Source organism: Sorex araneus, chromosome 2, assembly GCF_027595985.1.
Source record: "Sorex araneus isolate mSorAra2 chromosome 2, mSorAra2.pri, whole genome shotgun sequence".
In the NCBI taxonomy this organism is placed as follows: domain Eukaryota; kingdom Metazoa; phylum Chordata; class Mammalia; order Eulipotyphla; family Soricidae; genus Sorex; species Sorex araneus.
The window spans coordinates 315,381,841-315,453,929 of NC_073303.1; the positions used below are offsets into that span (position 1 = coordinate 315,381,841).

A 72,089-nucleotide genomic window follows, 5' to 3' on the forward strand; every position below is an offset into this window, starting at 1 on the left:
AGTGAAGACAGCCAGGCGTGAGGAAAAGAGACTCTATATACATCATATATATATGTATATATATTTGGAATTATCCTTAATTTTTATTTGTAATCATAAATCACTAGACAGTTTTCATTGCTATCTCCAGTATACAAGATCAGTCTCATTGCACTATTCCTACTCTCGTCCTAAGATACATTATTCTACTTGGATCATTATAATATCTCCAACTCAGTTCCATTTATTCATTCTTAGTATCTATTTAGAAAACTTTCAAAGTAATCATATTAAAACAGAATTCATATAATTTCACTCCTGTATTCCAAACTCTCAGCAGCAACCCATATCAGTTAGGAAAAATGTTTAATAACTTCAAAGGCCTACCAGGACTTCTATGCTTTGTAATTTAGATCTCCCCTTCTGAATGGGGAGATGGGACCTTTTTGCTCTTTCTTTTCCTTTAATATTCTTTATCTAAATATCTATGTGAAATTTTACACTTTGCTTTTTCACTGTTAATTTGCAGCTTAAACATTGCCTTTCTATCTGCTTCCTTTCCTATCCAACATAAAACAGTAACACTTTTCTTCTGAATTGTATTTTCCCCTATTTGAACAAAAGTCTTACACAGCATTTCTCACCATCTAAGTTGCTGTATTTTTATGGGTGTGTAAACACACAAAAAAGGGGCACACCAGGCACAGGGCAGCGGCTCTCTATCTCTCTCCTGCCGCCCGAGTTCGGTAGTCTCCAGCCACTTCCCCCACCCCAGCAAGGTTGATGGCGATGATGAGGCAGGTGAAGGAAGGAACGGGGGACAGACTGGTTGGTTTCAGTTGCAGTTTATTCCATTCCCATCTCCATTCTCCTCTGATTCTCCTCCTGCTTCTTCCTCCCCCATGCTACTTCATTCTCCTTCTCGATCTGGATCTGGATCTCTATCTGGCTTCTCCAGATCTGGCCCTGGAACCAGCCTCAAGCCCACTCTTACAGCCTAGTTAAATCCCCCAACATGAGGGGGTTGGGGCTTACACAAAAGTGTGGTAGTTTCCAGCCACTTCCCCCACCCCAGGGAGGTTGATGGCAATGATGAGTCACGCAAAGGAAGGAACGGGGGCTTCTTCCTCCCCCATGCTACTTCATTCTCCTTCTAGATACCCCAATAGGGGTAAAGTTCTTTTCCTCAGGAGATTTCAGCAAGACCATCCACCCAAGGGCGGAGTCCCATGGGTGTGTTTCTCCCCTCCTTGTCCAACTAACATATAAGTGTTCATAATATTAATCATTTTGTATGGACACAGCAAGAGACTCATTAAGCTTATAAGAATTGCTCTCCTGGGGTCATCTCAATCTCAGACTACAATGCTCAGGCCAGGTTAGTCTTTCCTATCCCTAGCGGGGTCCTAGTTTCGTCATTGCTTTTGGATCATGACAGCATTTGTCCATGACCAAGCTCTTATAGTTAAGCATTAGGCACTTTGGCCAGGCCCAATTCGATACCAAGGTAGCACATAACTCACCACTTGCCCTGGGTCTGTCCTGTCCCTCATCGGGACCCTGCTTTTGGGGGTGCTAGGAAGTAAGGGCAGCTGAGGCTTAAGTCGAGAAAGCAGATGCCCGGGAGTGAATAATATTTGAAGCCAATTAAACCCCATGTTACCAAAGCATATTAACAACTGTCTTACTTTGTCCATACAAAAAGGACATTGCTTTAAAGTAAACTATTCAAAAGAGACAAGGAGAGGAAAAAGGCAATATTAACTCACAATACAAGTTCAGTGTCCTAGAAAAATCTGACCTTACAAATTAACAGAGTCTGATTAGGGGAAAAGCTGATTAACTGGTTCGGGAAGAGAGTATAGAGAAGTGGTTACAGATAGACAAAGGAATGGGAGTGACTCGGGAGCACTTTGATGGGTGTGACCCAATAAATGTAAGCTCCTTATGGCAAGAGAAAAAGGACATACCAATGTTGTCTTAAAATGTTTAGAGATTATTACCAGATAAACCTAAACTCTCTATGGTAAGGGAGAAAGAACAAACCAATGATATCCTACATTGTATTTAAAGAATTATTCCATATCAAGATTCAAATTCTCCTTTAATTTCTATTCACCATTATAGTCCCAATGCTTAGGATACAGGCTGAATCAGAAAATGAACTCAATTGTTGAATTAATGAGTAGATAAACATCTTCCATTGTTATATTTATTACTTCAAAGTAGTTTTTATATAAATCAATAGCACACGTATGTGGTATCACTCTTGACTTTTTACTTGCCAGTTACGTTGATTATTCATCCTCAAATATCTTCCTTTCCCATGGTCTCACAAACACGTCAAGAATGGTCCCTGTGTAGAAAGCTAGGGAGGGACAGTCTAGGTACTCCCATTAAAATAAAAACAAAAAAACATTAATTTTTTGGCCCACACATATTCACTCATCCAGTTCTACTACATCTCCTACATCTCTATACACTGGTAGTTAGTGTTTAAATTGAAGCATTATTTCCAATTTAAAGTATTATAAAAAATACAAGGTTTTATTCTTGTCAACACTGATTTTTTTCTTCATATGCCTGTCAACATGATTGCATCAAATTTACTTCTTGAGGCCATTTGTATAACAAAATACATTTTCTATTGAGGACACTTTGTATTAGCATTATGATGCATAATACAAATGCATCATCTGAGTTAACAAGCAAGAGTGCTTTCAACAACTTTCAAGATAATAAAAAAAACCCTTAGTCCTTTATTTCTTTATATATTGTTCCTTATAATTGACTTCAGTTGCTTCTTTCTAACTCCCTCTGCTCCCGCGATCTCATATATAACATTACAAATGAGTTCTATTAATTTGTTTTATAAATTTGTGAAATTTTGGAACTTGGTCTAATATACTTCTACCTCCAAATATCTTCATTCTTTATTGAACTTTACCCAGAATAGAGCCCTCCTTTCCTGATGTATCTTCAAAATTCTTCATAATTTCACTGAAGAGTTATGTTAGAATAGCAATGGTCATACTATGAGTTAGAAAATAAACATTTCTATTGTGATATAATAGCACTCTTTTTGTTGTAGCACTCTTGTCCTGTTGTTCATCAATTTGCTTAAGTGGGCACCAGTAAATGTCTCCATTGTGAGACTTGTTGCTACTGTTTTTGGCATATCAAATACACCACAGATAGCTTGCCAGGATTTGCTGTGCAGGCGGGATACTCTCAGTAGCTTGCCAGCTCTTTGAGGGGGACAGAGGAATCAAAACCAGATTAATCTCGTGCAAGGCAAATGCGCTCCCCGCTCTGCTATTGGTCCAGCCCTTCTGGAGCTGCTTCATGCTGACAGAGCGGTGCAGAACTTCCCTGCACAAGGGGTGAAATCTCATGCTGCCTTAGTTTCAGTGGGCCCCAGGCAATTAATTGGTTGGGTTCCTGAAGTTATTGGAAAGAAAAGATCAGATCAATTAGACTGAGTGACATCACTTTGAAATGATTAAACCCTGGAGAAGCTACAAGATGAAGTAGCTACTTACTGGATCAGAAAGGACCTTCTCCAGGATTTACTCATCATATTTTCATTAAATCATTCTTATGTTTAGCACACTATTTACTATTTCTTTAGCATGTCTCTTTTATAATGAGATAATCCTAATTTTGATATTTTGAAGTTCCTTAGTATTCATCATTAATTTTTTAAAATTATTTGTCTTATCTCAATTCTTTTTTCTTGAAATCTTAAAAACTGGCACATGGCTGACAAACTTGATGGTCCCTGAAGCCCCATGAAGAGTGATCCTTGAGCAGAGTCAGAAGAAATCCCTGAGCACAGCCAGGTGGGCCACCCTAAGCAAAAATAATTAAATAAATAAATATATAAATTATTAAATGCAGCTATTGGTACTAGCTTAATTAGCTTAACTAGCTTAATGGAATAACCTTAATTCTGTTTCAATTTCAATTTCAAGTTAAGATGAATCAGTCTTAGTTCTCACCGGGCTGAGATAGTGCAAGCACAGGCAAGGAACCTACTTCATTTTTTAGCATCATCTCTGAGGGCCACTGAACACATACTGACTGTGATGAGCTTTGGCACTGCTCCACCAGAACCGTGCCCTCAGGCTCTGACCTGCTGACCTGATTGGCCAAGTGGAACTGGGAGTGACCAATAGGACTCTGGAGCATCATTTGGGAATATCCTCCTAAAAAATCAGCCAATATCTGGAGAAGAGTATAATAGGTTAAATCCCTGGTATGGAATATGGCCTTCTGAGGAAGTCTACATGTGATACCTAAGTGCAGAGCCAGGAGTAAGCTGTCAGCACTGCCAGGTCTTGTCCCTGAGCCAAAAAGTAAATAAATAAAAATCACCCATGAACTTCATGGGAGGGCTGCAGCTAATAGGTTTCCTCTAATCTTGTGAAACTTTCGACACAGTTGTCTAGCTTCTCAAGCACCAAACTGCCTCATTCATAGATTAATGCTTCTCATAATAGTACCTTACATGATATATTTTAGATTTAATATATAATACCAAACTATATGTCTCGAAGTATCCAATTTATTGTAAATATTCAACATAACTCTTGACTCTACAGTGCTTGCAAGTAATGTGTTTCTGTATATATTTTTTATTTTTTGCATTCCTAGGAAGTAAAATCATGTGTTTATACAAGACACGCACTTTACCTCTAAGCCAAATTCCTGGTCCTAAATTCTATTGATATTAATGTCAATGAACCATTTAACATGCTTTGTATAAAGATCAAAACTTCTAATGTATTGCTATAAAAATTAACAATTTGAGTGAGTTAAAACTCTAAATACCCTATCAAGATGAAGTAGCTAGTAAGATAGCAAGCCCCTTGCCATTAAATTTCAGAAAGCCATAAAATAAAAATAATACTTGGAGTCATTCTACCTCTGCTCCAAAAGTAACGACGAGACTAGGACCCTGCTTGGGGTTAAGAAGACTAACCTAGTCAGAGGACTGTGGTCTGGAATATATAATGAGATATCCTTAGAAAGAACCAAACTTTAAGTTTGATATATCTCTTACTGTGCTCATACAGAATGACATTGCTAGAAATATTTGAAATAGATTTACTATTACTATTTAAGCAGATTACTAGCTGAGGAAGGAAGAAAACGACACACCCTTGTTTGGATCCCACTCTTGAGCGGATCTACTAGTAACCTGGATTAATCTCCTTAGATGAGATTTTATTAATCTCCTGGAGAAGTGGTCTTACCCTTCATTGTTGATTTGTTAATGTTCAACCCACCTTTGTGTCGCCACCTTATATGATTGCTATATAAACTGAGACTGTAAGGGGAGGAAGAGGGAGGCAAGACAGAGCAGCAGAGCAGACACAGAGGAGAGAAGACACAGAAGTGGAGGAGAAGACGAAGGGCAGAGGTAAGACAAATGCAAGGAGAAGAGATAGAAGAAGAGAGAAGACACAGAAGCAAGGCAGGAGACACAGAAGAAAACACAGAAGCAGAAAGAAAAGACACAGAAGCAAGAGAGAAGACACAGAAGCAGAGACAGAGAGAGGTCAGAAGAGACCAGAGGAGGAACGACAGAGAGACAGACAGAAGAGAGCACAGTGGCACACACAGAAGCAGAGCACAAGGAGGAACCATCCTGATATGGTCCATACATAGCAGCTTGAGAACACCCAACACGAGTGGCAAGAGAGAAACCGCTGCCCCAAGAGCCCGCAAACAACACAACACATCATCACACATCAAATTACACCCTCCCGCTTGCATCTTTGTATTTTTTACAATGAAGGTGGTAAAGGACCTGTACAAAGAAAACTACAAAACGCTACTTCGAAATAAAAAAGGACACGAGGAAATAGAAAGATATCCCCTGCTCATGTGTTGGGAGAATTAACGTTGTCAAAATGGCAGTACCCCCCAAAGCATTGTACAAATTCAACGCAATTCCCATAAGTATATCCATGATATTCTTCAAAGAAATGGAAAAAACACTCCTGATTTTCCTGTGAAACAATAAGCCCCCACAAACAACTAAAGCAATTCTTGGGAAAAAGAAGATCTTCCCAACCTCAAACACTACTGCAAAGCAGTAATAATTAAAACAGCATGGTACTGGAACAAAGGCAGAGCTGCAGACCAATGGAACAAGGTTGACTATCCTGACACATACCCTCAAATGCATGACCATCTAATCTTTGATAAGGGAGGAAGAAATGTGAAGTGGAGCAAGGAAAGCCGCTTTAACAAATGACGCTGCCATAACTGGACAACCACATGCAAAAAAATGGGCTTAGACCTTGACCTAACACCATGCACAAAAGTCAGATCAAAATGGATTAAAGACTTCAACAACAGACTAGAATCTGTCAGGTACATTGAAGGCAAGGTCGGCAAAACCATCCACAACATTGAAGCTAAAGTTATCTTTAAAGATGACACACCATTAGCAAACGAGTGGAAACAGAGATAAACAAATGGGACTACCTTAAACTGAGAAGCTTCTGCACCTCAAAAGATGTAATGACCAGAATACATAGACAGTCTACAAAATGGCAAAGGATATTCACCCAATACCCATCTGATAAGGGGTTGATATCAAGGGTATACAAGGCACTGGTTGACCTCTACAAGAAGAAAACATCCAACCCCATCAGAAAATGGGGCTATGAAATGAGCAAAAGCTTTCTCAAAGATAAAATTCGAATGGCCATAAGATGCATGAATAAATATTCCTCATCACTAATCATCAGGGAGATGCAGATCAAAAACTCAGTGCTGCCCTTTCCCTCTACTGGTGCTCTGCCTTCTGTTTTTCTCTTTGAAGAAACTGAGCTGAGGTCCAGTTGATTCTCATTTTTTTTTTTTTTTTGCTTTTTGGATCATACCCAGCAATGCACAGGGGTTACTCCTGGCTCTGCACTCGGTAATTATTCCTGACGGTGCTCATGGGACCATATGGGATGCTGGAAATTGAACCTGGGTCAGCCGCTGCAAGGCAAACGCCCTACCCACTGTGCTATCGCTTCAGCTCCTGATAACCATAAATGTTATGTAAATCATTTAGGTTAATGTAGGATTTATTCATTTATTTTCCTTACATCTTTTATGTTTTTGACTTTTCAAACAATACTTAGGAAGTTAGGGGTCCCCACCTATGACTTTTACTCACTAGGCCAAAAGTTCTATGCAAAAGCCTGAGGTTGCAATGTTGTTCTGGCTCTGTGCTGCTGGGGCTTTTTAGGCCATGCAAGAGCTGATAGAGTATCCATGAACACACTCAGCACTGCTCAGATTATCTGGAGGCTAGAAATTATCAGTGATACACCTCTCTGTGCTATCCTCCTTATCAAGTCCTGTATTTATTTACTTATGTTACATAGTTAATGTTCTTGTACAATAGGAGAGAAAATAGGTTATTCCTGATCCACTTAGGCTGACATTTAAAATAATTAGTTGTGTTAGTGTACTCAGAGTACTGCATAAATGGAATAAAAGTGGAATTACTGAAATAGTAAGAAGAGGAAATCTACAGAAGAAAAGACTAAGGCAAAATACTGATCATATTTGCATCTGATAAACATTTGTAACTGGCTAGACATTTAATGAGAATTTTGCTTTATCATCTAATTGATAATTAAATAGCTCATTAAATCTGTATCTTAACTCTATGAAATCAATATGTTATTCTAATTTTATAATGATTAAAACAAAATGAAGAAATATTAGACTAACTTTACTATAGTCAGAACTTTTAGTTGATTAAACTTTTGACTGTATTTTCAATGTTTACCATTTATTATTTAGATCAGTGCTCAGGAGACACATGAATAACCTCATGATCTTACCAAAATACAGATTCTGATCTAATAAGTGAAATATGAAATTCTGGATTCAAAACTTCTTGCATAGATCATACTTTGTAAAAAAGAAAGCTTTGCAATTCCTAAATTCTTTATACTGTTTCTGTTAATTAAAATTTAACTTATAATTTAAGTTATTTTAACGTTAACTTACACTTTAATGGTAAGATATATTTCAAAATTAAAAGACTACTTTCAGAAAGATAATAGTTTAATTTACATAGAAACATTCTAAACACTTTTTTCTCCTGTCTTAGTATACCTTAGGTAAGCATGAAGAACTCTACCATGGATTTCTTATGCTACTAAAAATGGGGTTATTTTCTAAGTACCAGATAGCATCGATTTTGATCTATCATTCAATTCATTATTATTATAAATGTATGAAGTTTTAGTATCTATAAAATGGAAGAGTGAGTTAATTATACACTACACTGTTATTAGAATTGCTTTATTTTAGTGCCAAATAAAATTTAATCCTGCATTTTGTTATGTCTCAATTTTGTTACAAATCATCTCACTGCTAATTCCAGCTCTGTGCTTTGTATCCTGCTAAGAGGCGTAGAGGACATTCTGAGTTAGCATGCAGGTCCAGAAGTCTAGGTCTTACAAGATAGTCTGGCGAAGACAGAGTAGCATCTGCAGAAAAAGAATCAAAATCTAGCCACGTTGCACTGGATTATGTTGTAACTAAGATTAAGATGACAGCTAGTAAATCTGTAAAAATATTTAAAACAGCAAACAGAACATCTATGATTGGCATGAGATATGGTAAGATTCACAGCAGAACAAGTTAAATTAGATGAAGAGAGTTATCATAGGAACCAAGGTATAAATGACAATATATCACAAAAAACTGGTCCTAGTGGAGAGAATGCAGTTTCTGTAATCATAAATGCAGAGTTATCAATACAAAACGGTATAGTTTCTACAATAAATTCTATCATCATCACCATCAACATCATCATCATCATCATCATCATCATCTCCATTCATCCTAGCCCTGAGATTTAGAAGGCTCTCTTTACTCGTCCTTCCCAACGGTGCCGCATTGGAAGCTCTTTGAGGGAATGAGACCAAACATTGTTGCTGGTTTTGGCTTATGAATACACCATGAGGAGCTTACAAGGCTCTCCTATGTGGGCAGGAAACTCTCAGTAGCTTCCCAATTTCTCCCAGAGGGAGAAGTAGGCTATAAGCTTCCGGGAGCTTGGTTTTAAGTCTCTGGATGTTGGCCGTTGGTGGGATTACACAGCCTCGGGGCAGTCCCTGGGTGTGACTGCCTAGCTACTGGAAAATGGGAAATCTGGGCAGAAGTGGCCCAGTCCCGATCCGAGCAGGCCTCGAGGTCTCAGCCCTGGGTCACACACACCTGGGTTCCTCTGCCAGTACCTTCATGCGTGAGGCTCGTCATGCGTAGATTTATAGAATTTATAATTTTATAGAATTTATAAATTTTGGAAGATATATCATTCCAATTTTTAAAAAAACATTTCATTATTGAGTTACCAAGTGTATATCCCAATGCCATATAAACTTTGATTTACTTAATTTCAATTCTTTTATCTGGTAACTTTATTTCAAATAATATTTGTATTTAACAGTATATTTTAATTACGTATAAAACAGTAATATTATTGTCAATATGCAGAAGAAGTTGCAGTTTGTTTATTTTCTTTTTTTTATTTTTTTCATTTTTATTGACAAGGTTTATAAGGAACAAACTAGATATTTAAAATCAAAGGCCAATTCTTGTCTTATGTGGTTGTTTGATCCATTCATTAGTGTGGAGTATACCTGCTTAAAACCTTAGCAAGAAACTAGGCATAACTGAAAATACCTGTTAACAATATCATTTTTATACTTCTAAGCAGCATTTTTATTTTAAACACTTAATTGGTTTATCAAATGCCTAATTTTCTCACAAGCAGCATATTTCAAACTTTGGAGATTTAATAAACTGATTAAGGTAGTCAATTTAAAAGACAAAATTAGTCTCATTTCAGGGGTGGTCCATGTTGATTCATAGAATCCTGATTAGCCATAAATTTAAAACCCAGCAGCTCAGTCTACAAATACATTTATTTAATGTTAAAAATAATAAGACTTATTACCACTTTTTTGATAAATACTGTCAAAGAGCCTTTATTGCCTACGCATTACTTTCCAGCATTATAATTGGTATATTTATCATAATTTTATAAACGGGGTGAGGTCTCCTGTAAATATCAGCCTTTTATGTGGGCAGAAAAACTTAATAAAAATCATCTAACTTATTATAAGCCAAATGTGCTTTTACTTAATCCCACTTGTCCCCAAGTTTCTTAAGTGTTGATTCTGGTCTATTCTTATATAAAAGTTATTTACAGACACTTGCAGAGTTAACACTAAAACTACCGTTGATGACACTTTTGAGGCAAAGCAGAACTATCGGTTTTTTCCAGCTTTTTCTTGACTGAATTCTGATTCTCAATGCTCTGTTATACCACCTGGCGGAACACTGACACTTCATGGTTTATAACTGTAAAGATACCTATGAGTTTAAAAATTGATCTGCACAAAAGAAATAAAAAAACTATATACAACAAATTTGTTTTTAAAAATACAAAAATAACATCTGTCATTTCTGTCATGCTGACAATTTGACATATATACACATGCAGAAGTGAAGTTCTGATTTAATCATCTGGATAGCTAAAGCTGGTATATTTTTAATATAATGAATACACGGTCAGATGTGTATTCAAAATATTTCATATACTAAATACAGCATCTGTCTGCATGTATGATTGCTAATTAGAATAGTTTCTGGTCTACTTGATTAAAAGTATGTATTAAGCTAGTAATAAGCACACTAAAAACTACAACAGTTCAAGAATCTATAGCCTTATATAAAGAAATCCAAAATGTACAAAATACAGCTATAAAAGCAAGAAAATTACTGCCATGCAAAACTTTAAAACTTAAAACTGCATAGAAATGCAATTTGAAATAGCAAACTTAAATTTAAGCAACACTCAAGATAAAAAGGTCAGCATTAGGTTTTACGAACACAATGCTTGCAAGGACTTAGAAAAGGGATTACATTCTCTGTGCTGGTATTATAATATAAATCTGATCTTGACATTCATGGGCAGAGTCATCTGTCTCTGTCCTTTATTTCAAGAAATTAGCTCTTTAACGGTTGTTTTAATGAAATCTTTCCTTTCAGTTAAATCATAAGCAGGATAATTTTCATATACCTCTTTGCAAATCTGCTTCATTGTAACTTCTTCCAGGTTAGCATTTGCCAACAACTTCTTTACTGTTTCCTTTATCTCTTCATCTGTAGGAGGTTTCTTCAGTTTTTTAATTAAAGGTTCATCATCTGAACTATCTTCAGATTCACTTTCTTTTTTGGAACTGTTTTGATTCTTCTTGGTGGTGCTGCTATCTGCCTTTTTAACATTAGCACTTTTTGCAGACTTTTTACTTTTAGATGTGGTTTTCTACTTAGGTTTTTCCTTTTTAGATACCTTCTTTGGTGGCTCCTCTTCACTTTCTTTATCTTCATCATCTGAAGACTCTTCCTTGTTTTTCTTTTCATCTTCATCACTGCTAGACTCATCTGACAGAATTTCAGGACACTTGGTTCTCTTAGCTTTCCTTGCTACCCCAGAACGGTTTCGTTCCTTTTTGCTGCCTTTGTTGGAAGAATTTTTAGATTTTGGTAAGGGTTTGCCAGAAGACTTTGGATGCATTAAAAAATTCAAGACCCTCTTTACCAGTTCACTGTTTACACCCGGTCTCTCCAAATCAAGAACTTCACAGATACTCTTGAGCATGGCATTTCTAAATTTTTTCCACATTTCTTCCTTCTTCTTATACTGGGTACTTCCTTTTTGGAATGGAAAGCCACTAAACTGACCCACATTCTTCTTTAATGGAGACACTGTGCCTGGTCTGTTGTAAAGCAGTTTATGTAGATTTCGTAGTTCATCTATTTTCTTTTTACTGAGGAAGAAACGTATCCTTTGAATTTCGCAAAGTTTCTGTCCCTTTCCTTGTGCAATTGTAAATGGCTCTCTCTGTAAAGAAGACACTTGCATTGTCAATCTTTCCACTTTTTTCTTTTCCCGCTTGCCTTCCACAATGAGACTTTTCTCTTTTTCTTCCTCCTCGTCCTCGTCGTTGTCGTCGTCGTCCTCCTCCTCCTCCTCCTCGCTCTGCTCCCGGCGCTCGGGCATCTCGGGCTCCTGCTCGGGCACGGCCGGGGCCGGGTCGCTGTCGCCCTCCGCTGCTGCGGGCCTGCACGCGGGGACAGAGCGGGCGTCGGGGGGGGGGCGGCCGGCGGGCGGGACGCGGGTTCCCCGCCCCGGGCCGCCCTTGCCCGCCCCTGCCCTGCCCGGCCCGGCCCGCGCCGCCCGAGCTCGGGCGGGAAAACCCACAGTTTGTTTATTTTCAACCCATTTTCAGCACTGATAATTATCAGCACTGACCTATGATAACGGAGCTCAAATTATGTTGGTCTTTCAAATTGAGTTAACTTGTATTAACATATTCAAATAAGTCAAAGTAGGGGCTTTTAGGATAACATTGGTTTGTCTTTTCTCTTGCCACAGGGAGCTTACGTTTATAGGTTACACCCATCACCTAGTGCTCCTGAAACACTCCCATTTCTCTGCGTTTGTTGGAATAGAGTCATAAACATTTTAGGCTTAACATTGGTTTGTCCTTTCCCCTTGGCTTCAGGGAGTTTAAGTTTACTATGTAATGGCCATTGCAGTACACCTAAGACAGTCCCATTTCTCTGTGTTTATCTGTAACCTCTTTTGTTGTGCTCTGCTTCCCCAACCAGTCAGTCACCCGTATCCCCTAATCAGACTCTGTTAACTCATAAGGTCAGATCCTTCTAAGGACACTGGACTTGTATTTATAAGTTAAACATTGCCTTTCTCTTCTCCTTCTGTCCTTTTACTTCAGAGCAATGTTCTTATTGTATAGACACAGGAAGACAGTTAATATTATGCTTTTATAACTTGGGAGTTAACTCCAAATAATATTCATTCTTAGGAATCTGCTTTCTTGACTTAAGTCTCAGTTGCCTTACTTCCTAGCACCCCACAAGCAACGTCCCAATGAGGAACTGGATGGATCCAGGGCAAGCTGTGAGCTACCCTGGCATCGAAATGGGTCATGACAAAGTGCCATATACTTAACTGTAAGTTAAGAGCATGGTCATGGACAAATTCTGTCATAATACAAAAAGTAACAACTAGATTAGGACCTTGTTAGGGTTAGGAAAGACTAATCTTGCCTGAGCACTGTAATCTGAGCTCTATAGCAAGATGTCCCCAGGAAAGCCATCCTATAATGTAGCTTAATGTATCTCTTACTATGTCCATACAAAATCACTAATTTTATGAATGTTTATATGTTTGTTGGATTAAGAAAGGAGCAACACAGCCAGAGTGTGGGTGGGGTCATCTTGCTGAATTAGAGTTTGTCCTAGAAGAAGCTTCCCCTGAGGGAACAACTTTGCCTCTGTTGATTGTATGACCACACCTATGTGTAATTATTACCCCAACCCCTCATAATTGGGGATATAACTAAGGCTGTAAGTGTGGGTGAGGGAGGAATCAGGGAGAATTTGGGAGAATCAAGGAGAATCTAGGAGAAGTATGAAAGAGCAGGCTCTAAGAAGGGCATGAGGAGGATGCAGAAAGGAATGAATAGGAGGGATGGAGATGGGACTGGAATAAACTACGATTGATACCAACCAGCCTGGCCCTCGCTCTGTCCTTTGCCCACACATTGCCTGGGTCATTCCGGGTTGGGGAAGCAGCACGAGACCACCGAACACAGGCACACAGAGAGAGAGAGAGAGAGAGAGAGAGAGAGAGAGAGAGAGAGAGAGAGAGAGAGAGAGAGAGAGAGAGAGAGAGAGAGAGAGAGAGAGCCATCGGGCCTACAGATTTGTTTTTTGAACACACAGGGACTGGATAGATAATATGTAGAAAGGAGCTTGCCTAGCATGAGGCTGGCTCATTTTCTGTCTCTGGCACCCATATGGCCTTGTAAGCCCCCAGGTGTGGTCCCTAAGCACAGGGTGGGCAATAAGCCCTGGGAACCACAGGCTGTGGCCACAAAATAAAGCAAAACAAAAACAACAAAATAAACAAATGCACACACAAACAGAAAATGAAAGGAAACAGATCTACTAAACCTCATCAAATATTGTCTAATTTTGATTGCTATAGTCTATTATTTTAATTTCTCAAGTTATAATACATATATTCTGTTATATTTATCTATGTTTTGTGAAGCAGCAGTTTATCATTTGAGATTTTAGAACTAATATATTAAATAAATAAAATTTAGGCTCACAGCTTGTTAGTTTTTCAAAAGTAAATGTGTTTATTTATGCTACATCTATAGTATCTTTATTAACCCAAAGTTATTTATTGCCTAAAATTTAATTATACCCAAGTAAATATTTGCTAAAAATAATAAACCCAAGTAATAGTTAATAAACATTAACTATATTTAACTTCTTTATGAATTCATATGTAAGTAGCACTGTAGCACTGTCATCCTGTTGTTCATCAATTTGCTCGAGTGGGCAGCAGTAATGTCTCCATTGTAAGACTTGTTACCTTTTTTGGCATATCGAATATGCCACAGGTAGCTTGACAGGCCCTACCGTGTGGGCGAGATACTCTTGGTAGCTTGCTGGGTTATATGATAGAATTGTACCCACTCCAATTTACATTGCTATAGTTAAATATAATCATTCATGTCATCACTTGTACTGACTCAAGATATTATAACTCTAGCACTGACACCAAGAAGCATATGTTTCTCTTTAACACTAGAGTATCTTCTTCTCACACTGTTACAAAATTACTGGAAATTAGTTAGGTTCTCTATGTAATCCATGTTCTTAGAAATTTGTCTTTTGGAATACATCACAGTTTTATAAGAAGTGTGTGCAAAAGACAGAAGCAAACACAGTCAAATACTATTTATAATATTTATACTATTTAAAATATTTCTAATGTAAGTTGTCTCACATTGATGAAAGAAGCAACTTTGTCCATAATTGTGTTATACATTAATATTTTAGTTATTGTGACTAAAATATGACATTTAGGGCTGAATATTTATCTTAATTTAAAAAAATAGTGAGCTAGCTTTTGTGAAGTTCTTGAACATTCAAAATTAAATAATTTTGACTTTAGAAAGTATTGCTGCTTGATAACAAAGCCATGTTTGAAAATTGACTCTAAAATTCCTGATTAAGCAAATTATAAAATTATAATTATATAATTATGAAATCAGAGTTTTATGAAACCATGATTTTAAAAGGTGGATTTTATTTTGTTTTAGTGGTGGATTTTTGTGGGGCACACCTGGGTGTGTGTAGGGATTACTCATAGCTCTGTGCTCAGGCATGATTCCTGAATGGGCTTGAGGACCATTTCAGATGGCAGAAAACTGACCTTGATTGGCCCAGTGCAAGAAAGTGCTTATCCACTGTACTATCTCTTCAGTCCTAAAGAAAGAATCTTATATTATGATATTTTGTAAAACTTATGCACACATTCACTTATTTGCTGCAATTTACAGTAGAGTAACTTTTAATATCTTTCTTCTATAGTAATTGCTAAGGATGGAATCCTTATCTGCTTAGCAATGGGATTCTGTCCAATTAGCTTCTATAGTTCTCAAGTTCTGCATAAATATAATAAAACGTGCTTGTTTCTGTCATGATTTTTCTGAGGCTCTTTACTGGGAAAATCTCCAGCTTGGCAAGCTCAAGTAAATTTTAAAATATCCTTTCATATATCACCCAAACTTGTCCTGCTTGTGGATGGATTTGACGTTTAAGTTCAGAAGGTTGTAACTAAGCTGATTTTCTCTGCAGAAAAGTTCATTTTAGCTCAGCTGTTGCAGATACCTCTCTTTTCTCCCTCTAATTTAGTGTTTTCCATTTTTACCAGTCTGCTTCCAACTGCTCAGGCACACTGTTGAAGGACCTTGAAGAGTATCAAGGACATCATTTCTAGAGGACAAGTCCAAAGTCATTCTTCTCCCATGACATATTACATAACTTGCTTAGAAGGTTAAGCTATTATAATGTGTTTGTAATTCCTATTCTGACATGGAGTGATTGATATATTGGCTAACTTAGTTTCCTTTTGAATTTAAACTTTTAACTTATTGAATCCTTGTGATGTAACTTGTTGGGAAAATGAAAATGTCAACTTAATGAAAGAAGTTTTGTTTTTTTTTTAACCTCGATAACTGTGCTTTTATTGTAAATGCAAATTTCTGTGGTCTATAAAAAACAATCCAATTTATTCCATTTTTGCCCAACTCTGATTGTTAACACATTGCTAATCGGCATGTTCTACATCATAAAATTATATATCATACAATTATAAAATGTGAAAAGAGACTTAAAATGATATTTAATTTGATCTAGTTAAAAAATAATACCCTTCATACTTTAAAGGTTAAAAAAATCTTCCTGTAGATCTAGGTAGTTCGTGGCCAAATGACTATATATAAAATAAAATTTAAATCCTAAATCATATGTCTTTTGCACCATTTACTTAATTCTAACCCAATTATAGTCTATGTATTCTCTCGTTAACTATAAAATCAACTTCATATTATGCTCTTTGGGAGAAGGCCAAATTGAATTCTTGAGTGATCTAACTCAGATGAAGAACATGAGAAAAATAATAGGGGAATGACTAATGTCCGAAGACAGTAGAAATGAAGAGCAGAAGAACCATCCTTAGTAGGAATCTTTACACTGTGGGGGCAGGGGACAGATCAGGTAAGGAACCACTGTGAAAATAATAGAGGGAAATGTTCACAAGAAGTGGATGCTGAAAGAAGGTAAAGTGATATTCTTCACGAAACCCTGTAAGTAACAGTTTAAAAAGACTTTTTTAAAAGGTGCCTCCTATAGAAGTAGACCTGGAGGAGAGAAGGAAACTGTGGACATTGGTAGAGAGACATGGACACTGGCAAAGAAAGGTTCTTGGAAAGTTGTACAACTGAAACACAATTATGAATAACTGAAACTTTGTAGTTAATGGTGAATGAATAAAAGCTTCAATTACATATTTTAAAAAGTATAATTCCCCCACAAATTGCATTACTGAAAAACTGATCAAGAGACATTCTAAAACATAGCTGTCAATAATATTAGAGATTATAATATTTTTTCTCTTCAGAAAAATATAGTAATTGGAAGACAATTTTGTGAGCTATGGTGATTCAGATTCCACATACTAAAATACAGAACTTATGATGCTTATTGAGTAATTATGTTAATATTTCTGCGTTGTTAATTTTGTCATATCATCATTTTCTAAAAAATGACTTCTGTTACTAAACTACTTTAAAAATGTGACTATATTTTATTCATGATAGTCTGTTCTTTATAAGGATACATTCTTTTAAATAAAACATTTACTAGAAAAATTGCTTTTAAGGCATTTTCTGAGTTGAATTTAGAAGCCATGAGCAATAAGATTTCAACATTAAAAATGCATTGTATATAAATGACTTTATACTAAAATTCAACTAAAATAATTTCTAATTAAGCTATTAAAACTTAAAAATGTAAAGTAAAAGTTACAACACATGTATTCTCTATTCCTTGGTTAAATTTATTTTTTAACTCAGTTTACTTGTATTAATAAAAATATAATTGATTACATTATCACTAAATTTCCAAATTAAATCTATATGATTATATTTTTTATTGTATCATTTCAAAGCCGACTTTTGCAGTCTCAGAGCTAAGTAATCAAGTATTCAATCTTTCCTATGAAGTAAGTACTTTGGCTTTAAATAACAGACAGATCACTTGTGTATTAATCATGACTATTTATAGTTCTTTTTGCGTTTTTGAGACTTAAATCTGTAAATGAAAGCTACAGTAATTTGGCATAGAGGTCATCTTTGCCAAGAATTCAACGTCAGTTTCAAATTGCATAAATTTAGAGAATTAAAACAATTAAAGCTAAATTATGAAGTAAATAAAGGTTTAAAACTATTAAGAGGCTGGAGAGATAGTACAATGTGTGCAAGACAAAATAGCTCAAGAGTGTACTATTTCTTCTGACCAAAGATAAGTATTTTAAAACTTGTTTTAAGGAGCCAGTATTTCCCTGAATGAAATCAGGAACAGAAACTGAAAAAAATAAAACTTCAGGACAATACCTCTAGTGAATATATGTAAAAGTCTATTGAACATACCAGTAAACCATATTGGCAGGATTTTAAAAGGAGGATACACAAAAATGGATGTGAAATTAAATGTGAAATAAAAATAATTTTTTTAATTAAATCAATTAATGTGATATAATGAGACCCAAGTCACAATATTATCCCAACACTTTTCAAAAGAAGCATTTGATAGCACAGAGGGTAGGGCATTTGCCTTGCACACAGCTGACCTGGGTTCCATTCCTCCATCCCTCTCAGAGAGCCCAGCAAACTACCGAGAGTATCCCACCCGAGCGGCAGAGCATGACAAGATATGGGTGACGTATTCAATATGCCAAAACAGTAACGACTCTCACAATGGAAACATTACTAGTGCCCGCTCAAGCAAATCATGAGCAAAAGGTTGACAGTGATAGTGCTACAGTGCTATTTCAACATAGTAAAGACCACACATAAAAATTTTATAGATTTGTTAGTTTATTTGGGTTTGGGGGACACACAAAGGTTACTCCTAGTAGTGCACCCAGAAATCACTCCAGGTGGGGTTCATGGGACAGTATGGGATGTGGTGATCTAGTATGGGTTGACAACATGCAGGGCAATCAGTCTAGTAGTTTTACTATCGCTTTAGCCCCCTCAAAGTTCATGGTTTTGAAATACGTTGAAAACTGCAATGTATTCTTAAAACAAAACTGAAAATGTTTCTTCTAAGATTGGATTTAAGGCAAGGATAATCTACGGCAAGTATTCTTCTAGTTAGAAAAATTAGACAAATAATAGAGAAAAACAGACATTAAGGTGAGAAAAAAGTATAGCAGTTTCGTTTCTTTTTTCCACAGGCAACTTTAAAACTTAGAAACTTATAAAAACTTAAGATTCTAAAAATTTTTGAATAAATTTGGATTATTTCAACAATGTTGTAAAATATATACAGTGTAAATGTATAAAATAAATTGAATTTCCATTAAATAAAAAACATCTGCAAGAATAAATTAAACAAGCAATCCCTTTGACCAATAAGAAAAATCTGCATGTTTAAAGCTGATATATTTTTTTTAATTGATGAAATAAAGAGTGTGCTGGCAAATAAAAGTGCATTTGTACTCAAGGCTTAGATATTTAATTTTCCTTATGTCCAGAAACCCAAAGTAGTCTGTATATTCAGTATGATATCCATAAATTTCCAATGGCAGTTTTATATAAATAAAAGTAATAATGCTAAAATTAATGTAAAATAAAAGTAACCTGCATCAAGCCACCAAACCAGCAAATTTTCCTAGGTAGACAAAACTATGCTAAAATCTCTGGATTTCTCAGAATTGAGGAGGGAAGATTCCCCTCCCTTTCTGATAGGCCCAGCAGCTTCTATATCCAACATATTAATGGTCCAGCTTTATAGTTGCTGGAGTTCACAGTAGCATTTCACAGTTCTGCCAACCCAGTAGGAGCACAGAACTAGTGGTGTTCAGGGATCCCTCAGAGGGATCAATCCTGGTGGGCTCAGGAGACCATATGAGTTTCCAAGTGTCAAATACCTGGAGGCTGCACACAGGGCAAAAGCCCTACCTGCTATACTATTGCTTTGGCCCTAAATGTTCAATTTGTATGTATAACCTTTGGTTACTGGTTCATTGCTCATTACGTAATTCTTAGTTGTATTAAGTATTACAAAAAAAGCAATTGATAGAAAATTTTATGTAGTTATGTAATGGTATCACATACCTGGATTTAAAACTTATTATAAAGATATGAATGACAAATTTTTCTAGTTCTAACATTCTTTATTTTATGATATTTTTGGTTAAATATTTTATTTTGAACAACTAATTTTATGTGTAAATGTTTTAGTGTAAGAAAAAATAAGAATTATATAAAACATATTAAATGTTTATTTACACATATTAACCATGTTATTTTTCTAAAATAGTATACTTGAAATATTTTCAAATTATAGTATAAACTAATACAATTTTAAACTATAATTTCAAATATAAGTGATAGCTTAACTATTCATCCAGGACTTCCTAAAATTAGGAAATTTAACAACCAAGAGGAAAACAGCCAAGTGCTCGGGCAAGAGATTCTCTTCGTTGCTCTCTTTCGGGAGCTTGGTTTTAAACTGGATGTTAGCTGTTGGTGGGATTACATGGTGCCAGGGCAGTCCCTGGGTGTGACTGCTGAGCTACTGGAAAATAGGAAATCTGGGCAGAAAAGGCCCAGTCCCTGCCCCAGCAGAGCTTCTGAGGCTGGAACTAACCACAAGTGTCTGTGGGGCTGAGGGTAGGTAAGATAGATCAGAGACCAGTATGACAATAGTAGCTGGGAATGATCACACTGGACAAGCTGGACAAGATCTGAGTGTTAAAAGTAGGTCAAGGGACATTCTTGGTAACTTTCAGAATCAATGTTGCAAACCACAAGGGCCAAAAGGAGAGAGGGGCATGGGGGGTGAGAAAAAAAGAGCCTGCCATAGAAGCAGGCAGGGAGGAAGTAGGGTTTGGGGGTGATGGGAGGGAGCCTGTGGACACTGGTGCTGGGAAATATGCTCTAGTGGAGGGATGGGTTGAAACACTGCATGATTAAAGTTTGATCATGAACAGCTTTGTAAGGGTCTCTCACAGCGATTCAATAAAAAAGTAAAAATAAAAATTATAGAAGACATTGCAAAATGAGATATTGCTTAGTGACTTATGTCAAAGATAAATTAAAAAGAAGCTATAGATTTAGATTGCAAATTTTTTAACAAAAGTTGTCTGATAAGAAAGACAGTAAGTCAATGAGAAAAACTTCTGCATGTGTAAAGATTTAATAACACATTGGAAAGACTGCTTAGACCCTATTTCTTTTTTTAAACGTGGACATAGTAAAACGAAGAGTAAACTCCAAATTAAGATAAATAGAAACAATTAATTCACATTTACTTAACCATTAAAATTCTTTTTATAGCACATTAAACTATTAAATAAATATTAGTAATTCCTCTTTATTCTTTTTTTACTACTTGCGTTCTCAGATGATCTCAATTGATATAAAATTTTTGTTTTTCCTCGTGTCACTTCACCCTTCTAATCCTTCTAAACTTTAACTCCTTTTCTTTCAATAATCATTTCATTTTTCAGAAGTTCTGATGTTTTTATTCACAGAGAGTCTCTTACCCGCATGCCTGGCTCTCTTCCCTGGGGCCCCTCAGAGGGGATGGACTCCAGCTTCCCTCACCACCCAGAGTAGAGCTCCCGGTGGACGAAGACCACCGGAACCTAGCTGTAGCCATGCTCAAGGCCCCTCTCCACACATTCAGACAAGCCTGACGCATGAAGGTACCGGCAGAGGAACTCAGGTATGTGTAATCCCATCAATGGCCAACATCCAGAGACTTAAAAGCAAACTCCCAGAAGATATCTTATAACCTACTTTTCCTTCTGGGAGAAACTCGCAAGCTAATGAGAGCTTCCTGCCCACATGGGATAGCCTCGCAAGCTTCCCATGGTGTATCTATATGCCAAAGCCATTAACCAGCTGAATCTCATTCCTCTGACCCGGAAAGAGCCTCCAATGCAGCATTGTTGTGAAGGCCAAGAAGAGAGAGGCTTCTAAAATCTCAGGGATAGGACGAATGGAGAGGTTACTGAGACCGCTCGAGCAACTCAATGATCAATGGGATTTCATGATTGTGATTCACTTTTTATTAAAGAACTGTGATTTACAAAGTTGTTTATAGTTGAGTTTTAGACATACAATATTGCAGCACCAATCCTACCACCAGTGTCAACTTCCCTCCACCATGCCCCTCTCATATCTCTATCAACCCCTCCAGCCTGCCCTCTTGAAAGTCACCCTTCTAAGTTCAGTTGTTCAAGTCTGGGTCAAGTTTGGATTATTCAATTTTGAACTTTAAAATATTGCATTTTCTGATACCACATATAAGTGATATAATCTTGTGCTCACCCTTCTTCTCTACATACTTTATTTAACATGATGTCCTCCAGTTCCATCCATGTCATCACAAATCGCATGATTTTATCATTTTTTACAGCTGTATAGTATTCCATTATATTTGTGTGTGTGTGTGTGTGTGTGTATGTGTGTGTATGTATCACATTTTCATGATCAACTTATCTGTTTTTGGATATCTGGGTTGATTCTAAATCTTAGATGTTGTATGTTGCATGAACATTCGTGCAGTCAGAGGCACTGAGACAAGGAACTCGGAAGAAATGTATTTCATGGAGAGTCTAGGTTCTCTCTGACTCTAAGACAAAGGTAGAGAGCACTGTAATCTCCTTTTATTGATCATGGAAACTCTTAAGGGTACAATACAGTCACCAATTAAGGGCGCAATACAGTCACCAAAGGAGTTAAGGGAAGATCATGCAAAGTTCTTCTGCATACAGGAAAACAAACAATGTAGGATCTACATACTCACAACAAAACAGGCTTAGTACCAAAATCTGCATACTGACAATAGGCTTAAGGAGAATCTGGGATCTGTGAGAAAAGACTGACAATTGTTATAATTTAGGAAATTATTTACTAAGGCAGCCAAAAGAATATGTTCAACCTCATCCAAACCACTGGGCTCATCCTGGTAACTCAAGTCCAGCCCCAGCAGTTGTACTGAGTGCTGCTGTAATGAATAACGGCATGCACACATTCTTTCGAGTGGATTTATTTTCTGTGCTGAGGATGGATACCCAAAAATGGAATTGTTAGGTCACAGGGAAGCTTAACTCTGTGTTTGCTGAGTAGCTCTCATACATTGGGGTTGGACCATAAAACATAAAACATCCCCACCAGTAGTGAATTAGGGTTTCTTTTTTATCACATTTCCACAGAGATTATTCCCAGTATTTTTCATGTCTGCCATTCTTCCTGGCATAAGGTGATATTTCATTGTGGAGTGATAACACAGCGGTTGGGCTTTCACCTTTCACGTGGCCGACCTGAGTTCGATTCCTCTGTCCCTCTCAGAGATACCGGCAAGCTACCAAGAGTATCCAGCACGCGAGGCAGAGCCTGACAAGCTACCCTTGGCGTATTGGATATGCCAAAAACAGTAATGATGTAAGTGGGCCCCACGGGTGACTTCCGTGAAGCAGAGAGGAGAAAGACGTCACTTTCTCCCCAGCTGCCTCTACCACCAAGGGACCCAGAGTTACTGGGTTCTTGTCTTTGCTCGCGGAAAGGAATTTCAGGAGTAGACAAGCAGTGAAGTAACAGATTTTATTTAGAGGTTTCTGAGGGGAGGAGGAAGGGATAAGTGGAAAAGAAAAAACAGTAGGAGTAACGTGCTCAAGAGAGAACGCGGGCTTCTCCAAGGGTGGAGGAAGCTCTACACACATCCTAGCACTGGACACGAAAGTATGAGAGTACGCATCTCAAGGGGGGAGATGTGGGCGACACATGTGCTTGGGCACCACATGTGCTTGGGCACCACATGTGCTTGGCCATGAGGGCACAAGCAGCACAGGGGCTAAGGCAGCATATGCGCACACTTCCTTTGTTCAAGGTGTCTTTTATAGGGTTTCTTCAACCTGCCCCCAAGTGGGGCTTCTTTCCAGGTAAAAGTTCGTTGCTAAGGTTATGAGGGAGGTTGGGAGTGGTGATGGCCTTCTTTGGGGAACCTCCTGGGGAGGGGCCCATTATCCTCAGGATCTGCTGATGGTTTTCTCCAGGTCTTTTGTTTTCTTGAATCTGCAAGTCTTAAGAGTCTCCTTCCCAGAGACTGTTAAATCTCAATTTTCATTGCCAAGGGCCTTTCCCTATCTACCTGCCTATCACTTTATACATCCAGGTCTGATTTTAAGATCTTTAATCCACTTTGAATTCACTTTGCTGTAAGGTGTGAGATACCGACCCAGCTTTATTTTTTTGCATATGGTTATCCTATGCAAAAAAACATATTTCATATTCAATACCATATGTTGAAAATATGTTGAAAAGACTATCTTTTTTCCATTTCATTCTCTTAGCTCCTTTGTTAAGAATTAGCTGACAGTTACTTCATAGAAATTCATTTTCAGGGGGCTGGAGTGATAGCACAGCGGGTAGGGCATTTGCCTTGCACGCAGCCGACCTAGACCTAGGTTCAATTCCCAGCATCCCATATGGTTCTCTGTAAAAAACTAAAGCACGCCATTGGGCGTGTGCACTCTCAGGCTCTCCGGGTGGCTCTGTCTCACCTCCTGTGTTCGGTGCTCTGGAATCGCTGTGTATGGCTCTCGGTCAAGGGCAGGTGATGGAAGGAAGAAGGCCAAACTGGTTGCTCGATCAGTTTACTTCATTCTCTCTCTCTGCTTCTCTCCCGGCTCTGGATCTCTCTCTGGATCTCTGGATCTACTGCAGCCCCCCTTGCCATCTCTCTCCTCCCTTTCCCTCTCTAGCCCTTGCCCCTAGGTTACACACTGCCAGGTAGCAAAATCAACATAAGAAAGCCCTTCCTGAGGGCTGTCAGGTTCAAAGGGAACACTGCCTAAGGGCATTCCAAAGCCCTTCCTTACTGTTACAGTGTTTTTTCTCCTTTCTTTAGTCCAAACATCTTAATACTAGTTATTTTTTGTATGGGCATAGCAAGAGATATATTGAGGCTTACAAGGCAGCTCTCCTGGCAACATCTTGCCACAGACTCAGACTACAGCACACAGGCCAGATTAATCATTCCTAACCCTAGGAGGGTCCAAATCTAGTTATCACTGTTTGGATCATGACAGCATTTGTCCATGACCAAGCTCTTAACTTATAGTTAAGCATTAGGCACTTTGACCAGGCCCATCTTGATGCCAGGGTAGCACACATCTCACCGCTTGCCCTGTGTTCCTCTCGTCCCTCGGCGGGACCCTGCTTTTGGGGGTGCTAGGAAGTAAGGGGAGCTGAGGCTTAGGTTGAGAGAACAGATGTCCAGGAGGAAAATATCATGTAGAGTCAAATTGACTCCCAGGTTACAAAAGCATGGCATTTGCTAAGTCTTCCTTTGTCAATACAAAAAGGACATGGCTCTGAATAAACTATGCAAAGGACTCAAGGAGAAGAGGAAAACAATATTTACAAATCAACAGAACACTAAGAAAGAAGCTACAAATAAACAAAGAGGAATGGGAGCACTGTGACAGGAGTAACCCAATAAACCTAAACTACCTGAGGCTATGTAATCCTCCAGTTCTCCTGAGCACCACCAGGAATAATTTCTAAGTGCAAAGCCAGGAGTAACCTTTGTGCATTGCCGGGTGTGATCCAAAAAGCCAAAAAAAATAAAAAGAAAATAAAAGAAAAAGAAATTCCTTTTCAGCATTGTGTATTAATGTGGTAAAAAAACTATTTCATTAGTACAAAATATAAAAAAAGGGTGGAAATGAGGCAAAATATATTAAAAAGAAAAATGTAAAATGTTAGTACAACCACAAAGCAAAATGGGCATAATCCATTTAGTATTTTATAAAAATGGTTTATGATTGGTTACCACATAACTAAAAATAAAGCTGACAGATGTGGATTTGAATATCAACTGTTCTATTATAAGGGCCTAATTTTTAGGTGGCTTAAAACAGCATACTTTGACATGTCCCTGATTTGTTAATATAATCTCTGTGAAAGTAATGCTAAATTCCAGTAATATATTAAGGAAACCAACAAATTATCAAATTCCTGGGCAGTATCAGGATATTTTCTTTTTATATGAAAAGCAGTTAACTAAAATGTATTTTAAATGACATTTTCATCACTATTAAAATGACATTTTAGGTTATAATAGTTGAATAAATCAGTACCTATGAAGGTGAGGGCTGGAAAAGTTTGTTTAAGCTATTCTGTAACGTGGACACCTACATTCTTCTCATCTAATGCAGGATTTATTAATGAATTAATTTGATTACTACATTGTATGAGCTAGTCTCTGCCACAAAGATTTTTAGCAAACTGAGGTTCTCAAGAAGGTTTTGCTATTCAGAGGAAAAGGATAATTCAGACAGTGATAGTTGGAAATGATCACTCTGGATAAGAACTGTATGCTGAAAGCAGATAACGGAACAAACACAATAACCTCCCAATATCTGTATTGTGAACCATAATATCCAAAAGGAGAGAGAGTGAGAGAAAGAAGAAAAGTTCCTGTCATAGAAACAAGCTTGGAGAGTGAAGTGGCAGGTGGCAGGAGGTGACCTCCATTCACATCTTTCTCCCAAAAATAGAGAAAAAATAATTTCAGGAGAAGGCAGTTAGGGAAACACAATAGATTTATTAAAATAAAGTGAAAAAATATTTTCTTTTATAACTAAAAATGTTCCAGTATGCATACAAACTTCTCAAGAGCGTAAAGAGGGCATCTAAAATTATGAACAAAATATAATCTATCTAAACTAGGGACGCAGGCAGCTCTAGAACACAGTGTTTAGTAAGAGGAATAAATTGACCACCTAGATTAGGGGTGCAAGTATCTCTCAAAATGAAGTGCTTCAGTTTGCTTTTAGAATTTGTATAATGTCATTTCCAAGCAACCTTTTTTCAACTCTTCGTGCAGATAAAATTATTGCTGTGGCACAGTCAAGGAAAAGTATTCTGGTGGCATCTACACTTAATGAATTTTTATTCCTGCTGAATTGTTTTTGAAGTGATCTTGGGCCTCTAACTGACTAATTAGTATACTAATTCCTTCTTGGTACAAATCTTGCTTTTTAAAATTTTTCCTAACTTTTCCTTGTTTATGGTTTCCTTAAATTCACTGCTAAGGGCCCTTTCTGAGGTAACTCTGCCTCAAGTGTGCATTTTTCAGTTATGGTAAACAGGAAGAAGTGTATGCTTGACTTAAGGAGGAGAATGGGCACTGGTGGAGGGATATAAACCAAATGTAAACATGAAAGTTCACAAGTTTGTAACTGTACCTCATGGTGATTCACTAATTTTTTTTTTTTTTTTTTTTTTACAAAAGGCTCAATTGTATCGCATCCACTGGCTAGTATTGTTTTAGGAAAACTTGTTGGGACTGGACTGAGTCATCAGGGCGAGCCCATGTAGACTGTACTGTAAAATGGAGAGGAACATAGGGACCCATGAAAATGGGCGAGATTTCTCATGTGTCCTGACTATTTTGGATGAAGCTGAACATTTCGTCCCTTCAAGCTGCCTTCAGAAAATAATTTTGGTATATTGGAAGCGGCAGGCAGTTTTCCTTGTCTCACAGAAGCCTGACTGGTCTTTGACTGCAGATCTCAGGTGCTAGCAAGGCCTGACCTTTGACATTGTAGATTCCAGGCTCTGGGCCAGCCTAGTCTTTGGGATGTAGATTTCAGGTGCTGCTGAGTTTTGTAACTGAAATGTAGATTTCATTTGGCAGCCCAGCCTTGTCTTTGGGACGTAAATCCAAGTGCTTATAGCCCAAGAAAGATTTCAGTTTTGGTTTTATATCTCCTTTCTGAAGGCCAAAATTACTGGCCTGCAGATGCAAGGAAACAATGGATATTCTACTGCCTCAATGTTCTTTCTGTAACGTCTTTTGATGCCTTTGGTCACTGTTTTGCTCCCTTTAGAGGTACCATGATAAATAAAAGGAGATCATGGGGCTCTCTACCTTTGTCTAAGAGTCAGAGAGAACCTAGACCCTCAATTACATACATTTCTTCCACGTTCCTTGTCTCAGCTCCTCCGACTGCAGAAACATTCACGCAACCAAAACTCCTCTGAGGACTAAAGCTGTTAGCCTTATTTCAGGAAATAGGCTCTTGACTTTACCACAGAAAATAACAAGATTGACTCAGAGAATGAAGTATGGAAAGCAGAAGTTTACTAAAAATGCTTGTATACATGAAGAAAGTCAGTGCAAACATGCTTTCAGGAGAATAGTTGCATTCTTCACAAGTTTCTAGGTTGTCTACGTATGGGAATGGAGTAAATTTTTAAAGACTAGAGTACTATAGTAGTGTTTCAGGAGGGCTGGATTGATAGCACATCCGGTAGGACGTTTGTCTTGCATGCAGCCGACCCAGGTTTTATTTCCAACATCCTATATGGTCCCCTGAGCACTGCCAGGAGTAATTCCTGAGTGCAGAGCCAGGAGTAACCCCTGAGCATTGATGGGTGTGGCCCAAAATGAAAAAAAGAAAAAACAGTTTCAGAGAATGAGTTTTTTTTTTTGAGTGGGGGTGGGTATTCTTAGGGTGAAAGCATTACCCAGATTCCAACCATATTCAGGAGGTAAAGTCAGATATTCTTAGTAATTATGCTGTTCTCAAGGCCCCTCTCCACACACTTGGATGAGCCTCACGCATGAAGGAACCAGCAGAGGAACCCAGGTGTGTGGAACCTGGAGCTGAGATCTCGAAGCCTACTGGGATGGGGAGTGGACCTCTTCCACCCAGATCCCCCATTTTCCAGTAGCTAGGCAGTCACACCCACAAACTGCCCTGGGAGACGTGTAATCCTATGAAAGGCCAACATCCAGAGACTGTAAAACCAAGCCCCCAGAAGCCTGATTTTCCCTCTCAGAGAACTTGGGAAGCTACCGAGAGTTTCCTGCCCACACAGGAGAGCCTGGCAAGCTTCCTATGGCGTATTCATATTCCAAATACAGTAACAATGATGGGTCTTATTCTCCTGACCCTGAAAGACCCTATAATGCAGTACCATTGGGAAGGGCAAGAAAAGAGAGGCTGCTAAAATCTCAGGGCTAGGATGAATGGAGATGTTACTGGGCCCACTCAAGCAAACTGACAATCAACCGGATGATAGTGATAGTGATAGTGAATTATACTGTTATAGCAGCATAATTGTGTGTCAGTTTTTTAACATAAATGTTTCCATCTTTTATTCCAAGCATTAGAATCTCATTAATTCTATTGGCAGAAACACCTCAGGCTTCCAAGATTTGTCCATGGACTTGTAAGAAAAACCTGATGAGGACAGAAGAGTTAGTATGGTGGGTAGGACACTGTCTTGCATATGGTAGAACCAGGTTTGATACCAACATCCCATATGGTTCCCCTAATAGTACCAGGAGTAATTCCTGACTGCAGAACGAGGTGAAACCCCTGGCATCCATAGATGTGGCTCTAAAACAAACAAAAACCCCCAAAACTGGATGAAAGACAGGAACTGATCAAAGAAGCAAATAAGGAAGTAAGTCTCACATGTTAAAGGACAGGTTACAATAGTTTTGTTCTTCAATTAAGCATATAGATGTTTGCTTAAGGGTAAAAGTATTTTGTAAATAAACCTTATGATGTCTACATCACATTTTTCCATGAGATGCAATTTTTTTCTGATTTATTTCCTGTCTTGTTCATTTGACTACTACGTTTACACTGACTGTTCACCTGTCTCAGTGCTGCCTTAGATTATCCTCTAAGTGTATTGCCTTGCACTGACTATTCTCCTGTTTGAGTACTCTTCTTTTATAACTTTTAATAGTATCATCTTTTTCTGTAAATGACTTCACTTCCTTTGTCAGCTTGATTCCTAAATACTTCACAATTTTTAGAAACAATTGCAATTAAAAATATATTTATTATTTGAGCTTGATTGTATACAGAAACTCAATAGACTTGTGTATTGATGTTGTAGGATGCTACTTTAATATGTAGGGTTATAATTTTTGAAACTTTTTCAGGAGTTTTTGAGATTTACTATGTATATTATCACATCTGAAAACAGTGATAGTTTAACATATTTTCTAATGTAAATAACATTAATATATTTCTCTCTCCTATTTTCCCTGGTTAGCATTTTCAATACAATGGTTGGATCATAGTAGTGAAACTAGAAATTCTAACCCTATGACTGATCTGAAAAGAAAAACTTCAGTTTTATGATATTGTGTTTTTATGCTTTTATGTTATCTGTAGGTTTGTTATGTATGACTTCAAAAATATTGAAGTAAATTTCTTTTTCCCCTCTTTTTTTTGCAACACTTTCTTTTTCAATTATGAATGAGTCTGAACTCTTTTCCAAAGAGTTTATTGATAAGATCAATTGATTTTATCTTTCCTTTTATTGTGGTATATTATATTAGTTTACCTGTGAATGATAACACTGTAGCACTGTCATTCCTTTGTTCATCGATTTGCTCAGGCGGGCACCAGTAATGTCTCCTTTGTGAGACTTGTTACTGTTTTTGGCATATCACATGGCATATGCCAGGCTGTGCCATGTGGGCGGGATACTCTTGGTAGCTTGCCAGGTTCTCTGAGAGGGATGGAAAAATAGAACCCGGGTTGGCCTTGTTGAAGGCAAATGCCCTATCTGCTGTGCTGTATCTCCAGTCCCTGTGAATGGTAAGCTGTAATATCTGAAAAGAAATTTCACTTGTTCATAGTATGATAACTTTTTATTTTAGATTTTTTTTCTTTTTTGGGTCACACCCAGCGTTGCACAGAGGTTACTCCTGGCTCTGCACTCAGTAATTACTCCTGGTGGTGCTCAGGGGACCATATGGGATGCTGGGAATCGAACCCGGGCCAGCCACGTGCAAGGCAAGCGCCCTACCCACTGTGCTATCACTCCAGCCCCTATTTTAGGTTTACACTTTATTTAAACACTGTGGTTTACAAATTTGGTCATGATGTATTTGTTAGCAGGTATTCAATAATCTAAGCCCAATCCTCCCACCACTATGACCTTTCCTCTACCATTGACTCCATTTTCCCAATCACCCCTTAAGCCTGCCTTCATAACAGGCTCAATTATTTATTTTATCATGTTCATTGTAACCATTAACAGCTGATGGAATTGTCAAAAAATACTTCAGTAAATTAAAATATGTTAAAATAATTTTATCTTATTATGGAGGCATTAAGTCCAATTCTGGTGGTTTACTGAGCTATTGATTTTAATTGAGCCTTTAATGCTAATGCTTTTGTTAACCAAATTTAGTTGACTTTAGGATAACATTGGTCTGTCCTTTCTGCTTGCCACAGGAAGCTTAGGTTTATTGGGTTACTCCTATCACAGTGCTCCCAGTTCTCTGTGTTTGTTTATTTGTAACTTCTTTCTTTATGCTCTGTTGATTTGTAAATATTGTTTTCCTCTTCTTCTTGAGTCCTTTGCATAGTTAATTCAGAGCAATGTCCTTTTTGCATGGGTGCAAGAAGACAGTTAATGCTATGCTTTTGTAACTTGGGAGTTAACGCACTCTCAATGATATTTACCTTCTGGGCATCTGTTCTCTTGACTTAAGCTTCAGTTGTCCTTACTTCCTAGCACCCCCAAAAGCAGGATCCTAATGAGGGACTGTATGGATCCAGGGCAAGCAGTGAGGTATGTGCTACACTGGCGTTGAGATGGGCCTGGCCGAAATGCTTGATACTTAACTATAAGTTAAGAGCTTGGTCATGGACAAATGCTGTCATGCTCCAAAAATCAATAACTAGATTCGGACCCTGCAAGGGCTAGGAATGATTAATCCAGCCTAAGCACTGTAGTCTGAGTTCATGATGAGATGTTCGGGGGGGAAGGGTGCCCTACAAGTCTCACTGTATCTTGTACTGTATCCATACAAAAATAACTAACATTAAGATGCTAATTAAGATGATCATGGAAGAGCCTGGCAAGCTCCACGTGGCGTATTCAATATGTCAAAATACAGTAACAATAACAGGTCTCATTGCCCTGATCCTGAAGAGATCCTCCAATCGCTGGGAAAAACAAGTAAGGAGAGGTTGCTAAAATCTCAGGGCTGGGAAGAATGGAGATGCTACTGGTGCCTGCTCGAGTAAATTGATGAACAATGGGATGACAGTAATACAATGAATTAAGAAGCTAGGGGAAAAGGAATACGCCTAGGTAGTGTTTCAACCCTGCAGCCTGATGGGCAGTCAGGAAGGGCTTTGGAATACCTGTAGGTGGCATTTCAGTTCTTGAGCCTGGATGGGCAGTCAGGAAAGGCCTTCTTATGTTGATTTTGCTACCAGAGTGGGTATAATGTGGGACCAGAGGGCAAGGGGTGAAGAGACAGTTGGGGAGAGGCAGTAAAAGGAGTCTGGGAGTCATAGGGGGAGAAGCTGTCGGCCAGAGTCAGAGAGAGAATCTAGAGAGTGTGGATCGAGGAATGAGGGGCTAGGAAGGAAGTGTGTGTGAGATGGGAGAGACGAGAGATGGAATAAACGGCAACTAATCATCAACCAGCTTGGTCCTCATTCTTCCTTCGACTGCCCATCGCCAACAGCCGTCCCGATCCAGTACATACACAGTGGCTTGAGAGCACCGAATGTGGGCGGTAGGAGAGAGCCGCCTGGAGTGCCAGTCAACACACATCCTTCTGTGTGCGTATTTTTTACAGTTGACTTCTATGTCACATCCCTATTCTCCTGGGATGTTAGTTCTATAGTTTGGAGATGTATGGCCACCCTTGTTGCCAAACACTCCAGAAAATCCAGAATATTTAACTGGGGAATGAGCTTACGTGGCATCAGTGGAGGAATGTGGGTATGGCTGACAGGCTTCCAGAAGTAAGGTTGGGGAGGGAGATTGCTCATCCCGACACTGAGAAAATCCAGAGTTTTGCTATACATGAAATTGTTGGCAGCTTTATGGAGTTCAGTAATGAGGAGGTGGAGTCCAACTGTAGGCATGTTGGCAACTGTTGAGTGTCTTAGTTTGATTATTTTTATATTGTTTAATTCAGTTCACTAAGGTATTATAGAAAATTTTTGTATCTATGATCATCAGAGTAAATTGTCTATACTATACATATTTTGTCTGCTTTGATATGTGATGATATTGATCTCATTTAAACTATTTAAAATATTTCTATTTTATTGATTTTCTGGAAGAGCTTGATAAGAATACATTTTCTTTGCTAGACTTCTCTATTAAATTCTCTCCACATGAGTTTTTGTTTTTAAAACATCTTTTATTACAGTTCAAATTTTCTTACCAAATATAATGGTTCATTAAGATTTTCTATTTTCTCCTGATTCAGTTTTGGGATCATTTTCTAAATATTTTCTAGATCATTTTGTAAACATTTCTAAAAATTAAAGTGTACCCAATTTCTAGATTTTCCAACATAATGTTATGATATTTGTAATCAAGGATATTAGTTTTTGTCCTTATCATTCTTATAAATTTAGATAAGAATTTGTCGATATTGTTAAACAATTTACATTTCATTTACCTTTTGTATTAGTTTTCTGATTTTCATTTAATTTATTCCTACTTTGTTATTTTTATTTTTCTAGTTTCTTGGGGTGTAAGGTTAGGTTCGTTATTTAAGATTTTTCTTGTTTCCTGTATTGTTATTAAAAAAATCCCTTCTTGATATTTCTATTGCTGTGTCCCATAGGTTATGATAGCTTGTATTTATATTCTTAATTATTTCAGGAATATTTTTTTTCTATCTGATTTCCTCTCTGGACCAGTTGATTATTTAAGAATGACTAATTATTTCTCCACATGTTATAGTTTGTCATGGTTTCTGTTTATGGTTTTAATCCCCAACTTCATAATGGTGTGATGTGAAAATAGATGGTAGAAAATAGAAGGTAAAATAGATTTTATGACTTTATGTAACTTGTTCTGTGTCCTCAAATATTTTCTATATTTAAGACTATTTAATGTGTATGAGAAAAGAATGTACATTTCGCCTTATTTTTAGGTGTAGGTAGGAAATCCTATATATTTCTTCTAATCTCTATTCTAACAATCATTTAGAGCTAATTTTTAAAATTGATAACAGTCCAAGTGATATGTGCAATGTGGTATATTATTTTCTATTACAATTATACTGCCATCAACATATCTTCTCAAGTATATTAGTAGTTTTCTAAAGCATTTGTTGTCATCACCATTTGGTAAATATATATAATAATATACTGATATCTAATACATAAAAATATGTGTAATTCAAGTCTTACATTTAACCCTTGTGAAGTATATAATGTTCATTTCTTAGTAATTTTTATTTTTAGTTTAAAGTTTTTTAATTAATTTTTAGTGCCAAAATTTACAATTTTACAATACAGTCAATGATACTATTCCATGAATACAACATTTCAACACCGCACAGATTATCTATTTCCATTAATCATTGTCTCAAGGAGCAACAGAGTATCTGTTTCTCTCAACCATTGTCTCAGTTCTACCTTAGAATTCCAACCTCAAAACTCTTCTATACCAGTTCCTTCTCTTTACACTCCCAAAGCTCATTGCCATAGTAATTTCAGTTGTGTAGAGCGGTCCTTGGATTATGTTGCTTTGGCACTTTTGATATCCTGCCTCTCCTATGCAACTTTATATCACATATAGGATATTGATCATTTTTTAATAGTAGCCCTCACTTGGGGCTGGAATGATAGCCTAGCAGGTAGGGCGTTTGCCTTGCATGCAGGCCTACCTAGGTTCGATTCCTCCGCCCCTCTCTGAGAACCTGGCAAGCTACCAAGAGTATCTCGTCCGCACAGCAGAGCCTGGAGAGCTACCTGTGGTGTATTCAATATTCGAAAAATAGTAACAAAGTCTGACAATAGAGACTTTACTGGTGTCCACTCGAGCAAATCAATGAGCAGCAGGTTGACAGTGACAGTGACCCCTCATTTGGGCTGATTCACTTAGCATGATGACCTTATCATCCATGTGGTGATAAATTCCATGGGTTTGTCTTTCTTTTTTTGACTCACCCTTTGGTAATCAGGATTGATTCCTGACCCTGTGCTCCAGGTTCACTTCTGACAGGTCACAGGGGTCTTATAATGTTCTGATGATTGAACTAAGGGGCTGTGTGCAAGACAAAGTGACCCATCCATTGTAATACAAGTTCAGTTCAATTTTGTCATTTTTTATGGCCAAGTCCTACTCCATTGAGTATATATACCACAGTTTCTTTATTAAGACTCTCAGACATTCAGGTTATTTCCAGTTTTGTCATCTGAATTGCAACTACCATGAGATTTTACTTGTTTTTTTTTCCTGATTATATATTTTGGGACCTTGGAATGGATGCTCAGAAATAGCATTACTGGAACATAGGGAAGCTTAATTATTTAATATTTAAGTAGTATTCATATCTATATGATTTTCCAAACATATAGAACCTGTCAATAGTTCTACCAACAATGACTAATGATTCCTTTTCCTCCACATCTACACCAATATTGGCTATTTATGTTCTTTGCGATGCATGCCAGTCTCACTGGTGTAAGCTCATAGCTCACCTTATTATTTCTTTTGTTTAACTGATTTTGACTAATAAAAGTATGGTTTCCTTTGCATTTTTCAGGATCTTATTTACTTTCTTCCAGACTTGCTTTATGACTATTTTTTTTCTTTATAAGATTTTAGGTGTATCTATTAAAGTTAGAAGGACACAGAATTTTGTTTCCTGATTAATCTGTGACTTTTGATTAGAGAATTCAATCCATTCATATTTAGAGAAGTTACTGAGATAAAAGAATTTACTATCTTTGTTATTTAAGGATTCATTAAGTATTTTCAGGTTTTGTTTATGCCTCTTCAAGTAGTTTTGTTTTGAGAATTTCTATGTTGTTTTTCCATTTAAGTTGAAAATGGTAGTCACTTTCATTTCTCTCCTTTCCCCATAATAACTTTTTATTTGTCTTTCTGTTTCATAAGATTTCCTTGACTTACAGAAAACTATATATGTTTATATATCTATTTCAGAGGCCATTATTTCCTTTAACTATTATTTCAATGAAAATGTTTTAATCACTCTAAACTGAAAGATAACTTGGCCTAATATAGGAATCTCGGTTAGGGCTTCTTTCTGTTTAGCACTTTGCATATATCAAATCATTTCCATCTGATCATTGTTTTTTCATTTGAGAAGTACAAATTAAGACTGTACATATATATGTACATATAAATATGTAAGACTAGTTATTCTATATGCATTAAGAAGTATATATCTTTCCTCAGTTCTTGGTATTTTAATTGCATGTTCTTACTTTTATGTTTAGTTTTGATTTATTTGGACCTTTTGGAGTTTGAGTCAGGTACAAACTCCATCTTTAGATTTGAACATTATTTTACTGTTGTGTTTTCTACCAAAATTCTTTCCATTTCTATCATTATCCTTCTAAAATTTTAAGAATAAAGTATTGTTCCTCATAATGCCATTTGATAAGATTGTTATATATTTTTTTAATTCTTACTCTGATTTTCTAGCTCCAGAACCAAATCCAGGACTCATACATGTAGGATAAGCACATTTTAACTGAGCCACACCTTCTTCCCTTCATTTAACTTTTTTAATTGAAATCACCATGAGATACAGTTACAAAGCTTTCATGATTGAGTTTCAGTCATACAATGAGTTTCCACCAGTGTATATTTCCCATCACCAATGTCTCTAGTATCCCTCTCGCCACCACCACCCCACCCCAACCCCTGCCTTAATGGCAGGCACTTTCCTTTTAACTCTACTTTTGGCCCTATGGTTTGCAATACAAATACTGACAGGCCATCATGTTTGGTCCCTCGTCTGCTTTCTGCACACATCTCCCTCCTGAGCAATCCTTCAGCCATCACTGACTTAGTGGTCCCTTCTCTTTCCCAATTGCTTTCTCCCCCAACACATGATTAACTATTTTTTATCCTCTGTTTTATTCATGATGTTCTCTACCAGGGATCTGAAGGTCACTGATTCAAGTTTTGGCTACCTCCAGTCTGTTGCTTAGTCCTGGAATATTATTATACAACAGTATACAGTATATTATACACAGTCTATAAGTATGGCACGTTACACTAATAATACATTAGTTCAGAGAATGTTATTCAGTTTATTCATTTCTATTTGGAGATATATTTTAATTTCTCCAGTCTTATTGGAGACTTCTACTGATTTCTTCTATTTCTTGAACATTGAGAAAGCTGTTAGTTTGAAGTCTTCTTGATGGAAAGTTCTTATATATTTAAGAAACTTCTTGGACATTTGCCCTTATGCATAAATGTGGATAAATTCCCTTGTATCTTCACTGTAGTGTTGTGCTTGGGTGGTAATCTGAGTCTTTGAACTGGCTGGAGCAATTATTAAGTTTCTATGTTTTCAGATAAATTTAGTATTTCTTGCCTTATGATGTATTTCTGGGGATCATGGTTAACCTGTATTTCCTACAATATTGAAAACATATGGTTACACTTATTTTACCAGCTGTATTCTGGGAAGTTCATTTGATTTGCCAGGTGAAGGTATATTACATTCTGTCCACTGCTGCTCAGCCTTAAGATTGGAATATGGAATTTGACATCAGGTTATTTCCTATTCTTAAGGGGTTCTAAGAATCTTAGCAGTTTCTAAAGACAGTGGGCATCTTGCCAGAGTTAGACAGTTCCTCAAACTCAGTTTTTGCAAGACTGATGGCTTAGAGCCTGAGATATAGCACAGGAGGAAAGAGTGCATGTCTTACATTCATATATTCCTAAGACCAAATATTTTGTTTTTCTCTATGTCCTGCATGTTCCATACAACTTCACATTAGAAATTTGCAGATATGCTATCTTTGGTCTCTAGTACTAAAGGGAGTTTCTGACCACAGTGTGGTGTGTATAAGCAGCACAAGAAAGAAATGAGAATACAGTGAGCACTATAATTAAATAAAAGTGAAAGCCAGGATTAAGGAAGTGAGACTCTGACATGAACATGTATGAATAGAACATGAGTGATGATCCCCTTGTGAATGCCATGACCTGGTGAACACCACAACAATAACATGTGTGTTCAACCAAGTGTGAAATATTAAGTTCTGCAGATCAGCACCACATTTAAAGGAATCTAAATCATTATTGTAACCAGTGCTTCAGCGAACTGTGAGAGCCTTGCTACCTGATCACTGTTGAGTACCAAAGCTAAAAATGTTGTGAGAATCATAGCTTGGTGTGTGTGTGTGTATGTGTGTGTGTGTGTGTGTGTGTGTATGTGTGTGTGAACCTCAGTTATCACATCAAGAGCAATGAAGAGGAGAGTAAAGAGGAATTCTTTTAAAAGAGTACAATTTTATGTCTGAGAACTTGTATTTTGGCTTACACCTTGTAAAATGTCCGGGCAGTTAGGGAAGGCCCTGATGGCTCTCCCTCTCGCCACCTGGGTTGGAGGAGGTGGTCTTGGGTCGCTCCCTCAGCTGGGGCAGCCCAAGCCATGGGGCAGATGGAGGAAGAAACAAGGTCCAAGCTGGTTGATTGGTCAGTTGCCATTTATTCCATTCTCCCCTCACACCTCTCACACCTGTTCCAGTCTCTGTGAGCCTTCCATTCTAGTCACACACTGCCCCTCATTCCTGTCTCCTTCTATCTCTCCTACTCATCTCTCCGTGCTCCATCTTGCTCCCTGCTCTGTCTCCCCAAAACTCTCTTGTCTTAAGGAGGAGAGAAAAACAATATTTATAAGTTAACAGAGCACAAGGAAAGAAGTTACAAGTAAAGACAAAGGAATGGGAACACTGTGATGGGAGTAACCCAATAAACTTAAGATTTAATGCCATATGCATCCTTTCTGCAGCAAGGCAGAAAAGGGCAAACCAATGTCCTACAACACCTCTCTTATTTTCTCAAGGAAAATGTCCATACCTTTATAGTTTCTTCACTGCTTTAGCCCTTCCTTGGGGACATGATCTTTCTATGTCAAATCAGTGAATTTTTTTCTTTCTACAGTGGTAAGTCTCCCAGACAGATTTGGGAGATAGTGTGGCAGAGTTTTCTAGCTAATTTTCTCAGCAGACTTTCTTATGCAGAATTTTGTGTTTTAGTCTATTTTCTCTTCATTTTGGTGTGGCAAAGTATTCTCAAATCACTCCTTTTTTTTATTTTTGATGCCCCACATCCATTTTTGTTTGGTTCATATAAGCTTAATACATTTTTTAAATGTTATATTAACTATTAGTCAGTATGTACTTATGCTCCAAAATTGGTATGAGTATGCTTATGATCTAAAAATATTTTAGTACAAAAATGCATAAGTGATTATTATAAGAACATTTCATGTTTGACTAAAGTTGTACTTCCTCCTAAAGGAAATAAAATGTCATTGGGCCCAAGAGATACTGCAGTGTAAAAAGTGCTTGCTTTGCAAGTGGCTGACCTGGAACCATCTTTGGCAACACATATGGCCTCCTGCCAGGACTTAGCCCTAATGCAAACTAAGGAGTAAGCCCTGAGCACTATTAGATGTGACGCAAAAAAAACAAGAAAATTTAGGGAAAAAAAATCATGAACATTCTTCTGAGTCAATTTCTTATGAAAATAGCTACTTTTGAATAAGACTGCCAATCTCTGCTAGACTAAAATAAAAGCCTAAAGAATCATTCATACTTTTCCATTGATACCCAAAACATTTCTCTCTTGTTTAATTTGGTATACAAATCATTATCTTTGACTATTTACTGGAAACTGGAAGAGAAAAGATGTTTTCCTCCTATTTTGTTCTCCCACTACATTATGATAGCTTGGACTTTGCTCTGAAACTCCTTCTGAGTTCCTTCATAGGACTTCTGAGCAAGCACACACAGAGAAATATATTTATTAGTAATAAATATATTTATTTCTTTAATAAATAAATTATTTATTTATTTAATAAATAAATTATTAAGTAATAAATAAATTTATTTATATATAATAGCCTTAGTCTTTATTCAGGGTGTGTTTGAATAAACAGTAGAGACTTAGTAAGCATATCTCCTTGATCTTCTTGTCTTTTCTAATTTTGGAGCAAATGTTACAAATTTTGTCTTAAAGTTGTATTTTTTTTCTTTTTTTAAGTTTTTATTTTATTGAATCACCATGAAAAAAATACAAAGCTTTCAGGTTTAAGTCTCAGTCATATAATGATTAAACATCATTTCATATTTTCTATCTGTATAAAATTCTTTTTTTTTTCTTTTTTGGTCACACCCAGCGAAGTACAGGGGTCACTCCTGGCTCTGCACTCAGGAATTACCCCTGATGGTGCTCAGGGGACCCTATGGGATGCTGGAAATAGAACCTAGGTCGGGCGAGTACAAGGCAAACTCCCTACCCGCTGTGCTATCACTCCAGCCCCCTGCCACAAAATTCTTAAAGATATATCCTTCACATCCTTTGCTCATTTGATTTTAGTTTAGTTTGCTTCATTTTGTTTTGTAGACACACACAGCCATGTTCAGGGGATATTCCTATTACTGTTCTCAGGGTTTATTTTCCAATGATACTCAAGGAAACATGCAATGCTGGGGATCAAATCAAGTCTTCCCACATGTAAAGAACATTCTTCTTGGGACTGGAGTGCTAGCACAGTGGGTAGGGCATTTGCCTTGCTTGTGGCCGGCCCAGGTTGGATTCCCAGCATCCATATGGTCTCCTGAGCACTGCCAGGAGTAATTCCTGAGTGCATGATCCAGGAGTAACCCCTGTGCATCGCTGGGTGTCAACCAAAAAGCAAAAAACAAACAAAAAAAGAATGTTCTTCTTATTGAACTATTATTATTTGTTGTTGTTGACTTCTGTGAACATAATACACAAAATTATTTCATAATATATGAATGTATGATATGAATATCTGAAATATTTACAGTAATACAAGGTATTCTGTATTAATTTCTGAAACATTGTGGGGGGTTCGATTCCAATACCAAGGGAGAAAATGGTATAAAAATAAGCAAATGGTACTATATCAACTAGATGCCTTTTACACAGTAAGATAAACTATCAACAGTTTTAAAAATGTTTACTGAAAGAGAGAAGATATTTTTGAATCATGCATGTGATAAGGGTTTAATATCAAAATTATTACTCATCAATGTTTGAATTTTATTATTAAAACATGCTCTACCTAGGGGGCTAAAGCACATGGGCATTACACGGTTCATAGAAATCAATTTTAGAGACTTAAAAATGCTAGACATATGATCTTGACCATTTGAGCTATTTTCCCAGCCCAATTTCTAACATATGCCAAGAAATCATGAAACTTTGGAGCTCTTCATTTGTTTGGGGACCATACATGTCAGTGCTCAGTGTTGAATCCAGAGATCGTTGCTAGAGATATTCAGGAGAAACATACAAAACTGTGTTTTTCAAAAGAAATTTTTCAAAATTTTGCCATATAGAAAGAATTTTTTGGTTAAAACTACCTTTTGCATGTTATGATATATATACATACATATGCACATATATGTTAGATATAGACATGGATATAGATGTAGATAGCTATTATTCTTTGACTGTTTTTTCTATCATTGTTTATTACGAGGAGAATCATAAAGTACAACAGTTATAGGTCTTATAATCTGGATGTCTGAGCTTGTTTTCTAGGCTGAGTTTGAAAAATCAAAAATAGCTGAGTTTCTTTTCCCATCTTGGTTTGCTGTCTGAGTGAAGTTGGTTGTAGTCGATCATCAGAGCTAAAATTGGAAGTGGTTTTAGTGCTTGACCTCAGACCTTCAAGTCATAGTCAGTTGGGCAGAAATATGTCAGCCTACAAATCAATTTTCAGTTGCTTATCTTACCGACAAAAGCCAGCTGCCAGGAATTTAATTTGAGTATAAATGAAAGGTCTTAGTTGATAATAAACCTCTTCTTACTTATTGCCTTTGCTTACTACCTTTGTTCATTACTTGTTTTATGGTGCCTTATCTATTTTTAACATCCTGAGGCTACCTTTTCCCCACCCTCTTTAGCAACACCTTTGTTCAATGCATAAATCATTAAAAGGTTCATATCTTAAGTAATATTTAAAAATGACTATGTTCTGAAGCTTGTTATAATACAAGGCTTTTTTCAAAATGGAAACTATCTTTAAGGATAATTTATAAGTTCGGTGGTTCCTTTAACAAAGCATACATTTCCAAACCAAGTTCCTCTAATACCTTACTGTTTTATTGCAGAAGTTCAGCTCTCTATACTGATTAGGAATATATGACCCCATGACTCTCTCAAGGGTTTTCTGTCAATTAAGGTATCATTAAAATAAGAAAAATAACAGCTAAAGCAAAACAAATTTATTATATGACTCTCCATATGTTAGGAACAAAGAAAATCTTACCCGTTTCCATTAATACTGATGGAAAATTTTGGTGTTAAATAGAACCTGTAGACAATTAAAATAAAATTATGAAGAAATATAAGAATAAATTACCATAAAACAAAGAATTGTTTATTGTTGCATGCATGCATGTTGAACTTATTTAATATTTTATAATGACAACAAAAACTATTTTGTATTTAGGTATGTATATATGTTATAATATCATTTAATATATCCTACCATAATAGATTATCATTTAATTGTATTAATAAATTTAAAAGTTTGCATTCAAATTTTCTTAGAGCAACATAAACACATGCCAAAATTAGGTTATGTATATGTTTTCAAAGATCTAAGAAATATGACTATTCCAAACAAACCAAATAAGCATACATTTTATAAACCTTGATCAATATAGCTAGTATAACTTGTTGGTTTTGTGAAATAGATCTTCAGAGCTGTCATCATTAACTATAACACAATTATACATTTTAGCATATATAATTTAATATGTAAACATTAAAGTCATTGGTTATAGTTGTGACATTATTTTTTTTTAAATAAATTGAGGAGAATTCTAACTTATTTTATTTTACCAATTGCTTTTCTTATTTGCTTAAAAGTGATTTGCAGGGACCAGAGCAATGTTACATACAGTAGGTAGGGCGCATTCTTTGTATATGTCAGACTGAGGTTTGATTCCCCGCACTCCGTATATTCTCCTGAGCATGTCATAAGTGATGGCTGAGCTCAGAGCAGGGAGTGGCCCTTGAGTCTCAGTGGGTGTACCCCCTCAAAGAAGTAATTTTCCAAATATTTTATAACTTGAATTTTCAGTGTTATTTTAAGTAACAGTTCATCTCTAGATGATATTTAATTAGGATAAATTTGCGAAGTGTTAGTTACTAAATAAAGATTAAATGTGCATATTTGACTTACACACTTGAAAATACTTTGGTCAGTCAATGAGCATTTTTTGTATTGTATTAATATGCACTATATATAAGCACACTCTTGTAGAAATTTTTAAATGATATACCTATCTTTAAAAACAAAACATTTTTGTCTATTAATTCTGTAGTCATTTTATTTATTATATTTAATAGTTTTTATTTCTCTATTTTTGTTTGCTTTGGGCCATACACAATGGTGTTGTAGATCGATTCCTAATTTTCAATTAGGGGAAGTGCTTAGTTGTGATTTTTGGTAGTTTTGAGGTACCAGCTATGGGTATCGGATTCAACATTACTGTATTCAAAGCATATGCTTCAATTATTTGTTCTATCTTATCTTGGAGTATTTGGAATTTCCTCTACATAAAGCTATGCCATCTTCAAATAGTTATATTTTATGGCTTTTCTTCAACAATAATTTATATAATTTTTGTATAATTAATTTTGCCAGGAATCTCAGTAATATATAAAATTATTGTGGTGAAAAGTGGGCATCCTGGTAGAATATATACTTTTTTGTCATTAACTATAATGTTGGTTGTGAGTTTGTCATATAAAAACTATGATATGAACTGCACTTCTTTGACCATTTTTTTAGTATATTTGTTATGAATGCATTTTCTGTGTTCTTTTAAGGGGCATACTGGCTGGTGACAAGAGATAGATGAGAGATCTTGGTACTCAAAGGACACTCAATGTGTGCTAAGGGACTCTGTGCTACCAAGAATCAAATATCAGCCTTATACATGATATACTGTTTCCCTTTGAGCTCTATTCTGGTTTTCAGATGCAGTCATGACAAATGTTTTCTATCTCACACAAAAAATGAGCATTTGATCTTCTCTTTTGTTAATGTGGTATATCATGTTTACCGATTTTCAAATACCTTGTTGAGCCATCATTGTACCCATGACATAAATGCCACTTGATTATTGAGTTCTATTTTTTTAGTGCATTTGAATTATGTTTGGCATTTTAATCTTTGTAATTTCTGCGTGTATGCGTGTATTTTAACCAGAGTTATCTGTCCATAGTTTGTGTGTGGGTTGTCCTTCTCTATTACTGAAATTAGGGGAATGCTGACAATATATATTGCATATTTGCTAAGTACTTTCTTCCTATTCAACTTTATAGAAGAGTGTATAATTATTATATGCAATAATTGTTCTTTGAGTCAGTAGTAGAATTAACTATGAAACAGTCTGGTCTTGGAAATCTGATCTTGGATTTTAGAAGTTTTTTTGTGTGTATATGTGAATGTTGTTACTTGCAATGGCTCCATTCATGTTTTCTATTTGTTTTATAGTCTTGCAACATTATATGATGGTAAGAATATATGCATTTCTTTTAGATTTTCCAATTGCTGTCATATACATGTTTATTACACTCATATTTTTTCTGGAAGTACCTGTAATAATTTTTCATTTACTTACTCTTAAACTTGGGAGTCTAGATTGTGTCATCAATTTGATTAATCTTTTCATAACCCAGATTTGTATTGTATTTCTTGTCTTTATTTCAATAATTTCTGCTCTTCATTTTACCATTTTATGTATTTTACATATTTTTGTTATTTTTCTTCAAATTTTGTCTTGCATCTTCTTTTATAATTTTTTATAAAATATTTTTTATAAAATAAAAAAAAATTCTCTATATGTGAGTTTAGTTTTTATATTAATTTATTTTGGATAATGTTTGGTAGTGTTTAGGACTTACTCCTGGCTCTGCATTCAGGGGTCACTCCTGGCAGAGCTTAGGGACCAAATGCATTGCAGGGGATTGAACCCAAATGGGCTGTATGCAAAGCAAGCACTTTACATGCTGTATTATCACTCTGACCAAAATTAGTTTTCATTTAATGTATGATTAGTCCCCATTCCTGATGTATGCATAATTTGCTAAAAGTTACTCTTAGTATTTTATTTGTTGTTTTCCATAAGTCCCAATAGCATATACCTTTATATTTATTCATCTTTAATTGTTTTAAATTAAAGGAAAAAATAAAAATTTAAATTCATCATCATCATCATCATCCCGTTGATCGTCGAATTTCTTGAGCAATCTCAGTAACATCTCCATTCGTCCAAGCCCTGAGATTTTAGAAGCCTCTCTCTAATCATCCTTCCAACGATGCCATATTGGAGGTTCTTTCAGGGTCAGAGGAATGAGACCCAGCTTATTACTGGTTTGGGCATATTAATACACCATGGGGACCTTGCGAGTCTCTCCCATGAGGGCAGGAAAATCACAGTAGTTTGCAGGTTCTCCCAAAGGGAGAAGTAGGCTATAAGATATCATGCGGCCGCAAAGCGGCCTCATACTTCCGGGAGCTAGCTTTTAAGTCTCTGTATGCTGGCTGTTGACAGGATTACATGGCACCAGGGGCAGTCCCTGGGTGTGACCGCCTAGCTACTGGGAGATGGGAAATCTGGGCGGAGGAAGCCCAGTCCCTATCCGAGCAGCCTTGACAGTCTCAGCCCTGGGTCCCACACACCTGGGGTCCTCTGCCAGTTCTTTCATGAGTGAGGCTCATCCAAATATGTAGAGAGGGCCTTGAGCATGGCTGTGGCTAGGCTCCGGAGGTCTTCCGCTGCTGGGAGCTCTGCTCGGGATGAGGAGGGAAGCTGGAGCCCATCCCCTCCGAGGAGGCCCCGGGGAAGACAGCCCCTCTCCACATGTTCAGACGAACCTCACGCAAGTAGGAACCAGCAGAGGAACCTAAGTGTGTGGGACCCAGGGCTGAGACGTCCAAGGCTGCTCGGATCAGGACTGGAACTCTTCAGCCCAGATTTCTCATTTTCTAGTAGCTAGGCAGTCACACGTAGGAACTGGCCCCGGCGCCATGTAATCCTGTCAATGACCTGCATCCAGAGACTAAAATGTCAGCTCCTGGAAGAGAGCAGCACAGAGAGTCTCTTGCCCGTGTGCATGGCTGTCTTCCCTGGGGTCTCCTCAGAGGGGATGGGCTCCAGCTTCCCTCTCCAACCCGAGCAGAGCTTCTGGTGGCCGAAGACCTCTGGAGCCTATCCTAGCCAAAATTTAAATTAAAGGAAAAAAATATTTTTTCATGGATCTAGTAGTTGTTCAATAGTAGTTTGTTTATTCACTAGTGAATTGGACTGGAGCGATAGCACAGCAGGTAGGGCGCTAGCCTTGCACGTGGCCGACCCAGGTTTGATTCCTCCATCCGTCTCAGAGAGTCTGGCAAGTTACTGAGAGTATCCCGCAAAACAAGCTACCTGTGGCATATTCGATATGCCAAAAACAGTAACAACAAATCTCACAATGGAGATGTAACTGGTGCCCTCTTGAGCAAATCAATGAACAACAGGAAGACAGTGCTACCATGCTAGCAATGAATTGTTTTATTCTTTCTTTACTTTTTCACCATTTTGTTGTGTATTTCTAATTTCAAACCCTCATGATGCAAATATATTTTCTGAGTTTTCTTATAACATTTGGAATTTATTTCTAATTTTAAACTCAATTTGGATAACTGATTTTCTTTTTAAAATTTTAGCTGATAGGAATGTGTCATTTTTTAAAGATATTTGCTTGTAGAAAACTATTGTCTCCTCTGTTTTCTTTTGAGTTTAAAAATCTCCAATTTTAATATTATATGTGCCAATTTCATGCTTTTTCCCTTTTCCTTTCTTACCTTAATCAGCAACTTATGGAATTGAATGATTTCACTTTTCAAACATTTGCCACTATGATTTGATTTGAGATTTTTCTACCTGCTTTCTATAGATAGCTGACTTTATTTGGATTTATTATTTAGTAGTGTTAGGAAGGGTTTGGAATGGTTCACTTACTGGCGTGAATGGAATGATACATTCACGCCACTGATTTCCCTTCCCCAGTGTCACCATATATAAAACCCGACACTTTTTTTTAATTAACTTTTTATTAAATCACCATGTAGAAAGTTACAAAGTTCTCAGGTTTATGTCTTAGTTATACAATATTCAAACACCCATCCCTTCACCAGTGCCCATAGTCCACCACCCAAAACCCCAGTATACCCCCTTCCCCCACCCCCTACCCCCTACTGTATAACTAATGAATTTCACATCATTTGCTCTTTACCTTGATTACATTCCATATTTCAACACAAAACTCACTATAGTTGTTGGAGTTTCCACCCAAGAGAGACAGACCTACTACCAAGGAAGCATTTGATAATTAGTTTTCCATTGCTGGGAATGAAGAGATATGGAGCCCCACTGCTACAAGTACATAACTGTACATAACTATTCTTCTTCTTTTTTTTTCCCTTTTTCCTTTTCCCTTTTTTTTTCACCCTCATCCCCCATCCCGCCATCCCGCGCCTCATAGTATGGTGTACGCCACGCCGCAACGGCCGGCGTGGGGTTTTTGCTTAGTTCACAGTCCAGAGAGGTGGCTGCTACATTAATAACCTTCAATATTTCAACAAAAACTTACTGTTATTATTTGGAGTTTCCCCCCCAAGTCAGACCTGTTCAAAAGGAACCGATTCACATAGCTGACAATTATAGATGTTAGGTCGCGCGGACGTTTTGGATTTCTGTATAAAGTCCAGGGAAAATTCTACCAGAAATTGCATATCCTAGTTTGCAGTCCCAGTGCATTGTTATTAGAAGCTGCGCTGGATGCCCAAAAGTGTTAGGTCTCTGGAATCAAAGTCTTTAGGCTCAGAGGGTCCGTTTCCCTCTCAGCAGCTCCGAATTTATCTGGGCTGAGGGCGTGCCGGTTACACCCCCTTCCCATGAGTCCCTGGGAGCCCCGAGTGTAAAAATCGAATACCTCTGGGTTAGGATTCTCAAAGATGGCGCCTGCCATGCGGTTGCTGCCTCTGCTGTTTTGCCACCGCCGCCGCCATTTTCCGTGCAGGAAGACAGGGTGGGGAGGAAAAAATTCCACCCCTGGGCAGCACAGGGCTGAAGCCTAGTTTGCAGTCCCAGTGCATTGTTATTAGAAGCTGCGCTGGATGCCCGAAAGTGTTAGGTCTCTGGAATCAAAGTCTTTAGGCGCAGAGGGTCCCCGACACTTTTTTTAATGCCTACATTTCACCAGATCATTTCAGCTTCTTGGTAGAGGCTGTAGAATATAGTCTTCTCTCCATTATCCTATATTTTGGGGCCCTGGTCAGTATGGAGCACTCTATATAGACAGTAAATGGGCCAAGGGCATGTGATTCTACATGTTTTGATTCTCCTCTTGCTTAATCATGAGCCCTGCCATCTCCATCCACTGGCCTGAACAATAGAAGCATGTAATGTCTTCTTATGCATCTTCTATATAGTAAAGCACCAAATTCATCTATATTTCCTTTAGCATGGTCTGTGTTGGTCTGTAAAATGTAAGGGGAAGTTTAGTGTCATCTTTAACTGGGGGTTAGTGCTGTGTCTCTAGCTAATTGTTTGGTGACCCTCTTCTCAGTAAAGTAAGAAAGCTCCTTTATACATACTTTGGAGATGTGTCTAAGTCTTCTTTTTTATTCTGTTCAAATGCTCAAGAGAATTGGATAATATCCATTAACATTTGTGAAAGTGATATGACTTTTCAATTGAACAAATCAAATGGTAACTCAAACCCTTCAATAAACACACTTACAGACATACTCAGAAATAATGCTATTATAGATCACTATGAGTTTCCTTATAAAAATGTATGATAAAATAAACTTAAACTCAACCTTGAATTGTTACAAGTTTTATAATAATTATGTAAACAATTATGTCAAGTCAATAAGAAAAGTATTTGTAATAAAACTGTTATATTTTATTAAAATGAGAATTACTGAGACAAAATTTGTTTCATTAAAAACTATAACATATTTGGCTTATTAAATCATGATTCTATCTATTGTCTTTATACTGTTGTACACTACTCTTTAAATAGATTCAGCTACCTGAACATTTGTCAATAATTAATTATTGTTAACAAATAATTTATTTGTTAACAAATGCATCTAATTTTTTTCTCATTTTCATGACCGTATGTCATTAAAAACTTTAACTATATTCTCAGGTGTCACTGAAACCTAGGTTATCTAATAACTGCATATTCATCAAAGCCCTATAATTTGAAACTAGCAATGTTGGGGTCTAAGCAGCCAACTTGAGACTTTGACTAAATCCCCTGCCCTAAAAGCAAGAGCTGGCCCTGTTTTCAAGGGCCCAGGGACTCTGCATTCTATACACTCCAGCATTCCACACACAGGAACTCTGGTTGAGGAGACAATGGGATGAGGGGTGTGACTTAACATTTGCCTGAGCTAGATAACCCTGTTCTGAGACTGGGGAATACAAACCATTAACTAGCATCTGTACTGAGATCCAAGAGATAAGCGTGATACATGTGTGGGATCGCCCCCACCCCAGATTGTGTGCATAAAATCCCCTGTGTAAGACTCAATAAATGGAGAATACTTGATCACCAGGCTCCTCCCCTCTGCTCAGTGACCTTCTTTCTTGGTCATTTTTTTCTCGTCGGTAGGAATCCCATGGTGAGTAGAGGGCGTATACATCCACTTATAAACAAATTTCATGACTTCATCTTTCCAAACAGCTACATAGTATTCCATTGTGTAGATATATCATAGTTTCTTCAAAAATTCATCTGTTCTTGGGTGCTCGGGCTGTTTCCAGATTCTGGCTATTGTGAACAGTGCTGCAATGAACATACAGGTGCAGATGTCATTTCTACTGTGTTTTATTGCACCTCCAGGATATATTCCCAGAAGTGGTATTGCTGGGTCATATGGAAGCTCAATTTCTAGCATTTTGAGGAATGCTCATATTGTTTTCCAGAAGGGCTGGACCAGACAGCATTCCCACCAACAATGAAAGAGAGTCCCTTTCTTCCCACATCTGCCCCAACACTGGTTGTTTTTGCACTTTTTAAAGTGTGATAGTCTCTTTGGTGTAAATGATATCTCATTGTTGTTTTGATTTGAATCTCCTTGATGATATGTGATGTAGAACATTTTTTTCATGTTCCTTTTGGACATTTATATTTCATTTTTGAGGAAGTTTCTGTTCATTTCTTCTCCCCATTTTTTGATGGGGTTGAAGGTTTTTTTCTTATACAGTTTTACTAATGTCTTGTATATCCTGGGTATTAACCCCTATTTGATGGGTATTGGGTAAATAATTTTTTTTTCTATTCAGTGGGCTCTCTTTGTAATTTGGTCACTTTATTTTGAGGTGCAGAAGCTTCTTAGTTTGATGCAGTCCCATTTGTTTATGTTTGTGTTCACTTGTTTGGTCAGTGGTGTTTAATCTTTAAAGATACCTTTGGCTTCAATGTCATTGAAAGTTTTGCCTAAATTTCCTTCTATGTACCTTCCGAACTCAGGTCTAATATTGAGGTCTTTAATCCACATTGATCTGACTTTTGTACCTGGCATTAGACAGAGATTTGAGTTCATTTTTTTTTTGCAGGTAGCTGTCCAGTTTTCCCACAAACATTTATTGAAGAGGCTTTGTTTGCTCCACTTCACATTTCTTGCCCCAGTCTCAAAGATTAAGTGATCACATATTTGAAAGTCTGTGACAGACTATTCAACTCTGTTCCATTGGTCTACGGGTCTGTTTCTTGTCCAATACAATGCTGTTTTAATTACTACTGCTTTGTAGTACAGTTTGGAGTTTGGGAAGGTGATGCCACCTATCTTCTTGTTCACAAAGATTCCTTTAGCTATTTGTTGGGGCATATTTTTCCATATGAATTTTGAATGTTTTTCAAATGTTGTGCTCACTGGGAAGGGAAAAGACTTTTGGAATTTGTGGACTTTGTGGCTATGCTTTACGTTCTACTTGTGATAGACATTATAGAAATAAAATCAAGCTTAGTCAGCAATTCAAAAGTGCTTTTACCTTCCAGCATAAGAGTGATAGTTCTTCTTACCATGGATAGGTACTACTACAGTCAGTGAGTGTGTTTGTTAAAGTAACTATTCTGATTGCTTATAATGGTAAATTTATTTACAAATAAACCTAGTTTTCTTTAAGTGCACAGGGATTTCGAACATTTTAAAATATTTTTAATGATGGTAGACATCGTAAAGTAACCTTTATTAAAATCCTTAGTATTTTGAATAAAATAAAATTAATATTTGAGCAAATCATGCTTATTCAATACTTTTGATGTAAACATATTAATAACTCATATCTTTGAGTTTTTCTGTATCTGTGTAATTCAATCATTTATCTTAAAATATTTGTGCTGTTTATAAATTTCATATTGGTATTAAATATTGATTAATTGGTGTAAGTATCACTTAAATTTTATACATATTTTTCATATTGTATGTACTATAATATGGATATCTCTGAATATGGTGAATTAATGCATGTTTTAAATTTAATATAGTATCAGTTGACTTACAGGCTACATCAGTCAGGTTTGGTGATCTGATGAAATGCCTGGAAATGATAGATCTTAGATACTATGTTTCAAATTTTTGTGTGAACCAAATAAACATTATTTATTAAATAAAATATACTTAGTACAATGATAACACTTAACCATATATGTGTAAGACAAAGTAATGTTTATGTACAAGATAAAAATAATATAGCTTGTTCTAAAATTGTCTTAGTACAGAGGGCTGGAGTGATAGCACAGTGGATGGGGAATTTGCCTTGCACGCGGCCGACCCAGGTTCGATTCCCAGCATCCCATATGGTCCCCTGAGCACCACCAAGAGTAATTCCTGAGTGCAGAGCAAGGAGGTGTGACCTCAAAAAAGCAAATAAAAATTGTCTTAGTACAAAATATAAAGCACAAAATTTGGATATAAATTTTAAAATTCATTAATTTCTGGAATGGAAACTTTTGATTTTATTTATTTAAAGTATCTGTTTAGGGGGGACCAGAGAGATTGTATAGCGGGATGGAGATTTTCCTTGCTTGCAACCAACTGGATTCAATTCTCAGCACTCCATGAGTGATAGTGTTTGAGCGCAAAGCCAGAAGCCCTTATCCAGATATGGCTCCCAAACTAAAAATAAGTGACAGATTAAATAACTAATATAAACTATTTTAAAAATTTAAAGTATTAAATGTATTTAAAATTTTGTCAAATATGACTTCACTTTGATAGATTTTTATAAAAATTAATAGCTCATATTACTTTGAGTAAAATAACATTGCACTTGACTTTATTAATATTGCAGTTTTTTTATAATGTAGGAGTACTGCTATTTATCCAATAGCAGTATCAGTCATTGATTAAGCTGATTGAATTGGGCATTAACTCCATATTACTTTTTTATTCAAAATGTTAATTTTATTATTATTATTTTCCCCCTTTTTTGATTCATCATAAGATATAGTTACAGAGCTTTCATGTTTGAGCTAAGGTCATACAACCATCTTTTCACCAGTGCACATTTTCCACCACCAAAATCCCCAGTACTCCCCCCACCCCACCCCCGTTCCAACACTTCCCCTGCCTGTGTGGCAATTTCCCCCATTCTCTCTCTCTACTTTGGTTACATTCAATATTTCGACACCTGTCCCACCACCAATCAAATCTGCCGAAAAAGCAATGATGTACAAAGGTGGCCTGAGTGATCATACAGTTGGTGGGGTATTTGTCTTCACACTGCCAACCCAGGTTTGATCCTGGAACCAAATAAGATTTTCTAAGTGCAGAGCCAGTATTCAAATATATTTACAGATTTTCTACTACATTTTAATTTTTATCTTTCTCTGGGGATGGAGCAATATCACAGTGTTAGGGTGTTTGCCTTTCATGTAGCCGACCCGTGTTCTATTCCTCTGCCCTTCTTGGAGAGCCCGACAAGCTTCTCAGAGTATTGCGCCTGCACAGCAGAGCCTGGCAAGCTACCCGTGCCTTATTGGATATGCCAAAAACAGTAACAATAAGTCTCACAGTGAGAGACATTACTGATGCCCGCTCAAACAAATCGATGAGTAACGGGATGACAGAGACAGTGATCTTTTCCTGATTATTTGTTTGTGGCCATGTACCTGACAGCGCTCTGGTGCTACTCCTGGGTCTCTGCTTAAGGATCACTCCCGGAAGTGCTCAGATGATCACACATTATGCTAGGCTTTGAACCAGGGCCATGCACTCTCACAATCTCATGGGAAATTAGTACCTTGAACTTTGTATTCTCTAACCACTTTTTTTTTTAATCTTTACTAGTTTAATTTAGGTTCTCACCAGGTTTTGGAAACCTGTGAATTAACATTTTGATTCATTTGCATTCTTCTCCTTCCCCTCAGATTTTCAGACCTTTTACCCTCACATGAATTTTTTAAAATAAAAATCCTAACACTCTTCAAAAGCTTTATTTCTTAATAAGGAATATATCAACAAGTAGAGTCATAAAGAATTTTATAATTCTGTTTTTCTCTTTGTCTTTAAATGTATCAAATCCCACCAACATTGCTTTAGGAGTTTTGATTCACTCTGTCTCTGCACGTGATGGTTTTTACTTCTCCTACCTTTAGGGAAAAAAATAACTTTTTTTTTTCAGAAAAAAAAAAAACCTTCCAACAAAAAGGATTTGTTGGAATCCTGTCAAGGATTTAAAACAAATCCTAAAATTTTCCGTAAAGAAAACTTTCTCCTTCATGCCAGAAATTTAACTTACTAAAATTTTCTTTGAGTGACTTTATCTATTGTTCTGAGTATGTAGCTGTATGTGTGTGCTTTGGTGTATTTATGTAAAACACTTTTCATGTTATATTGTTTTGTTGTAGGGGTTGCATCCAGCTAGACTCAGGGCTTACTCCTGACTCTGGGATCATTCCTGGTAGGGTTTGTAGGGCCACATGCAATGTTGAATATTGAACCCAGATCTGTGGCATGTAAAGCAAATGTCCTAATCACTGAATGATCTCTCCTGCCTGAAGATTGTTATCATTTTTGAGTCTGCGTTGAATTTCCAATGGTGTTACATGGAATGTGACAATTGTTTTATTTTTATAATGTCAGTTGAAAATAGGTATTCAAACATTTTGTTTCAAATTGAAAATGTGATTGAATGTAAAACTTACAAACCAATACAAATTATAAAGAAGTCATAATTTTATTCGTCACAATGTTGGATTTTACTGTTGTTTTCCATCTTAGATTTGGAAACTTGCTTTCATCAAGGCCAATCACTGAATTTGTCAAGTACATTTCAATTTTGAGTATTTTCTATTAAAACATTTTAAATTTGAGCATTTTATATTGAAACATATGAAATTTTAGAATTTAATATTAAAACATTTTATATTGCTTAGTAGTGCGACTTTACATTAAATTTTCAGTGTGTGGAGCAAGTATTATAATGTGCGTTCGATATGTTAATTTGTAATTTATTTTGTGTCTATATTATTTAATTATGATAACTCTAGCAAATGTAATCTTCCTGTCAGATTCCATAACTGATACAAAGTCTTGCTTTAATCATGAGTGTTAATTTCAACATAAAACATCAATATAGTTGTGCTTGCCTGACATTTTCTTTGATTTTAATTTGACCATGAAATATTTTTTATGAACTAAATAATTTATTTTATTTGTATTAAACATTTTCACCATCTAAACATTTCTGCTTTCCTTTATTTTCCAAGAGAGAGATTTAGAAATTATACAGGTACAAATATATAATAAAATAGCCTAGATATTTGCTACTTCAGTGTGTAATTGCTAACTCTGAACTTAGCCTTCTAGACCCATAAATGATGGACTAAAATTTGTATGTTTGTTTGTAAATAAAGAACTTCTGAAATCTACAGTTCCATTAGGTTTTTTTGTTTTATTTTGTTTTGCTTTTTGGGTCACACCTGGCAATGCACAAGGGTTACTCCTAGCTCTGCACTCAGGAATTACTCCAGGCAGTGTTTGGGGGACCAAATGGGATGCTGGGAATTGAACCTGGGTCAGCCACGTATAAGGCAAACGCCCTACCCGCTGTGCTATCGCTCCAGCGCCCAGTTCCATTAGTTTTTATGATAGTCAAAACCAGTGACTAAGAAGACAATGATATGGTAGTAATATTATTATAACAATATTATTTCATGATGTTGTATTACTAGATTAACATTGCTAATTAAATAACTAAGTTTTAAGACAACTAACTAAGAATACAACTGGAAGAGGCATGACATAAACATAAGCAATAAGTTTTTACCATATAAATATATCATTGAAAAGATATGAATTCATATGAATTGAATACAAATGAAATTAGTATCGTACTGGAATAAATTTCCAGAAAATAATTTGCAATTTTCAAGTAATTTCATAGCTTAATTTTATTCCCAAAGTGATTAAATAGAAAAATAATGCTTAAAATTTCTGATTCTCCTACTTTAAAATATTGAAAATTATTATTCAGTAGAAAATAGAGATGATAGAGATAGGTATGATAGAGGAAAAAGACAGAAATAAATTCTCATAAATTGAAGAACACATGCTGTTTCCAGGCACTTGATAAAAATTTGGCCAAGTGAAATACTTCCCATATGGTAACAGAGATAGGCATTAGATATACTTTAGAGATAAGTTTGCATATGCTATATCAGAGACTCTTAAACACATAGAGAAAAGTGCTTCTGATAATAGTTATCTGTTTTTGTTGTTACAAAGTAGATTTTATTTTCCTCTGAAGTATCATTGCATTAAAAATATATAACTTTCAGTAGTGTATTATTTTAAATAAACATTTATATATAATACAACTTGTTTATCACTAAAAGTTTAATTTAGTTCTTTACCAGACAATTGAATCCTTTGACCTGAAATTATCTTCTCACATCTATTTCTTTCTGAGAACCACTAATGTGACACTATACACTAAACTTCATTTTAATTTCAGTTCATTGTTTTTATTGATGGTCCACATTGACTAAAATCACGTGGCATGTTTTCTTCTTTATCTGATGTTTTCACAAAATATAATATAAAAATATTTAAAATGACAAATTTATTCAATCTACACTAAAATCAGGCTTATCTGTTTGAAATTAAAAAATAAAATATATCTGTAGCTCAGGATATTAATGCCAATTTGAATATTAATATTTTGTAGCAAAAAAAATCTCTAACTCAATATTCTCTTACTTCAGTTTCTAAGAAGGTAGCAGACTATAATATAAATTGTGTAGAGTTTTTTTTTCCATTTGATTGAGAAATTCTATTTTATGTTGAGTTAGTTCCTAACTAGCTACTACTGACATCTAGCTACTACTGACTAACTAAATTCATAGACTCCATTTCAGTATATAAACAGTCACTGATTTTTCCAGAAAAGAGATATTAGTGATAATACAGAAAAAATAATAGCTATATACCTGCCAGGTTACTGTGATTTTGGGCATTCTTGGCATGCATTCTTAATTTGGGCAAATGCTATTTCAGCTGCTGCCATGTAATTCCCAGAGGCACTCCTTTGATTTCAAAATTATTCTGACATCTGCAAAGCTTCCAGGAATGAGGTTTAAAAATATAGCTGATTCTGTAGATAGGCATATTGAGTGCCAGGAATCAAAATACATATTCCCGAAAAAAATATTTTGAACTACAGTGCTACCAACATGAAAACATTTTCTTTTAAAAACACATTCATCTAAGTTTTAAAATAAAAATATGTGATAAAAGTTTGAAGTGCTACTTGAACATTGTGATAAAATGTATGCAGCTGAAAATCAAGTTGTTAAACTTTATCTTTTAGAAACTTTACACATCATGGCTAGTTAAATTTTTATGCATTCATTCCTCCTTAATTAAATTTTCCTAAATGTTCCCTTGATTAACATTGAAGTTCTTGTTTTTTGACTGTATTCTAAGAAATTTATGTTTAACCCGTCTTTTATACTTGCTAAATTATAAATTCTTTATAATGCTTACATTATGTGACTTTAGTACATATGGTTCAAAGTTTCCCAAGATTATTATTCTCAATTAGGAATTACGTGAAAGCATAAATTTCTTATTATACCTTTTAAACTTTTGTTGCAGTAGGGATTTCTGCCCTTGGTTACTTACCTGATTTGAAGCAAAATATTTCTGTAACTATCTCTTTTTTCTTGGTGTAGCTATTTATAATCCCAACAAAATTTTTGTTTGTTTTTGCATCACAGCCAGTTCTACTCAGGACTTAATGCTGGCATTGTGTCTCAGAGATTACTTCTGACGGTGTTCAGAACTTACTCCAGGCTCTAGATTTAAGGATCATTCCTGGTGGAGATTGGGGATCAAACCCAGGTTGGCCACATGCATGCAACTGTCCTACCTACTGTTCTATCTCTTTGGGTTCATTTTCTTATTCTTAATTATTTTACAAGTGTGTCACTGTGTTGATTTAGATCACTAAGCTGAATATGTTAAAAGAAAATAGAAAATAATTTTCTAGGTCAACTAACATTAAGATGCATTTGATTAAATGCTAATAAGCAACATTTACTAAATTAAAAATTATATAATTGGATTAAAATTGTAATTACTATAAGACTCTTCTGCATATATATTTGATAACAGTTTTTGTTTAGCAATTCCATAGACTAACATTTATTCAAATTCAATTTAAGGGAACAAAAATAAATTTCAATAACTTTATTATTGTATTTTTGATAAGAAATACCTGTATTTCTGTGTCCTAATTCTTCTAGGATAAAAGTATACAAAGAATTTCAACTAAGACAAAGACAACTATAACTCATGGGTTAGTTATTTTTTATTTATTTATCTACTGGTTTGAGGGCCACACTCAGGTGGACTCAGGGCTTATGCCTGTCTCTGACTGAAGGATCATTCCGTAGGACTCTGGGACCATATTGGGTGCCAATGATAGAACCTTGGCTGTGTGCAAGGCAAATGTCTTGCTATCCATATCATTGCACCAGTCCCATGCTGAGGGTTAACTTAATCAATAGAGTTGTATGATGTTATTTATTTATATGAAAAAACTGGAAGAGAAGCATGGAAGGACAACAGCTGGGTAGATAATCATTGCAGTGGATGTGGAAAATTTAAATATTTACTTATAGAAATTTGAATCTTAAAGACAGGGAAAGATATTAGATATTGTTTTTCATATTAGAAAACTGCCATCTGTCTACACAAGCCAAGCACAGTAGAACCTCATCTATATTTATAATCCTATTAATTTTTAAACTAAAAAGGTATTTATCATATGTTGGAGGGGACCATAACTATTGAATCTATCCTTTGCACAGGATTGCATGCTAGGACTTGAGGAGAGTATCTTCTGTAGCATTCACAGGTCTCACTTGACACTGTCTGTGTAGTAGCAGAGCGAACCAGACTCCGTGATGAATGAGGGGCTTACATTTAAATTTGAGTCACATTATTTTGTTGGTAATGTCTGCTTATCTAATAAGATCCAATAAGCTCAGCTTAGAAGCTATTTTGGAACTAACTTTGGAGAACAGGATCAATTTTATAGTTGCTGATTTACATGCTGTGTAGCCACCCAGTTCTGATCTGGGACATTAGACTATGTCATTTTTTCCCTGGATTTCTCTTTAATTCAGTGTTGGCTTTTGTTCATATTAAACTTAATATTTTTCTTGAGGTAGTTTGATTTAAAATACTGTTAATTGTAGGGTTTCAATCTCATAGTGCTCCACCACCACACAATCCACCCGAGCGCTTGCTCTCTTCCACCATCATCTGTGAGCTCTCGTCTCCTTTCTCCTGTTGTAAGACGAGTTCTGTAGTCTAGTTATGATGTTCTGTTGCTGTTTAGACATTTGTTATGCCCCTTACAGCATACATATAGGTGCGATCATACTGTTCTGCCCCTCTTCTTACTAATTTCATTCAGCATGTTACTCTACAGCTCAATGAATGTAATGGCAGAATGTAGGCTTTTGTCTTTCATTATAGATGAGCAGTATTGGTTATGTTCAAATACCATAGCTCCTTTATCCAGTCATCTGTTCTTAGACATGTGTTGTCTTGCAATTCTGAAGTGTTCTCCAATAGAAGCAAAAATGTCTTTTCGAAACAGTTTTTTGCCCCTTGGAGTAGATTTCAAAATGTGAACTTGGTGGGGCTGGAGCGATAGCTCAGTGGAGAGGGCGTTGGCCTTGCACGTGGCTGACCCGGGTTCGATTCCCAGCATCCCATATGGTCCCCTGAGCACCGCCAGGAGTGATTCCTGAGTGCATGAGCCAGGAGTAACCCCTGTGCATCGCCGGGTGTGACCCAAAAAAAAAAAAAGCAAAATGTGAACTTGGGGGCTATGATGCCATCAGCAAGTCAACCTGTACCTGTGGGGCGAGTGCATTAGCCACCTGGTGGTGCCTTCAGACTTACTGATACCTCAAAATTGCTGCTGTGCCTTTGACTGAACCCTAACAACTTGGGGCCAAGTATACTAAGAGGTTAAATAGCCAAATGTTAGGTATGTGAGAGCCACACCCACAAAGCACCTCCAGCTCAGCAATACAAGCTCATTTATTAGCCTTATCTCTGAGACCCATAGATCAATTTTGAAAGAGGTCAAAAGTTAAGGCCAGTGGTGTGCCGTGGCCAAGTGGGCGTGCCCTGCAGGATATACGCCAATAGTTTATTTCCCTGGAAAAGATAGAAACAAGGGCCATGATCCAGAGACACACAAAAGAATCTTCAAATGAGCAGCTCGCTGCAGAGATACCTCCAGGCTTTAAGCCAGGCTGACTTCACTGGGGTGCCTCAGAAGGGGGCAGACGTAGTCCGTCCACCTGCCTCCAAAAATCCCTAGCTGCCGCCAACTTCCAGAACCCAATTAGAAATGCGGGTACATGGGTTCAATGATGGCAAACTTCAAGTCTCAATAGATATGGATGGGTGGGTCTTTCTCATTCCTCATCCCCCCCAACCCCTGTGTTGTCCCCACACAACCTTGCAGATAATGCCCACAAACTTAAGCTCTTTACTTAAGCTCTTTAACAGCCATGATCCAGAGACACACAAAAGAATCTCTGAACCGAGCAGTTAGCTGCAGAGATTTCTCCAGAACCTAATTATCTAAAATTTTAAAATTCCAGGAGCATGCAGCCACTCTCACAGCTGTGCAACATCTTATGCTATTCATAACAAGCAATACTAAAGAAAACATGTGGGAGATTGTCTGCCATAGAGGCAGGGGAAGAGATGGGATGGGGGAGAATACGGGACCTTGGTGGTGGAAGATATGCACTGGTGGAGGGTCGGGTGATCGATCATTGTATGACTTAAACTCAAATAGGAAAGCTTTGTAACTCTTTTATGGTGATTTAAAAAAAATAATAAAATTAAACTAACATTCTGTTTTTTTTAAAAAAGTATGTGGAGTCCATGCTCTATTCAATCAGTTTAATCAATGGCTGAACTAGCAGTTGATTGCTAACTGAATGTAGCAGTTCTCCTACATTAAAATAAATCAATGTGAACTTGTTGAATTGTACAAAAGTACCGTTTTCGGCACCAGTAGCAGTCAACTTTCCAGGAGCCACCTTTCTTCCTCCTATTCAGGTACCACCCAGGTCGGGGTACTTCCCAAGGGAAGAGCCGCTAACTCGACTACGAGTTATTCTCCCCCTCCACATCCCACAAGAGCCATAACTTAGCCTTTTAGATGGATCTTTTGGTAGGGCAGCTTAATTATCAGAAACACATTAGGCCAATAAGTTGTTAGCCCCACCTCAATTAATATAACACAGAAAACACAATAGTAACAGTGAACGTGAAGAACAAAACTGCACAAAGCACAATGATAAAGCAACGGAAGAGCCCACTAACCTTATTAGTGGACAGATTAGCCCAGAGGACCCCAACAGTAATGAAGGGTTAGACAACCTCTCTGACAAGGAATTTAGAAGGGAGCTACTGAGAATGCATAGGAAGCTAAAAGAAGCGATGGAATGCATTGCCAATAAAATACAAGAGCATTTGAAAGTAGAAATGTGGGAAAAGGAAACAAAATTACAAATGGAAATAACAGATCTGAAAAACCAGGTAGGTGAATTGACAAACTCAGTGGACGGCCTCAGCAACACAGTAACAGCTGCTGAGGACAGAATCAGTGAACTCCAAGACAAGGTGCAGAGACTCTCCAGAAAAGATCAGAAAATCGAAAAGAAACTAACAATCAGTGAGCAGATGTCAAGAGAAAATCAGGATGAAGCCAAGAGGAATGCCATAAGAATTATTGGAGTCCCACAGGGACAGGAAGAAAACCTTGACAAAGAGGACACGTCAAAGATATCATTGCTATAATGTTCCCAGAGCTGAAGAATGCATGCAAACATTCAGGAGGCCAAGGGTACTAGCTAGAAGAAATCCAAATAAAAATACCCCCAAACACATCCTGATCAAATTGACAAAAACCTCAGACAGAGACAGAATTCTGAAAGCGGCAAGATCAAAGAAAGAAATTGCTTCTACAGGTGCATCTTTAAGATTGACAGTTGACTTATCTGATGAAGTCTCAGGGTCAAGAGTGGTGGGATATAGTGAAAAAACTCAATGAAATAACATGCTTTACTAAAAATAATTTACCCAGCCAGTAAATACTTTACTCTCATTTATATCAGAAATAACAATACACAGTTTCACAGACAAAAAAAAGCTCAGGACCTTCATAGATTCAAAACCATGATTACAAGAACAATTGAACGTGCTACTTTAGGACAAGACAAGCCCCTCAAATACACCAAACTTTAGCAGAAAGGGACAAAACCCCATAACAATAATCTATTTTAACGTCAATGGGCTAAATGCACAAATTAAAAGACAGAGTGGGGCCGGAGCAATAGTGTACAGTGGGTAGGGCATTTGCTTTGCACGCGGCTGACCTGGGTTCTATCCCTGGCATCCACTGGTCTCCCAATCACTGCCAGGAGTAATTCCTGTGTGTAGAGCCAGGAACAACCCCTGAGCATCACCAGGTGTGGCCCAGAGAATAACGACAAAAAGACACAGAGTGGCAGCATGGATCAGAAAATTACACCCAATACATCTGAATAGGCAGAACAAACAGATTCTAACTAAAAGGCTAGAAAACAATTCTACAGGTAAACAACTCCTTCAAAAAATCTGGGGTAGCCATTCTGTATCAGAACACATTGATTTCAGACTGAAAAAGATCACAAGAGACAATGAAGTTCGTCTCTTCTTGATCAAGGCTTCTGTACATCAGGAAGAACTTAAACTACTATATATATATGTATATATACATGTATATATATATGCAACTAATGAGGGATCAGCAAAATATTTAAAACAAAAACTCATATACTTGAATAAAAACATCGATAGCAACACAATACTAGTGAAAGATTTCAATACTGCTTTATCATCTCTCGATAGACCAACAAGAATCAAGCTTAGAATGGTCATACTTTATCTGAGGGAAGAAATGGAAGAAAGGAGCTTAGTAGATATATACATGACACTTCATCCTCAAGAAGCTGAATACACATTCCTCTCAAGTGTGCATGGGATGTTCTCCAAGATAGACCACATGCTGAGCCACAAAACATACCACCATAAAAATAAGAAAATCAATAAAAGAAATAATAAAAACCATATGATCATATAAATAGACACAGAGAAACATTTGACAAGATCCATCACCAGTTTATGATGAAAACTCTCAGCAAAATGGGCATTGAAGGAACTTTCCTCAATATAGTCAAAGCCATCTACCCATAAGCCCACGACAAGCATAATTCTCAATGGGAAAAATTAAAAGCCTTCCCTCTAAAATTGGGCACAAGAAAAGGTGGCCCACTCTCACCACTTCTATTCAATATAGTACTGGAAGTACTGGCCATAGCAGTTAGGCAAGAAAAAGATATCAAGGGTATACAGACAGGAAATGAATTCAAGTTATTACTATTTGCAGACAATATGATACTATACTTAGAACACCCTACAGACTCTATAGAAAAGCTCCTAGAAATAATAGCCCTGTAAAGCGGCAGGCTACAAAATCAACACACAAAAGTCCTCACTTTCTCATATACAAAGAGCAGATGAGAAGCAAGAGACTTTTGAAAAATAATCCCATTCACAATAGTACCTCAGAAAATCAAGTTCCTCAGAATCAGCTCAACCAAAGAGGTGAAGGACCTATACAAGGAAAATTACAAAACACTACTTCAAGAAATGAAAGAGGACACTAGGAAATGTAGACACATCCCCTGCTCATGGATAGAAAGGATTTTAGCACTGTAGCATTGTCTTCCATTGCTCATCAATTTGCTTGAGCGGGCACCAGTAATGTCTCCATTGTGGGACTTGTTGTTACTGCTTTGGACATATCGAATACTCCACAGGTAACTTACTAGGCACTGCCATGTGGGTGGGATACTTTCAGTAGCTTGCGGGGCTCTCTGAGAGGGACAGAGGAATCAAACCCGGGTCAGCTGTATGCAAGGCACCGCCATACCCGCTGTGCTATCGCTCCAGTCCATAGGGAGGATTAACATTATAAAAATGCCAATAATCCCCAAAGGACTATGCAGATTTAATGCAGTCCCTATCAATTTACCCATAACATTTTTCAATGAAATAGACAAAACTCTCCTGAAATTCATATGGAACAATAATCCCCCGTGAATAGCTAAAGCAATCCTTGGGAAAAATAAGATGGATGGCATTACCTTCTCCAACTTCAAACTGTACTACAAAGAAGTAGTAATTAAAACAGCATGATATTGGGCTAGAAACAGACCCACAGACCAATGAAACAAAGTTGAATACTCTGTCATGACTCTCAAATATATGACCACTTAATCTTTGACAAAGAAGCAAGAAATGTGAAGTGGAAAAGAAAATCCTCTTCAACAAGTGGTGCTGGGAAAACTGGATAGGTACCTGAAAAAAAAAATAACTATAACCTCTGTCTAACGCCAGGCACAAAAGCCAGGTCAAAGTGAATTAAAGACCTCAATAAGGAACATGGAGTAAAATGTAGGCAGAACCCTCCATGACATTGAAGCTAAAAGCCTCTTTAAGGATGAAACAGCACTGAACATGCAAGTGGAAACAAACATAAACAAATGGGAGTACATCAAACTAAGAAGCTTTTGCACTTCAAAAGAAACAGTGACTAAAATATGGAGAGAGCCCACAAAATGGGAAGAATATTTATCCAATACCCATCTGATACGGGATTAATATCCAGTATATAGAAGACACTCATAGAATTGTACAAGAAAAAAACTTCAACCCTATGAAAAACGGGGAGAAAAAATAAACAGAAGCTTCTTCAAAAAAAGAAATACAAATGGAAAAAAGTCACATCAAAAAATGCTCCACATTGCTAATCATCAAGGTAATGCAAATCAAAACACCAATGAGATATCATCTCACACCACAGAGACTGATACACATTCAAAAGAACAAAAGCAACCAGTGCTGGCGTGGATGTGGGAAAAATGGTACGCTCTTTCAATTTTGGTGGAAATGCCGACTGGTCCAGCCTTTCTGAAAAACAATATGGACATTCCTTCAAAAACTAGAAATTGAACTTTCATATGACCCCACAATAATACTCTTAGGGATATATCCCAAGGATGCAAAAAGCTTAGTAGAAATGACATCTGCACCTATATGTTCATTGCAGCACTGTTCACAATAGCCAGAATCTGGAAACAACCCCAGTGCCTCAGAACAGATGACTGGATAAAGAAACTTTGATACATCTACACAATGGAATACTGTGTAGCTGTTAGCAGAGATGAAGTCATGAAATTCGCTTATAATTGTATGGACATGGAGAGTATCATGCTAAGTGAAATGAGTCAGAAAGAGAGAAACAGGCATAGAAGTTCAGTTTTCAGTTTCTTGCTTGGTGTCCAGATTGTTTGCCAAAAAAAGCTGTGTTCAGTGACACTCCCACCAGCATTTATATTTCTTCAAAAACTCGAAAAGTGTAAGCCTTCATAAGTACTGGCTCTTACATCTTCCTTTCTTTGCAGAGTCTTACTTTATATGTATCTTGACTGGTTACCTGCATAGCCTACTAACTCTACTAACCAAAAATCCCCAAGATACTCTGACTTTTCCTGACCATGATGGTGAAATAGAGGCTGGGGAAATTTGCTGTAATTAGCATTAGACTATCGCTGAGAAAAGGCAATTTAAGACATTTAGAAGAGATCTAGAGCCAGATATAGTCAATGCATATATCCAATCAAAAGTCTCAAGCAACCAAGAGATAGGAGTTATGTGACCCCCAAACTCTATGACAGGAATCTCCTTATTTCCCACCTCCTCAGATCCAATGCAATAAGGAAATAGACAACTTCTTTGACCACCACCTTGTGGTAGTACGTGAGTTCTGGCCACTCAGTTTAGTGCTAAGTTTTAAGTTCACAGAAAATAAATCCAACATCCAAATCAAATACTCAAGATCAAAGAACAACTTCCAGTCTTAGCACAAGTCTGTAGCATTAGGACTTACTGAGAAGAAAAACATATATGATATCTGAATTAAAGAAACATAGGATACCAACCATAATAAAAAGACAAAATTGTGATGTGGTTGTAGCATTAATGACTAAAGATCGAGGGAAAGATTATTTAACATTAAGACAACCTAAGGCATGAAAAGGAAGAAAACTCACATCATTTAAGCTAAAAATAGAAAACGCAAGGATTTTATGTGAATAAATAATGTCCAGATACAGCAGGTAGCTTTCCAAATGACATTTTGTCTGTACAGCAGAGTACTTACTGATTGCAAATTTTAAAATAAGTAAGAAATTCGATGTTAAGACCTGTGAAATCTTAAATAATTCCAATAAAATAAACACAAACTGAGGCCATTATAGTTAAATTCTCAAAAATAAAACATAAACAGATGAATATAAAATATTCAAAAGAGAAACGTAGGAAGCCCAAAGGCATCAGGGACCCTGTTTTTTATTCAGGATTGCCATTTTGCTGCCCATGTGAGGATTCCTCCTGCCCAAAAAGTAGATAAGGTGGGGAAAAATGTTTAGCCACCCTGGCTTGGTTCTGCCAATCCACAGGAAACCGTGGAAGCTCAGTGGCATCAGGGGCTCTGATTTTTACTCAGGATTGTCATTTTGCCCTCGTATGATCCATGCCCACATAGTTCTTCACCTCTCTGTATTTCTCTCCCTGTAAACATACAAAGACATCCTAACTATAGGCAACTAACCACACAACAACACACAAGAAACAGTTCCAATCTGTAAAGGTCACAATAGCAAGGCGACTTGAAATCCCACCAGGCTTAGTGAGAGAAGATGCTAGCCCAGAAGACTCAACCAGTAATAACAAACTATATAACCTCTTTGATAAGGAACTATGTAATTATCTATACTTTGATGATATAACCTTGGAATTTAAAGGAATTAGAGAGGAATTTAGAGAGGAACAGAAAGAAACCATGATATTAATAGCCAATAAGACAGAAGCAGAAATTAGAAAGCTACGGTCAAAAATGGCATATCTGAAAAACGTGGTAGGTGAAATGAAAAAATCACTGAAAGGACTCAGCAGCAGAGTAAGAACTGCTGAGGACATAGTAAGTGAACTCACGATGGGGTACAAAAAATCTCCCGAGAACAGGAGAAGATAAAAAGAATCTCACATTACGAAGGAAGAAAGTACCCACATGAGTAACTTGAGTGCACAACTTAAACTGTAAAATGACCAACAAAAACATCCCAAAGCAGTCAGAAGGAAGGAAATAAGAAAACTTAGAGCAGAAATTAATGAACCATAGTCCCCCAAAACAATCAGAATATATAGTGAAACCAAGCGGTAGTTCTTTGGAAGATTAAAGATTGATATAATTTTAGCAAGACTCACAAAGAAATAGTCTAAAACACCAATTAACAAAATCAGAACAGAAAAAGGGACATCCTAAAAGACACCACAAAATTCAAAGAATAGTCATAATTACTGTGAGAATCTTTATGTCATGAAACAAGAGAACCTAGAAGAAATGTAAAAATTCCTGGACTCTTATAACCTCCCAAGCCTGCACCAAGATGTTTTGGAATACCTGAATAGATCTATCACTAATGAACAAATTGACATGGTCGTCAAAAATACTCCCCCAAACAAAATCCCAGATGAATTTATGTGTGAATTCTATCAAACTTTGATAGAGGCCTTACTGCCAAACCTTTTCAAGACCTTCCAGGAAATTAAAGGCTGAAAAACACCTCCAACTAGTTTCTCTGAAGCAAACATCATCCTGATACCAAATGTAGACAGAGAGAGCCCCCAAGAAAGAGAAAAAGAAAAATATAGGCTGATGTACTTTATGAACACCAATGCAAAGATCTTCAACAAAGTATAAACAACTAGAGTCATGCAATTCATTAAAAAAAAGTCATACACCATGACCAAGTAGGATTTATTCAATGGTAATCCAAGTAGGATTAATAGGATGATTTAATATATGTAAAACAATAAACAATATACCATATCAATAAAGAAAAACAAAAACCATTTGATTCTATCAATAGATGCAGAGAATTAATTTGACAAATCTGACACAAAATCATGATAAAAATTCTAAAGAAAATGAGAATTGAAGTAACATTCCTCAAAATAGTCAAAGCCACTTAACACAAACCCACAGCAAACATCATACTCAATGGGCAGGGGTGGGGCGGGGGAACTAAAAACCTTTTCTCTAGGATTGGGCACAAGACATAGTTGCCCACTCTTGCAACTTCTATTTAATATAGTGTTGGAAATACTTTCCCTAACCATTAGGAAAGGAAAAAAGATATCAAGAACATACAAATAGGAAAGGAAGATGCCAAGCTCTCTTTATTCACACATTATGTGATATATTTAGAAAAATATATGCCCCAAACAGTGACAGTCCTCATTCCACTGACCCTGAAAGAGCCCCCAATATGCCATCAGGCTGCACTAGCATGAGACAGGGATGAATGGAGACGTTACTGGCTCCCCCCTCGAGCAAATCGATGAACCACGAGATGACAGTGATACAGTGATATTTAGAAAATCTTCATAACACTGCAAAAATGCTCCTAGAAACAATAGATTTGTTAGTAGCAGCAGGCTACAATTTTAATACAAGAAAGCTCGTGGATTTCCAATATAAAAATAAAGAGAAGGAAAATATGTTTTTTAAAAATATCACTCAAATTGTGCCTCAGAAAATCATGTACTTTGGATCAGCTTCAGTAAAATGATGAATGACTTATACTAAGAAAATTACAAAGCATTACTTTAAAAAATAAGATGATATAAAAATATGATAGGACATACCCCTACTCATGTATTGGGAGGATTAATATCATCAAAATGGCAAAACTCCCCAAATTATTGTACAGATTCAATGCAGTCCCTGTAAGTATAATCATGCCATTTTTAAAAGAGGTCAAACACTCCCCAAATTCATATGTAACAATAACATCCCCACCTCCTGAAAAATAAAGCAGTTCCTTGAGGAGGAAAGTTGGGAGACTTCACTTTCCCCAACTTCAAACTGTACTACAAAGTTGTACTAATTAAGACAATATCATATTAGAATAAAGATAGACCTTCAGATTATGGAATAGAGTTGAAAATCCTGAGACAGATCCTAAGGTATACAATTAGTTTATTTTCAATAAGGGAGCAAACAATATGAAGTGGAGCAAGGAATACCTCCTCAATAAGTGATGCTGGGAAAAGTGAGCAACTACATAAAAAAATTAATAAATAAACTCAGACTTCCTACTAACAACATAAATAAAATTCAAATCATAAATGAATTACATACTTTGAACCAATAGGTTACATCAAGAAAAATATAGGCAGAATTCTGCATGAAATGAAGTCAAAGTCACCTTCAAGAATGAAAAGCCACTGACCAAGCAAGCAGAAGCGAGGAAAAGTAATGGTATTGAATTAAACTATGAAGCTTCTGCACTAAAAGAAAATAATGAACAGAATTCAAAGACCACCCATGGAATGAGAACAATTACTTACCCAGTACTCAACTGAGAAGGAGTTAGTATCCAAGATATATAGATTTAATTATATATTTAGTTAATATCTAAGATATTAACTAATAATTGGTAGAATTTTACAAGAAAAAAATGTGTTTTGAACTTGAAACAGCGGGACACTTGGGCAGTTTCGGGCCGGGGCCGGTGCCGGCTCGAGCTCCACCGAGATTCGACCCGGGTGGCCATGCCTTTGCACAGCCGCTTTGCTGCTGAACGACCAGGATCCAGAGCCAGGTATATTACTTGGGGTCCCAGTGAGTGCTTGCAGCCATGTCTCCAGACTGTGAACTAAGCTTTTACTTCATGCTGCTCCAGGAAGGGAAATGATGCAATTTCCAACTTAAATCTCCCTGGACTTAATTACTAAAATACAGAAATCCTAAATCGCGCGGCCACGAGACTTTATATCTCTTCATTCTCATTAGTGGAAAACTAATTATCAAATGTTTCCTTGTCAATAGGGCCTTATTCTTGGGGGATAAACTCCAACAAGAATAGCGAGTTCTGTGTTGAAACTGCAACAACAATAGTGAGTTTTGTGTTGAAATATGGAATGTAATCAAGGTAAAGAGAAAAGGAAGTAAAATTTATCAGTTATGCGGGGGTGGGGGGTGGGGGGTGAGGGGTGGAGGTGTACTGGGTTTTTTTTTTTTGGTGTTGGAATATGGGCACTGGTGAAAGGATGGGTGTTTGAACATTGTACAACTGAGACATAAGCATGAGAACTTTGTAACTTTCCACATGGTGATTCAATAAAATAAATTTAAAATAAAATAAATATATATATAATCTTGTCAAAACACAGAGAAGAGATGAATAAAAATATTCTCAAAAAATACATACAAATGGCAAAGAAGCACCTGAAAAACTGATCTGCATCAGTAATCATCACGAAGTTGTAAATCAAAACGAGACACCATCTCACTCCACAGAGACTTACACGCATCAAAAAGAACAATCAGTGCATGGATGCAGAGAGAAAGGGATGCTCATTAACTGCTGGTGGGAGTGCTGTGCTTTTTTTTTGGAAAACAATATGGGCATTCCTCAAAAAACCACAATTTAACTTTCATACGACACAGTAACACATCTCTGGGAATGTAATCTAATGACCCAGGGTATAATACAGAAAAGCCTTCTGAACTCCATGTTCAATGTGACACTATTAACTATCGCTATTGCTATAGAATCTGGAATCAACCCAAATATCTGAGAAGAGATAAATGGATAAAACAATTATAGTACATCAACACAGTGGAATACAACGCAACTGTTAGTAAAAATGAACTAATGATACTTGCTTATGCATAGATGAACAGAGAGAGTATTATGCTGAGTGAAATGAGTCAGAGGGAGAGGGACAGACAGAATTATTGCACTCATTTGCATGATATATATGGTATTGTTATTATAGATATAGATCATAGTAAGTAAAAAATAGTTAAAAACAGTAGATACAATGGACAATGGCCAAGAGAACAGGTCCAAGGTAGAAGCTAGATAAAAAGAGGAGGGAAAGTGCAGTCAGGACAGAGAAAAGACCATTATAACACTGATAGTAATGATCATCTGGACAAAAACTAAGTGCTAAAAGGAGGTAAAGGGATATGCATTATACCCTTTCAGGAACAGTATTGCAAATCACAATGACTAAGATTAAAATGAGAAAGAGCTAGAGAGAGGGAGAGAGAGAGAGAGAGAGAGAGAGAGAGAGAGAGAGAGAGAGAGAGAGTTAGAGAGAGAGAGAGAGGGAAAATAAATGTGTCTGTCATATAGGAAGGTGGTGGGGATAGGGCAGGTATAGGCAGGATGGAAATTGTGGATAATGGTGGTGGAAAAATGGGGAAAATGGTGGCAGGAAATGTGAACTGGTGAAGAGATGAATGTTGGAATACTGTATGACTGAAACACAATCACAAACAACTTTGTATATCATATCTTATAATGTTTCAATTTTTTTAATTAAAAAATTAAATAAGCAATAGAAAACTAGTGAATTATAATAAACTCCACTAAGACAACTAACAGATTTTTCAAAATAAATTCTATAAGTCAAAAGAATTCACATGATATACACAAGTGTTCATGGAAAACTTACTTTTTACAAGAGCAATGAAACTATATCATTACTCAGATTTGATAAAAAGATTAACTTTACAGCAAGTAACAGGAAATAGTTTCATTTCCATTAAATAAATCTTAAAACATTAATAAAGTTGCTTTGTAAAATAAAAGCAATCTTAGTTAGGAGTAACTTTCTAAATGAATACAACTAAAAGCTCATCAAAATGCTTATGCACTACAAAAGAAACAATGAGTAAAAAAGAAACAATGAGTAAAGTGAAAGGATATCCTACAGTCTGGAAGAGATATTTACACATCTGATAAATAGATAATATTCAAGACTTATAAAGGACCCACAAAACTTAACAAGAAAAAAATGGAGGAAAGCAGTGAATAACTGCTTTCTTAAGTGTATATGTATATTATTATCCCATTGCTTATTGTTATCCCATTGTTATCCCATTGTCATCGATTTGCTCAAGTGAGCACCAGTAATGTCTCCATTGTGAGACTTGCTGTTACTGTTTTTGGCATATCGAATAGATCATGGGCAGCTTACCAGGCTCTCCAAGAGGGACAAAGGAATTGAACCCATGTAAGCCTACCTGCCATGCTATTGCTCCAGTCCATATGGAATATAAAGAAGCAGAAATATTAAGTGAAAAATGGTAATAGAACTAACAGTTTGCAGAAATTAGTTGACTGGAGTGTGGGGTAGAGATATGGAAGAGAACACAGAGATGTTGGTGGAGGATCTTTGACATTCTGTTTATGTCTGAGGTATAGGGGTATTGTATTCCTGAAATATTATATTACAGTACTATAAATTATGGTGTCTGAATAAATGCTGAATACATATGTATATACAATGTGGAAGGAGATTAATAATAGATACATAGAATAAGTTTAAGATTTCATTATATTTAATTAAAGCACAGAACATTTACTTTATATGATTATAGTCTAGAGCGTTAGCTAATTTTTGTGTAACATTCACTTTTCACTTTTATTTTATTTGTTTCTTCTATTTTTAATGTGAGATTACTTGGAAAATGTAAATGGAACATTACATGAAAATTAGATAGTAAATTCAAAGGGAAA

At 36.7% G+C, this 72,089-nt stretch overlaps 1 pseudogene; it reads right to left on the bottom strand.

Annotated features, from left to right (window-relative positions):
* Nucleotides 1-9,553: 9,553 nt before the first annotated feature.
* Nucleotides 9,554-32,632, bottom strand: LOC129401873 (protein DEK-like; annotated as a pseudogene).
* Between the last annotated feature and the right edge of the window lie 39,457 nt (nucleotides 32,633-72,089).